General features: G+C 39.0%; 5 protein-coding genes and 1 pseudogene across 6 annotated transcripts; 1 reads left to right on the top strand and 5 right to left on the bottom strand.

The window, feature by feature from the left end:
• LOC130712779 (uncharacterized) overlaps positions 1–1,933 on the bottom strand; it is a 2,731-nt pseudogene extending 798 nt beyond the window's left edge.
• Positions 1,934–20,452: 18,519 nt separating this feature from the next.
• On the top strand, positions 20,453–23,030 carry LOC130714972 (pentatricopeptide repeat-containing protein At3g29230-like). The gene has a single exon (XM_057564957.1). The coding sequence runs from the start codon at positions 20,453–20,455 to the stop codon at positions 22,274–22,276; it is 1,824 nt and encodes a 607-aa protein (XP_057420940.1). The 3' UTR covers positions 22,277–23,030.
• Positions 23,031–23,432: 402 nt separating this feature from the next.
• LOC130714970 (expansin-like B1) lies at positions 23,433–25,281 on the bottom strand. The gene is made up of 5 exons (XM_057564956.1): positions 25,084–25,281; positions 24,890–24,996; positions 24,415–24,596; positions 24,166–24,298; positions 23,433–23,792 (listed from the first exon to the last, which is right to left on the bottom strand). Exons 1-5 carry the CDS (start codon positions 25,217–25,219, stop codon positions 23,589–23,591), a joined length of 762 nt encoding a protein of 253 aa, XP_057420939.1. The 5' UTR covers positions 25,220–25,281; the 3' UTR covers positions 23,433–23,588.
• Positions 25,282–37,531: 12,250 nt separating this feature from the next.
• LOC130715668 (phragmoplastin DRP1E-like) lies at positions 37,532–43,396 on the bottom strand. The gene is made up of 15 exons (XM_057565785.1): positions 42,663–43,396; positions 42,523–42,586; positions 42,213–42,320; positions 41,429–41,530; positions 40,836–40,886; positions 40,669–40,730; positions 40,278–40,368; positions 40,087–40,151; positions 39,792–39,986; positions 39,561–39,680; positions 39,405–39,475; positions 38,977–39,202; positions 38,803–38,853; positions 38,241–38,609; positions 37,532–38,066 (listed from the first exon to the last, which is right to left on the bottom strand). The coding sequence occupies exons 1-15, from the start codon at positions 42,801–42,803 to the stop codon at positions 37,920–37,922; spliced, it is 1,863 nt and encodes a 620-aa protein (XP_057421768.1). The 5' UTR covers positions 42,804–43,396; the 3' UTR covers positions 37,532–37,919.
• Positions 43,397–56,523: 13,127 nt separating this feature from the next.
• Positions 56,524–58,743, bottom strand: LOC130716214 (probable purine permease 10). Its single transcript, XM_057566414.1, has 2 exons — positions 58,568–58,743; positions 56,524–57,886 (listed from the first exon to the last, which is right to left on the bottom strand). Exon 2 carries the CDS (start codon positions 57,884–57,886, stop codon positions 56,771–56,773), a length of 1,116 nt encoding a protein of 371 aa, XP_057422397.1. The 5' UTR covers positions 58,568–58,743; the 3' UTR covers positions 56,524–56,770.
• A 4,061-nt stretch (positions 58,744–62,804) lies between these two features.
• Positions 62,805–69,029, bottom strand: LOC130710091 (uncharacterized). 2 transcript variants are annotated; one of them, XM_057559247.1, is made up of 3 exons: positions 67,888–69,029; positions 65,056–65,133; positions 62,805–63,223 (listed from the first exon to the last, which is right to left on the bottom strand). In XM_057559247.1, the coding sequence occupies exons 1-3, from the start codon at positions 68,999–69,001 to the stop codon at positions 63,174–63,176; spliced, it is 1,242 nt and encodes a 413-aa protein (XP_057415230.1). In that variant the 5' UTR covers positions 69,002–69,029; the 3' UTR covers positions 62,805–63,173. The 2 variants fall into 2 exon arrangements, with proteins under 2 accessions (XP_057415230.1, XP_057415231.1); XM_057559248.1 differs by lacking the exon at positions 65,056–65,133.
• Between the last annotated feature and the right edge of the window lie 2,560 nt (positions 69,030–71,589).

Genomic DNA, 71,589 nt, shown 5'->3' with positions numbered 1-71,589 from the left:
ATAGGATAGCTCAAGTGGTAGGAGTTGGAAGACAAATAGGTTGGGTAGGGGGAGGTCCAGGGATCGATTCCTGACGGGGTGCAATTTATCTTTCCGATGTACCACAAAAAATGAAGTCGTTTTCGTCCTCACATGTACAAAGATAAATTTTAGGAAAAGGTAGAAAGCAAAATCTCAAAACTAAGCATATAGTGAACTTAAACTTAATACAACAAAATAGATGTTGTAACTCGGTAACTCACTATATACAACAAGCTAGATAAGGTCATATTAGCGGTTTAGATTCCCAAACTTTGAAATTTGCATTTGAATTGTTGTTTCATACTAATTAAGTTTCATATTCTATGTATTCTTTTAAGTAACAAATAGGTTGTGTATGTATTGTTATTTCCAACAGTGGAATTGATCCATTTTAGATGAGATTTTCTTAATAGATAGATGCAGTATAGCTCTAATCCATATAAGAGTTGCTTATTAACTACATGACTACACTTACAAGCAACAAGTTGATCTCTTACTATTTCAAATTGTATGATTTTAATATTGATACAAACAAAATGAGAAGGGGCACTGTTGGACAAGTAATTATGTGACAAGTTATTAAAATTAGTCTCATACTCCGTATGCAATTTGGCAAATTCAACACTGGTTTTGTAGTTTGGACACTGAGACTAGTTGGTAAAACTCATTTACAAATAAAACTGATGTGGCAATTAGTGGAAATGAATAACACCACATCAGTTCACAGAGAAAAAAAAATTGAACATGTCATCTCCAAGTTTGTTGTAGAAATTCCTGAGAGGTCTACTGGTCTAGGTGTTGCAGGTTTCCTGTTAATAAAAAGAGAAGAACAAAGATCGTTCGATAATTTGGATTAGTTCAAACTTCATAATCAGGATTAGTCAAATCCCAGAAAATTCATTACAGTTATCTATATCCATTTATCCGCGAATATCCGAATATATTGATATTATTACAGTCATCCACGATCCATCTGAAAATATTCATAAATTAAAATATTTAAAAAGTTAAGTTACAGTCATCCATGTTCAATCCGAAAAATAAAATTTTTCCAGACAATCATCTCCTGTCATGTTCGCAATTTGGTTAGAGTGGTTAGTGATACATTTACCCTCCTTGTTAGCTTCCACCAAACAATTTACCAGCTCAGCAGTGAAAACCCCCAGAGAGCGAGTGATTTCATCTCCCAAAGAAGCGCATTTTTGCACAACAAGGAGTTTTTCTCTCTCTTCCTTGAGGAGGCATTTTTCAAATGTACTCAGTTATCTACTTGCAATAAAAAAGACCGCACTCTTTTCAATGGGTTTTGTACATGCGAACAATTGAAAAGATTCCTTTGCTGCTTCGAGCACAGTTCTAGTGGGCCTACTTTCAAAGTATTCCTTTGCAAGAAAAGCACTCGATTCACAAACTTCACACATAGTAACACGGGTCTTCTCCCTTGTTGGGTTCACCATATCTCTCAATTATCTACCTATGGAAAATAAAGGTGAATGAATAAATAGGTCAACCATTAGAACTTTAATAGTAAAGGAAACGAAAGGTGGATAAATACTTTCTGATTTTTATAATAGCAAAGGAAAAGAAATACCCGGTACGACTTCAAGGTCACTGGAAAGTATTCCCAGCTCACCGCTTCGGTCACGAATGCCATGGGTGTTGAAATAAATCAACAGCTTATCCCCCGTGCTCTTTGCAGCTTATATAGCGGAATCCAATTAGCTCTTTATGTTCAGACACGTAGGGAGAACCGATTCACCATCATCCTTTAAGATGGTGATGTTGTTGTTACGAATCCTTAAAGTTTAACAAGCGCATCGCGGACAATATCCACGTTGTTATAGCTGCTTATCAATTGTTTGCTTGAATCTTGGTTTGGATACTTTAAACCAAACATATAAGCTTTCTTCATTTTTAACACAATGGAGTGGAGAATGAAGATGGAAGTGTTGGGGTATATAGAGGTTGACATTGGACGACATCTTTTGGTATTTTACACAACAGCCAGTACATTTGCAAGAAAGGGAACAAATTTGAAAGGATGAAAGAAATGAGTTTGGACTCATGGGAACAAATAGAGTGTTGCATGTGAGTTTGTTGGGCAACACTAAATGCATGAACGATGCTAGTACTAACAATGAATCAAAAGTAAAGACTCAACAGGTTTATTGCTGGAGGTTAAGCCTACTGCTGCACGTCAACCCATTCTTTTGACAATAGTACTTTTCAGCATGATTTCAGGGATTGAGGATACTTGCTAGGGAATGGGAACCACGTCTTTCACAAAGAAAATAATTTTCTAAACTTTGCTGAAAAGCTTCCAATGTTATTTTTTGCTAAAACGGTGATTGTTTACCCAAGAAATTGAATTTGAAAAGTGCAATGACTGAAACACTTAAGTCTACTACTTCCCATAGTCAGACTGCTTTCGGAAAAATGTACAAAGGGGCTTCTCTCTCTAAATCAAATACTGGCGGGTGCAGCCCACTAAATCACGCTGAAAAGTCATTGAGTCGTTGGTGTGTGCAGTTTTGCCCACGGTTTTGCCAAACCATGTGGTTTTGGCATGGGGTAAAGTGTGTGCATGGGGCAACGAAATCACGTGGGATGGCAGGTGTTGGGTGTGATTGAATTGAGCCGTTGGAGGGAGTGAGTGGAGGTTACGTGTGTGCGTGGTATCAAAAAACTGACCACCAACAAGCTGATTTCAACAATTTATCACAAAAACGTGAAACAAATTAAAAGTGGGTAAAGCCATTTGCAATATGCACCAATTGCATTAAAAAGGGATTTGAAACCATGTTATTAACTATTAAGCATAGCTAAAACTATGGTTCCTAATTCTTCTGCTTTGAATTCTTAAAGATGAAACTAGGCACGGTAATTGGATGAATGGAATGCACAAAAATATTGGAAAAAATGACAGCTTGGAGTTGGAGAGCGTTGGTTCCAAGAAAAGTTTCATAGGGTGGTAAGATGGACTTTGAGACCAAAAGGATAATTTCTCAGTTTTAAAAAATAAAAATTTGGATTCAAGGGTACATGATGGAGCTGGTGTTGGTAGCCCAAAAAAATAACTTGATCTACTAACCTGACCTATTTTCTGAGTAGTGAAGTGATGATCATAAGAGATAACAAGAATAGTCTTGTGAAGGGATGAGCTAGAACAACTATAGAAATTGTGCCAAAATAGTATTTGACACTTCCCTCCAATCCATCATGAATAAATTTTAGCAAAACATATTTATAATATCTATTATTGCTAACATAGATAGCATTCATTGATGTATAGCTTCGGTCAATATGGAGATGCAAGGAAACAAAAGAGCAAAGATCCAATATGCTATTCTGAGTGACAAAGTCATCCAACAAATCCGCCACCATTATCCCTACATTTGGGAAATAGTAATATCAGAAAAGTGACCACCAACAAGCTGATTTCAACCATTTATCACAAAAACGTGAAACAAATTAAATGTGGGTAAAGCCATATGCAATCTGCACCAATTCCATTAAAGACGGATTTGAAACCATGTTATTAACTATTAAGTATGGCTAAAACTATGGTTCCTAAGTCTTCTGCTTTCATTTCTTAAAGATGAAACTAGGCATGGTAATTGGATGAATGGAATGCACAAAAATGTTGGAAAAAATGACAGCTTGGAGTTGGAGAGCGTTGGTTCCAAGAAAAGTTTCATAGGGTGGTAATTAAGATGGACTTTGAGACCAAAAGGGGAAATTCTGAGTTTTATAAAAGAAAAATTTGGATTCAACGGTACATGATGGAGCTGGTGTTGGTAGCCCAACAAAATAACTTGATTTACTAACCTGACCCATTTTCTGAGTAGTGAAGTGATGATCATAAGATATAACAAGACTAGTCTTGTGAAGGGATGAGGTAGAACAACTAAAGAAATTGTGCCAAAATAGTATTTGACACTTCCCTCCAATCCATGATGAATAAATTTTAGCAAATCATATTTTTAATATATATTATTGCTAACATAGATAGCATTCATTGATGTATAACTCCGGTCAACAGGGAGATGCAAGGAAACAAAAGAGCAAAGATCCAATATGTTATTCTGAGTGACAAAGTCATCCAACATTTGAAGCAAGGATTCATCCATCTCTCTTAATACTGCTAGTCCTAGTACACTCACTAAATCAACTAATCTGCCACCATTATCCCTACTTGGAAAATAGTAATATCAGAAAAGTGACCGACAACAAGCTGATTTCAACCATTTACTACAAAAACGTGAAACAAATTAAAAGTTGGTAAAACCATCTGGAATCTGCACCAATTCCATTAAAAACGGATTTGAAACCATGTTATTAACTATTAAGTATGGCTAAAACTGTGGTTCCTAATTCTTCTGCTTGCAATTCTTAAAGATGAAACTAGGCACGGTAATTGGATGAATGGAATGCACAAAAATATTGGAAAAAATGACAGCTTGGAGTTGGAGAGCGTTGGTTCCATGAAAAGTTTCATAGGGTGGTAAGATGGACTTTGAGACCAAAAGGGGAATTTCTCAGTTTTATAAAATAAAAATTTGGATTCAAGGGTACATGATGGAGCTGGTGTTGGTAGCCCAAACAAAATAACTTGATCTACTAACCTGGCCCATTTTCTGAGTAGTGAAGTGATGATCATAACATATAACAAGACTAGTCTTGTGAAGGGAGGAGCCAGAACAACTACAGAAATTGTGTCAAAATAGTATTTGACACTTCCTTCCAATCCATGATGAATAAATTTATGAAAACATATTTATAATATCTATTATTGCTAACATAGATATCATTCATTGATGTATAGCTTCGGTCAATAAGGAGAGGCAAGGAAACTAAAGAGCAAAGATCCAATTTGCTATTATGAGTGACAAAGTCATCCAACATCTGTAGCAAGCATTCCTCCATCTCTCTTAATACTCCTAGTCCTAGTACATCCACCAAATCAACTAATCCGCCTCCATTATCCCTACATTTGAAAAATAGTAATATAAGAAAAGTGACCACCAACAAGCTTAAGCTTATGTGTGACTTTCTTGGTTGATCTGAAGAATGTTTTGATTATGTTTAATTATAAGTGCTTGTGACTCTTTTGACTGAAAGTATGAACTGAAGTAAAAAGTTTCAAGATCGGGGTGTAGGTACTGAATTCAGTTAACTGCATGTAATTCTTTTATTTACAAATATTTTGCAATATATCTAGACCTGACCTCTATGATATAGGGTGGATTGTTATCAGTTAACTGGTTTTACTAAGTCTTGATTGATGCAAATTGATGCTTTAGTCATCCTTAATAGAATTTGCAGTTCTAACTTCCAAGTCAGGAAGATAATCTAATGTCAACTACTATTAGCATTATTTATTTTCTCAAGCTTATACTGACAATTCATATTGCATGTTTTATTATTTTTATGATTGATCTAGAAAAAATATTTGTTGGAATTGATTTTTACTTTAATTCATCAGTATATAATTCTACACGCATGAAGTAAAAATTATTGCTAATGATCTTATTGCTAATGACTAATGATTGTAGTGATTTGAATTATTTTCGATCTTTTAGTGAGTATTTAGTTGATTATATTAATATTGTTAACAGTAAATAAGGTAACGATGTAGTTATTTGTGCAGTAAAAATGCATCCGCTTTCATTATGGAGTCCTACTCCCAACCCAAGAATATTTCACAAACCATTCCATTTTGGGGAGGTAAATTAACTTGTTGTGCTTGATTTTTAATATATAAATCAATTATTTAACCATAATTAGGATATATATTGAGTTATTATTATATTCAAAAAATTTAGAGCTATTTGGTTGTGCCTCGACGCTTTATAAGACATTTCAGTCAAGAACTCAGCGGCAATGTGGTCTTAGAAGATCCAGTTTGGAGCATTTTCAATGTCTGTTTTAAATACCACAGAGGTCAACTCATTTACGGAGACAATATTACACATTTGAGGGAAGTCCATGGAATGCAAAGAGCTTTGGTTATTCGATTTATTTATCAGGGAAATTCTAGATTTAACATTAAATTTTTTGATGTGAATCTCAATGAAATTCAATACAGAGTTCGATCTGGTCAAGTTGTGTTTGATATTGCAGGTCTAAGTACTTCAAGGGCTTATATGATATCTGATGATAAAGGGAATGACCAGACAATTCATTCAATTAGCGATGATGAATCTGCTGATGAAGATGAAGGTGAAATGATCGGTCAAGAGAAGATGTTGTTTACCATTGAACTCACCTTTGATCTCATGAAGGGCTTAGATCCACTGGTGCAAAAGTATTTGTTTTTTTAATATATTAATATTTAGTGCTTTGTTCCATTTAGTTTTCATATTAATGTGTGAATATTAAAATTTGCAGATTATTTCGTATTCTGTGCAACAAGAATACTTCCGTCACATGCTAGATAATTTACAAGTTATGCTTCCAAATGGACGTGGACAAAATGAGAAATGCTTTGGTATTCCATGGGCGAAAATTTACAAGTTATGCTTCCAAATGGACGTGGACAAAATGAGAAATGCTTTGGTATTCCATGGGCGAAGATGTTAGTAAACTGGGTGTGATAATCCTGGATAAAGTCAAGAATCGTGAGCGTCCATTTTCCGAACAAATTATTTCGATCCTGTAATTGCCTGGGTTCACGAAATCTTTGTTGGGATAATGCTTGACAATCAATCTGTTTCTTGGCACAAGAGAACAGATAAAGAAAGTAGAGAGATGTTGTGTTGTTCGAATTTCTGTTTCAGAATACTGTTTCTGGTTTTCTGTGTTTTTTCCTTAGGCTGCAAGCAACCTTATATAGAAGGTTGTGTCTGCACGAATGATCACGATTGTTCCGAAAAGTCACAATTTTTCAAACAATTTCAAACTAGGGTCACCAACGTTCAGCGGGACCCCAGCCAGGGGATCCGCCCCTTGGACCCCGGTTCGTATTCGCGGTCAATTATGCGTTGGCTCACCGAGCGTGCACTCCGCACTAACCTGACTCGATTCCGAGCCTAACGCGTAATTGTATCAGCCTATAGTAGATCACATTACTACTAAAATACATTGATGATTCTAAAATCACCAACAGAAGAAATAGATGGACGTTATATCAATTCAGGCTTGAAAGGTCAGGTTTGCTCCCTGTGGTCTAATTTCTACGCACAGGGTGGAATTTTGGAAGCTGGTGGAACCAAATAGATATAGGGTTTCATGTTTTCACCATTTAGTATATCAAGATGAAGTGACGCATTGTATTTTCTCAGTGGACTGTGGTTGCTTAGAATGTTAATGTTTGGTGTTTGTGGTGTATTAATCTTAAGCCGTTGAATTTATTCAATGGCAATACTCCTTTTATACTTTTTATTTGTCTGTTATGTGAATTGTTATGACCTTGGATGTTTGGTAAAATGGTGACCATATATTTGCATGTCATATGATTAACCTGCTATTGTTTCGTTTAATTAAATTAGTTATGCCTATCGATCAGCCTTTGCAATTAGCTGTAAGTTGCCAATCTTATTTGTTTGGAAAAAAAATATTATACATATACTTGATGTTTCATGAATTTTGTGTAGGTAATTATAACATTCGTACTTGTGAGTAACAAACAATTTTTTTTTCATATTTAAATAGTAAATATAGAAACTGATATTATTATTGGGCATCTTATAATTGTATACTAGAAATTAAACTACGCACGGGTTCGTTTTTAATTTTTAATTGTAATATTTAAATTTGCAGAAAGGTAAGAAAGCTATTATTTAGAATAAGATTTAGAATATATGTATAATTAAATATAATTGAGTTATGATATTCTCACACTTTCTTTCTCTAATAAGGGAAAAAATGATCAAACAGGTAGATTTTTTTTTTTTTTGCTTCATCGGAAGAAAAAATAGGTAGATTTCTATTGAGATTGAAATGAGAGTAGTTTTTTTTTTGATATAAAAGAAATTTAATTACTTAATTAGATTAGTATTGAAATGAGCGTGGTACTCTACTATTTTTTTTTCTAATATTGATTTAGTCATTGCAGTGATGTTATCAGTTGTGCTAATTTTTTTTATCAAGATTGATGTGGTTGTTTACCATTGCTGGTGGCATAGAAGTTCTTTTAAAATCACTTCCACGAACATAAAAAATAGATTCTATCTAACTGCAGGATGGACGTCATTTGTTCCCTTTGAATGATTAAGTTGCTATTTTTTTTTCCATAATATGGCAATATTGAGGAGTGAAAGATTCCTATTTCTTATCAATAATATAGTGAGTACTACATTTTACACTTATCTTTCTAGTGCAGTATATAAATTTATGTGGCTCACACTTTGTTACTGATTTGTGTCATATAAATATAGAAATGATGATATATTTGTATGATTTCAATTGAATGAGAAGAATTGTTTAGTAAATTACCATATATGTGAAACTCACAGTTTTATTTTCCAATCATCTGCAACGGGGATATATCACTAAGTAATGTGTGTTTCTTGTTGTTGTTGGTGATCTTTCTCCTGCAATAAAGAAATAAGAATGAGTAATTTAAAAAAGCAATTTTGAAATTAACTAAAATAATTAAAAATGACATACTTGTTGAAGTAGTTAGAGACAATTGTCATTTTTTTCTCACCAACAGCTGAAGTCTAAGAAATATGAATAATTTGAGTTTGTGAGTTGGTCTGGTAGAGACGAAGCAATTGGGCTGACTAAAACTTATGTATCAAATGGGCCGGGCAACCCATGGTCCAGCCGGACCAAAACCCAAGCTATAAATAAAAGAGGACCGCCCAAGCGGCAGGATCCTATCATTTTCACCCATTTTCGTTTACTTTGTTTACTTCGCTTGCTCTCAAACTGGTTAGCCTCTAGTCTGTGGTTTATACCGGAACATTGGCGCCCACCGTGGGGCCGAAGGATACTTTCCTAGGCTTCAGTTTTCACCGCGATGGTGACTCGATCCGGGGCGAACGGAGAGAGGAATCATGTTCAACAAAATGATGTTCCTCCCGATGCTCTTCAACGGATCATGGATGATCTCAATGAACTTCGTCAACATAATCAACAATTACAAAATCAACTCACTGATCTCAATCAGACTCAGGGTTTACGAGAGGGCGATCGAAGAATGGCTGAGACGGTGGTGGACTTTCAACCTTTTACAGAAGAAATAGCGAATACCGCCGTCCCAGACAATTTGAAGACGTTAAAGCTTGATTCTTATTATGGTGATTCAGACCCAAAAGACCATTTAGTGTATTTCAACACGAAAATGGTCATTGTAGGCGCATCAGACGTGTTGAAGTGCAAAATGTTGCCATCAACTTTTAAAAAATCAGCGATGATTTGGTTTACCACTCTACCGTCAAGGTCAATTGTCAATTTTACTGAATTATCTACAAAGTTCTTGTCTCAGTTTTCTACCAGTCGTGCACAAAAAGTAACTCCGGCGACGTTATTTAATGTTCGTCAAGGACCAAATGAGACTTTGCAGTCTTACATGGGGCGTTTCAATCAATTATCTGTTCATTTGGAGGATAAAATGCCAGAAATTTGTATTGCAGCTTTTGAATTGGGCTTGAAGCCGGGTGGTTTGAACAGTAATTTGAGTAGAAAACCTGTGGAGACAATGGTGCATTTGCGCGAAAGGGTACAAGGGTACATCAGGGAGGAGCAGAGTGATCGGATCAAGAACAACCGCCCGAATGCAGCGGTTCCAGGGCAGAAACAGCAGTTTGAGACGAAGAAGGGAGCGGTTGCAGATCAATATTCGAAGGGATGGACCGAGAGTAGCAGCGCAGGGTATAATAATCGTAACCGTTATGACGGCCGATTTGCTAACCGTTCTAATTTCAAAAATCGTGCTCAACCGTATGGAGTGCGTGGGCCAGGACATTCGATGACGTGGACTCGGAACCAAAATGACCGTGCAGTACCTTTGGCGGTTAATTTGACTGAAGCTTTGCACACGTGTTTGGAGGCGAATGTTATTCGTTTTCCACGGCAGCCAAAGCCGTCAACGGGTTACGTGGATAAGAAGAAGTGGTGCGAGTATCATAGGATTTCAGGGCATAATACTGATGACTGTTTTACTTTGAAGAAGGAGATTGACAAATTGATAAAGGCTGGGTATATGAAGCAGCTTGAAGGACGAAGCAATTCAGATGAAGCAGGAACTTCAATAAGACGAACTGAAGATGGAAAAGAGATTGAGGGCGATGGTCAAGATAGACAGTCAGATGGAAAAGCAAAGGGGCGAATTCATTCTATTTTTGGTGGATTTCGTGGCGGAGGGATGACTAATTCAGCTCGTAAAAGGTACGTTCACTCCATTAATGTTGTTTACTCTAATGATTGGGGAAGTTGAGCAACCAATCAACCCGATATAACGTTTACTGTGCGAGATTTTGAGGGAATACAGCCTCACGAAGACGATCCAATTGTTGTAATGCTGAGGATTGCCGATTATGAAATTGAGAGGGTACTTCTGGATCAAGGAAGCTCGGCAGATTTGATTTATGGTGACGCTTTTGAAAAGTTGGGGTTAAATGAATCTGATTTGTTGCCTTATGATGGTTCTTTAGTGGGTTTTTCTGGAGAAAAAGTATTTGTTCGAGGATATGTGGAATTGAAAACTGTCTTTGGAGAAGGGAAGAATGCGGAGGCATTTGCTATTAAGTTTTTAGTAGTAAAATGTACTTCACCGTACAATGTACTTATTGGGAGGCCATCACTAAACAGATTGGGAGCGATCATTTCCACAAGACATTTAACGGCGAAGTATCCATTGAGCAAAGGAGGAGTTGGAATTTTAAAGGCTGATCAAATGGTTGCTCGAAAGTGTTATTCAGAAAGCTTCAAGCAGTATGGGCACATGGGTAAGAAGGCGGTGAAAGAGGGGCATCGGGTCTATGAGGTGGATTTAGAACAGTCAGAAATCATTTTGGATCCTCGAGAGGGATTTAGTGAGCCCAAGATGAAATCAGAAGAGGAAACTAAGGCGATCCAGATTGGGGAGCGAAACTTGAAAGTTGGTGTCAATTTGACTACAAGTCAGGAAAGCAGGTTAGTGAAGTTATTGTCCGAGAATATGGATTTGTTTGCATGGAGTGCAAAGGATTTACCAGGAATTGATCCGGAATTTATATGTCACAAATTGGCTTTAAATCCCGGGGCGAAACCTATTGTTCAGTTTAAAAGAAAGATGGGCGAAGAAAAGGCAGAGGCTGTGAAGGTGGAAACAAATAAGTTACTCGAAGCTGGATTTATTAGGGAGGTAAAGTATCCAACATGGTTGGCGAATGTTGTTATGGTGAAGAAGGCTAATGGAAAGTGGCGAATGTGCACGGATTATACAGATTTGAACAAACATTGTCCTAAGGATTCTTATCCTTTACCAAATATTGATAAGCTTGTTGATAGGGCATCAGGGTTCGGAATGCTTAGCCTCATGGATGCATATTCAGGGTATCACCAGATAAGAATGTACCAGCCCGATGAGGAGAAGACAGCTTTTATGACAAATCAGGCGAACTATTGTTATCAGACTATGCCGTTTGAGTTGAAGAATGCGGGAGCAACGTATCAAAGGTTGATGGATAAGGTGTTTGACAAGCAGGTGGGGCGGAACATGGAGATTTATGTAGACGACATGGTGGTCAAGTCAGAGGAAATGATGGCACATTGTTCTGATCTCGAAGAAGCTTTTGGCGAATTAAGAAAGCATAACATGAGACTTAATCCAGAAAAGTGTTCGTTTGGAATTCAAAGTGGAAAGTTTTTGGGTTTCATGATCACTAGGAGAGGAATTGAGGCGAATCCTGATAAGTGCAAGGCGATACTTGATATGCAGAGTCCAGCTTCAGTTAAAGATGTGCAGAAATTAACAGGAAGAATAGCGGCTTTGTCCAGGTTTCTTCCGTGTTCTGGGGAAAAGTCAGCACCATTTTTTCAATGCTTAAGGAAGAACAAAACTTTTCATTGGACTGAAGAATGTGAGAAGGCGTTCCAAAGTTTGAAGGATCATTTATCCAGGCCACCAATTTTAGCCAAACCAGTTCCAGGTATTCCATTATCAATGTTTATTTCCATTTCTGATAATGCAGTTAGTTCAGTTTTGTTGCAAGAAAGTAAAGATGATATGAGGATCATATATTTTGTGAGTCATGCTCTTCAAGGAGCTGAAATTAGATACCAAAAAATTGAAAAGGCTGCATTAGCTCTAATCATATCCGCCAGGAAATTAAGACCTTATTTCCAAGGCTTTCCAATTGTGGTAAAAACAAATTTGCCACTTCGCCAAGTTTTGCAAAAGCCTGATCTGGCTGGACGAATGGTTTCCTGGGCTGTTGAATTGTCAGAGTTTGAAATCACTTTTGACAGGAAAGGTCTGGTTAAAGCACAGGTATTGGTGGATTTTGTTAATGAAATGTCTTCCAGTGAGAAAAATATGGAAGTTGGCGAATGGAGTTTGTCTGTAGATGGCTCGTCTAATGTCAAGGGAAGTGGAGCTGGAATAATCTTAGAAGGGCCAGGTGGCGTGACAGTTGAGCAGTCACTCAAGTTTGACTTTAAAGCAAGCAATAATCAGGCAGAGTATGAAGCTATAATTGCAGGTTTGAAGTTGGCGATCGAGATGGGGGTCAAGAGCATAATGATTAAGACAGATTCTCAGATAGTTTCCAGGCAAATCCAGGGTGAATATCAGGCGAGGGACGCACAGCTGGCTAAGTATTTATTGAAAGCTCAGGGATTGATAAAGCAGATTGGCACAGTGCAGGTCAATTATGTTCCGCGGGAGGAGAATACAAGGGCGGATATTTTATCAAAGCTAGCAAGCACCAAGAAGCCGGGAAACAATAAGTCAGTTATCCAGGAAGTCTTAAGTAGCCCAAGTATTGAAGAAGATGAGACAATGATGGTGTTAACTTTAGCGGATTCAGATTGGATAGGGCGTATCAAGAAGTGTTTGGAGGCAGAAGGTTCTGATGTGATGACATTTTCTAAGGATCAAATTCGCGAGGCAAGTCATTACACATTGTTAGGCGGTCAATTGTACAGAAGAGGGATTGGAATACCTTTATTGAGATGTGTTCCCAAGGATGAGGCGGAAAGAATCATGTTTGAGGTTCACGAAGGTGTGTGCGCAAGTCATGTTGGGGGAAGATCTTTGGCGGCGAAAGTGCTCAGAGCAGGGTTCTATTGGCCAACTTTACGAGGGGATTGTATGGAGTATGTAAAGAAGTGTGGTAAGTGTCAAATTTATGCAGATTTACATAAGGCGCCGCCTGAGACTCTTAGCTCAATGAGTTCATCGTGGCCATTTGCAATGTGGGGAGTAGATATTCTGGGACCGTTCACTCCAGCAGGTTCTCAGATTAGATTTATTTTGGTTGCGATAGACTATTTTACTAAGTGGATTGAGGCGGAATCAATGGCGAAAATAACAGCAGAAAAAGTCAAAAAGTTTTATTGGAGAAAATTGGTTTGCAGATTTGGTGTTCCAGCAACTATCGTCTCAGACAATGGAACGCAGTTTACAAGCAGGACTGTGAAGGATTTTTGTGCAGGAATGGGAATTGAGATGCGTTTCGCCTCAGTTGAACACCCTCAGACAAATGGACAGGTGGAGTCAGCGAATAAAGTCATTCTCAATGGAATTAGAAAGCGTCTAGGCGAAGCTAAAGGATTATGGACTGAAGAGTTGATCACGGTCATTTGGGCGTACAATACTACTCCTCAATCAACTACTGGCGAATCACCTTTTAAGTTGACTTACGGGTTAGATGCTATGATACCAGCAGAATTGCAGGATGTAACTTTCAGGGTGGCGACTTATAGTGAAGAGCAGAATGACATGAATAGATTGGTTGATCTCAATTTAGCAGAGGAAACGCAAGCAGAAGTTCGTTTGAGGCAGGCAATGGTAAAACAGAGGTCGGAAAGGCGATACAATTCTAGAGTGGTTCCGAGGCAAATGAAAGTTGGTGATTTGGTTCTGCGCAGGAAGGCAAAGGGACCTGATGATTCGAAGTTATCACCTAATTGGGAAGGACCTTACAGGATTCTGCGTGAGCTTGGTCAAGGGGCGTATCATTTGGAGGAGTTATCGGGGCGAAGGGTCCCAAGGGCTTGGAATGCACAGCATCTCCGTTATTATTACAGTTGAAGTGCAGGGTGGTTCGTTCGGTTTGTTTGGTTTTGTACAGTTTGTTTCAGTGTATGTTTGTCCAAGACTATGTTTCGTTGTTTCAGTTTGTGTGTGTTGAAGTCTACGTTTGTTGGTTGTATTGTTTAAGACTATGTTTGTTGTGTAAGACTAAATTCGATGCACTCTTTTCTCTACCCCAGGCGGGAGAGTTTTTAACGAGGCATCAATTATTAATGAATAACAGGTATGCACTCTTTTCTCTACCCCAGGCGGGAGAGTTTTTAACGAGGCATAACCTTTTTAAAATGATCAAGGGCTTATCATTTTACTTATTTCTTTTACCCATAGCGGAAACTTATCAACTAAGGTCTATCAATTGGGCGACGTCAGACAATTGAGAAAAAAGTAAGTCTCTTAAAACAAGAGCATTCGGCCACGAATTCATAAGCACAGTCTTAAATTGGATTTAAGCTTGTCCAAACTAAGCACAAGTCTCCACGCGAGCATACTAATGAAATCAAATATGTTGACTTTGATTTCCATGAGTAACTATGTCAAAAATGAAAATTTGACTAAGTTATGTTCACAAAGGCCTTATGATTCCGAAGTAGTTGGTTAAGTTTAAACTTTACGACATTTAAAGAGATTCATTCAAGGGTATTTTACCATGTACAGTAAAATGTGAGAGTAACGAATTCAACTAAATGACGAAGGCGGACCGATTCTGGTGAAAGGTTAGTAAATGTCATTTATGTTAAGTTATATTTTGAAGTTGTATGATAATTTGAATAACTAAGTGAAGTTATGCTTATATTTTCTAGTTATATGATAACTTGGATGATTAAGTAAAGTTATGCTCAGTTATAGAGTTAGTTTCTGCAATAGTTGTTTGGATGAATTAGGGATAATGTTATTACAAAAATTATGAAGTTTTCCATTTTAGGCGAAGAAATTATGACATATGTGTTTTTTTTAGGCGAAACAAGTAAAATGTGAAGTACTCATGTAAATGCTGAAAGGAAATTCATTACGTTAAGGGAAAGTTCAGTACATAAAAGCGAAGAAAGAAAGGGACGACAATTAAAGAGACCGGAGGTCTTTTACATAATTTGCTAAAAGGAAAAGAAGCAAGACTTGCAGCTAGTGGTTTTCTCCTTCTCCTTCTTTGGTGTTGACATTTTCCTCTTCATTCTTTTCTTCCTCTTGTTCTGCTTCTTCTTCTTCTTCATTTCCTTCCCCATCCGCGTTATCCGGGCTGATTAGTTTACCGTTCACGATACGAGCATAAGGGTTTGAACCCTCCAAGTTAGTCGCCAGGTCAGGATTGAGGAAGGAAATTTGATTCAGTGCTTTGGCGAAGCCAGCTTCGAATTGATCCAAGACGGAACATTTTAGTTCAGTAATCTCCGTTGTCATCTTAGAATTCTCATTCAGAGTTTGGTTGTGCACTGTAGTCAGTTGCGCGAGATCAGCCCTTATTTTTTCATTCTCTCCGCTTAACGCTTGAGCGGAAGCTTTGTTCTCCTCAGCAGTCTTCTTTAAATTGGCAATTTCCAATGCCAAATCAGCTGCCTTTTTCTCATTGGCTTTGTTGGATTTGTCCAACAACTTCATTGTAGCCTTCATCTTTTCAATCTCTTTTTCCTTTTCTTCAATGAGTTTGGCGTTGGCAAGACCGTCAAATCCAGCAGATTCTAAGTCGATCATTTTGGAGATGGCAGCAATCTCTAAACCTTTAGTCATCATGGCTTGACAGGCTTCTTTCAGACCAATCTTTCTCATCTTTTCTCGGTCCGCCTCAAACACTAAGTTCGTTTCCACGAGAGAGTTGAAGTCAATCTTCGAGTCCCACAGTGAAGTCACTTCAGTTGAGGACAATTCTTCAAATTCCTTCAATAAATTCTTCCAGCAAGGGGGCGGACCGCTTGATGAACATCCTTTGTTCGCTTCAAGAGCACCGCTTTTGCCCATGAATTGTTCCAAAGAAGTTTGGTTGATGATTTTGCTTTTGGCAGAAGCCGGATCTTCGTTCTTCTTCTTCTTCTTAGTTGGGCGACCTGTTTCGGTGCCGGAATGGCTAGTGTCTTGATCAGCGATCGACTTGGAGGGATTCCTTTTTTCTCGTGCGGCTTGTTGTTCACGACGGAAACGAAGGATGTCTTCCTCTGATAGGCGAGCCATTTTGCCTGCAACAAATGAGGAACATTAGAATACCAACAAACATAAGGTGAGGCAGGAAAAGAAAATGTAGGTTAGGTTGCCTTACCAATGTAGACACCCACTTGATTTTTAGAAAGGGCGGTCATAAAGTCATTAAGGTTTAATCCTAGGTTTGACAGAAATCGGCAATCAACTAGTTCCTCAGGAGTCAATGCGTCATCAGAAATTTTGATGATTACCTCATATTGGTTCGTCCAATAAAAAGGGAATCGAGGGCTTCCATCATTGAAGTAGAATATATCTTTACACCGATCAGACTCACGGAGTTTGAAAAACTTTCCTTTGAAATGTTTGTAATGACTTTTGAAAAGGGTAAACAGCCCCAAGCCTCTAGCTGTAGCGAGCGAAACATATTCGCCCCTAACGTTGCGCCCACAGGTTTCAAAAAAGTAAAAGAATTTGTTGCTAGTAGGTGTGATGCCTAAGGTTAAGCAGAGGACTTCAAAGGCTTTCAGGTAAGCCCACGCATTACCATGAAGTTGGGTAGGGGCTACATTAAGCAGGGTCAGAATAGAACAGGTGAAATCAGAGAATGGGAGTTCGTACTTTAAATCGGAAAAGAGGTTTTCAAAGAGGTAAGTGAAGTTTCGCCCTTGGCTGTCTGGTTGTCCAAAGCAACATGGTTCGTCAGGGGAACAGGGAAGTATATCTAGGTGGGCATCTAGGCCATCTTTTCTAAAGTTATATTTGGTAACTAAATCTAGGACGGCTTTTGGGGAATTGATTTTAGAAAACTGTTTTTTGATTTTACTAGAAACCCATAAAGAGTCTGCAGTGGTTTGAACATTAAGTGGCGAAGTTTCCCTACGTGTTCGTTTGGCAGCCATTTTTTCAGAAGGAATCCTGAAAGTAAAAATTTTAGAACAGTAAGATGAGGGTAGGAGTTGGGTTAAGTTGTAGGACCGAGCATGCAAGAGATTTATAATGAGTTTCTGGGTTGAAGAGAATTTAAGATTTATAATAAGTTTCTGGGTTGAAGAAAGTTCAAGTTTCTGGGTTTGAAAATGCACAATGTTCATGTAAAGTAGTAAAATATGCAGAAGGAAAAGGGAAGAAGGATTTACCTGGGAAAGGTGAAGACTTGAATGCTTTCTGGAGATGGTGTCACTAAATGTGGTTGGAAAATGGTAAACGTCGAGTGAGCTTAACAGGAATGACTGAAAGTTTGAATCTTTGTTAGCTATGGTAAGAGGGAGAATAGGAATATGGAGAAATGAAGTGTGGAAAAGGGGTAGAAATTTTGGACTTTATATAGACAAAGGAGTGAAGATGAAAGGGTGAATTAAATGGTGAGCGAACGGACGCGTGTCTTCACGAGTGGGCTGTGTTCGAGGCAAAAGTTCTGACGCTTGGACCAGAGGGATACGTTGGCCTGAAATTTTTTGAATTTGAAGGGATGTGATTCGTTAAGGGAGAAGTGGTGAGGGGTATTATAGTCTAAGGACGTAACGTTTCAAGACTAGGTGCGTTTCATTCAAGACTAGGTGCGTTTCAGGAGGAGGTATGTTTTTTTTTCGTTTAAGGAGGTATGATTTTTCGTTTAAATTTATAATACTTTATTACATTTATTGCAGCTTTGATGATTGTGTTAGTGGAATTTTAATATATATGATAGTATTGTAGTATCAAGTTCCCAAAAATATGCAGAAGATCTACTTGATGAATTTAAAGCAGGTAAAGCAATAATGATTTCGAAATCTGCCACGGTAAGGGCATATGAAGTGACAGCTGAGTGGATGTGACAAGTTGATTCAACACGCAAAGATGATGTTCATTAGGTGTTTTGTTAAGATTTATAAGTATTTAAATTTGCACGCCTTTATTGACATTTTATGTGATGTAAATAGCTGAGGGCTTATCAAAGACACTTTCGCCTTATACAAAGTCTTAGTGTCTTGAGGGCTTTTGGTCTGGTAGAGACGAAGCAATTGGGCTGACTAAAACTTATGTATCAAATGGGTCGGGCAACCCATGGTCCAGCCGGACCAAAACCCAAGCTATAAATAAAAGAGGACCGCCCAAGCGGCAGGATCCTATCATTTTCACCCATTTTCGTTTACTTCGCTTGCTCTCAAACTGGTTAGCCTCTAGTCTGTGGTTTATACCGGAACATGAGTGATTTCACTGGTTTGTTTATATAGAGATATAATAGATGCATGGTTCAGTATAATACAATTCATTTTTTTATTTATTTAATGTAGATAGTTGAATAGCCTCCTGACATTAACAATTTTATTCAGTTTTTGACACTGGTATTGCCATCATGCCACTATTTTTAATTTAATATTAGTTTTTCTTCGGAGTTACTATGTTAATGAATTCTAAGAGTTTGTGAGTTTAAGAAAAATAGACATATATTCCTGCAGAAAATTGGACTGCAAACTAAGACCATTGCATATCAAGATTAATTTTGGCGGAAGTATGCTTTATTGTTAATAGTTTTTTTTCTTGGACTAAATTGATATTAGTTTAAAATTAACATTAAATTTGATTTTAATTTAAGGTACTGTGCTAAAACCATTTGCAGATATAACTTTGTGGTCTGTTACACTTTTGGCATGGATGTTACTCTTTTGCTTATACATTTGATATTTATTAAGTTTAAAACTGAAATCGTTAGTGCACAAGTTTTCACTACCCGTTCATTCACTCACTAAGCTATCTCATTAAAACACCAGCATTTTTACTAATATATATAGATAGATATCGGAAAAACCAAATATATATATATATATATATATATATATATATATATATATATAAATAATTACTTTGGGAAATAAGAGCCCCAAGAACAATATAGATAGATGTATATTGATAGAAATTTTTTTTATTTTAAAAGTATTTTATCTAAATTATTTAAGAATAAATATTATTTTGTTTTTTATTTTGATTTTTTAAATTTGTCAAATGCAAAACTCAAGTCAATTTTAAGTCTATGAATGTTGTTATTTAATATAAGTAGTTGAATAGGTTTTTATAATACAATTTTTTCAGTTTTTAGTTTATTAAATATTTTATTTTTTAATGTATTTAATATAAAGGTATGTGAGCTTTTATGGTTTAATACATATGTGTATTTGTACTTAATACTTAGCTCAAGTGAGCTTTACTAATATATATATAGATAGATATTTTTTTTTTGGAAAAACCAAATATATATATATATATATATATATATAAATAATTACTTTGGAAAATAAGAGCCCCAAGTACAATATAGATAGATATATATTGATAGAAATTTTTTTATTTTAAAGTATTTTATCTAAATTATTTTGATTTTTTAAATTTGTCAAATGAAAAGCTCAAGTCAATTTTAAGTCTATGATTGTTGTTATTTAATATAAGTAGTTGAATAGGTTTTTATAATACAATTTTTTTCACTTTTTAGTTTATTAAATTTTTTATTTTTTAATGTATTTAATATAAAGATATGTGAGCTTTTATGATTTGATACATTAATTGCATGCAAAAACACAAGTGTGCTTTACATATATATATATAGATTAGATGTCTTTAATTATCAACAAACCAAAATGATGAAATTAATAAATAAATAAAAATATTCAAATTTATCCCGTGCATAGGACGGGTACAGATTCTAGTAGGCTTATAATAAAACCTCTAAAAGAAATTGGTTCTAGTCTTTGTTTTTGTTCTTTTTCTTGCCTGTGTACCGGTGTTTTCGTGTCTTGTTGTGTTCTCTCTTTTGGAGAGTCTCAATCTTCTTTATATATTTGTATATTATTGACTTTTTTTAAAAAAAAAACCTCTATAGAAGAAAGAAAATACTACTGCTGTTTGATCCAAGAACGAATTACAATGGAACACGTGGATTTTCAAATCAGTTTCTTTGAACCGGTTCAACTCCTAACCCGCCGGTTTTCCGGTTAATGACCGGTTTTTAAGTAGTGCGGTTTCGCTTGTAATTTGGACCGATCACATGCCAGTTCCGGTCGAACCGGCCGGTCCGGTTTTGATAATGGTAACTTCTAAACAAATAAAAACAGTTAAGCAACACAATGTAACTGTCAAACTGAAATGGCCACCATGGCGAAAGGTGCATGGCTGCACTGTTCTTCCGACCTCAAAACCCACCACCAGCAACTGTTACTGGCGGTGGAATCATGCCACGGCATCCAACAGTTCAACCAGGTTCACTCTCAACTCATCGTTCGCGGCCTCTTCCACCACCCTCTCGTCGCCGGCAGAGCCGTCAAGAAGCTCTGCTCCGACCCCCTCACCGCCCCACGCGCCATCTCCCTCTTCCACCACCTCTACCACCCTGACGCTTTCATCTCCAACACCATCCTCCGCTCCCTCTCACACTCTTCCTCCTCCGCCGCCGCCCTCCGTTTCTACTACCATGGCATGCTCGCCCGCTGCGTCCCACCGAACCACTACACCTTCCCTCTCCTCATCAAGCTCTGCGCTGACAATTGGTTGGTCTTTGATGGCGAAAAGGCCCATGCCAGGGTTCATAAACTTGGTTTCGAACAGGATGTTTTCGCCAGGAACTCCCTCATCAGAATGTACTCTGTTTTCGGGAGAGTTAGCGATGCCCGGTTGCTTTTTGACTCGAGTTTGACGTTGGATTTGGTTAGTTATAACTCCATGATTGATGGGCATGTCAAGAATGGTGAAACTGGTGCTGCCCGCAAGCTGTTTGATGAAATGCCTGTGAGGGATGTTTGGAATTGGAACTGTATGATCGCTGGATATGTGGCGGTTGGGGACCTGGAGGCTGCCAATGAGCTTTTTGAGAGAATGCCTGACAGGGATGTTGTGTCTTGGAACTGCATGATCGATGGGTGTGTGAGGGTTGGGAATGTTCCTCTGGCTCTTGAGTTTTTCAACCGAATGCCTGCCAGGAACGTGGTTTCGTGGAATTCCATGCTTGCGCTGCACGTGCGAGCCAAGAGCTTCTGGGAGTGTTTGAAGATGTTTGATGAAATGATGGAAAGTGGGGAAGCTGTGCCAAATGAGGCTACTTTGGTGAGCGTGCTGACTGCTTGTGCGCATTTGGGGAAGCTCAGTGTGGGGATGTGGGTTCATTCTTTTATCAAAAGTAACAATATTAAAGTTGATGTCTTGCTTTCAACGTGTCTTTTGACCATGTATGTGAAATGTGGGGCTATGGATTTGGCTAGAGATGTTTTTGATGAGATGCCAGTGAGGAACGTTGTGTCATGGAACTCTATGATCATGGGGTATGGCTTGCATGGCAATGGGGAGAAAGCTCTTGAACTGTTCTTGGAGATGGAGAAGAAGGGTCCGAAGCCGAATGATGCTACTTTTGTTTGTGTCTTGTCTGCGTGTACACATGCTGGAATGGTCATGGAGGGTTGGTGGTACTTTGATCTCATGCGTCGGGTTTACAATATTGAACCCAAGGTTGAACACTATGGTTGCATTGTTGATCTGCTTGCTCGTGCTGGTTTGGTGAAAAATTCAGAAGAGCTTATAAAATATGTGTCTGTGAAGGGTGGTGGATCTGCGTTATGGGGGGCTCTACTTTCTGGTTGTACGACACACATGGACTCTGAGCTCGGAGAGATTGTGGCCAAGAGACTTATTGAGTTGGAGCCCATGGATATTGGCCCTTATATCATGCTGTCTAACACATATGCTGCTCAAGGGAGGTGGGATGATGTTGAACGTGTGAGAGTGATGATAAGAGAAAAGGGATTACAGAAAGAAGCAGCGTCCAGCGTAGTTCATCTGGAAGATTTTGAATCTAAATATTTTGTGAAGAATTATTCAGTCCATAGGAAAAGGATCATGTACTCGATGTTGAGTGAATTAGGAGCGCATATAAAATTGTCCCCTGCAGGTTCAATTGAGAAGGACAATTTCAGGCCTTGATAAAGATTAGATTCTATGTGATACAGTCTGTTGGGGGAGAACCAAAGTGTGCGTTAAGAAATGGGATATGGAGGTAATAATTATCGATATCGAGGAAAAAGATGTAAGGGTAGAGACAGCCATTAATGAATCGTGTGTGCGGAATGGAGTTGCAATGAAGATGAATTTCTAAGGATGTGAGAAAACAAAAGGATCTAGTAGGTACTGCAGAGTCCAGATTGGTTCCCCCAAAAGATTTTGGATCTGGATATTCTTGTGAAGTTAATCATTTATTTGAAGAGGAATGGCTTACTCAGTGTCTTGCATGAATAAGCATCTAAGATAAAATCAATCTGTGAAAATACCAAATGGGAAAGAAATATTTATACGATGAATTGAAGAGTGAAGACTGAATGCATAAAGAAGATACCATCAACTTGTTTCTCTAGAGGAAATTCTTGCAAGGCAAGGCTTTCATGTGGTGCATACATGAACTGGGAGTCTTAAAAAAAGCGAGCGCTTTTCTACTATTCAACCCTATTTATCTAGTTGAGCCTCCTCTAACACCTTACCAACCCTAATCACTTTAACTCCATTCTACCCTTTTATCCTAACAACCTCCTTTACAAAATGATAATATTCATAAATCATAATTGTATATTTGCAAATGTTCCGAATTTTGAATTTTGTCTTTTACCATATTGATAGCTTTGTAATAGTTGATTTGATGTACATTGTACATGACAATGAATAAAACTTCAGGCCTTTTAATCAATATCTTTCTAGCGCACACACAGACAGCTTCTGTTTCAGCTTCTGTTTCTTGCAGAGGTTTAATGGTGAAGTTTTCTTTTAATACTGAGTGACAAAAGTGAGAATTTGGTTCCTGAATATTTCCGATCTGTTGGTATTTGATGATAATATTGAGCTGTATTGGTGTGTAGTTCGTATCTGCCTCTTGTCTACGTTATGAATGATTAGTGATATTGACATATTGTTAGTCCAGTGGCTCAATTATTGCTCCAAAGCTATTGAGGGAAACCAGGTGATCTTTGTACATGCTTGTATATGATCATATTGAGAAGAAGTATTTTTTATTTGAAATAATTTTAATAGTAATCCTTTAGAGTTGGGTGACATGCATAGCATGTGTTTACTGTGTAGTAAGAACAAATAATTTCCTCATTCCTCAGTCCTTAATACTTATTAGGAGAAAAACAATATTTTGAAAGGAAGATTAAATACAATAACTCGACTGAACTTGATATTATGACAACTTATTTCTTTCATTACAGGGTAATAGAAGATTAATAAATAATTTGTTGCTGCTTATCTACTGGTCCACTTGCACCCCTGAGTCGTATGTTTCTCCTGCCTTCCAGTCTTCTGGTATGTTATTAACGGGAACGACCCATGTGTCTTCTCCGTCTTCATCACTAAACAGCATCCTTAAAGACAAAGGTCCACTCGGTGGAGAGGTAGAGGTCCAGACTGCCCCATGACTCCTGTCCAGTAACTTACAGACAAAGTTCTGTGTCTGCAATCAGGCAAAGAGGTTATATAATGCTTTCCACCTAACTAACTGGAGCTTTCTTTAGTTTTTTCTATTTATCTTTTCTGTACTTAATTGTGACATGTTGGCAACTAATACTAATACTGCCATTTCAGTTGAATGAAGAGTTGAACTAGTAAACATGTCTTTTCATATGTAGTGGTGATATCTATTTTAAAGTTAATTATGGGGCAAAAAGTAATTAGTTCCAATATAGATTATCTGTATCTGATCTTAGATACTCAAAATTTCACCAAGTTCGTCTTGACTAAGTTATCTGTCTAAAAATTTGAGTTTATTCAGCTCAAAGATTTTACAAAATTACAACCTATGTTCCGCATAAGGAAGCAGAAAGTACCTCACAGAGCTGCACAGCAGTTATGTCTCTCCTTCCTTGTTGATACCATATGACAAAAGCCAAGTAGTGAGGGTTGCTACTGCTCTCATGTATCTTAATTGTCATGTTTTTGTTCGGGTAGCTACATGAAACACTGGAGAAAACGAGAAGCCTCGGTTAAGTTTACAGATAACAAGAAAGCAAAAACTGGTCCACGCATGAATTGAAAAGATCAGAAGATTCTTTCGTGTGTGGAAGGATATCTCTTACCGTCTGTATTGAATATCAACTACGCCAAGAGCTAATAGAGAAGCAGCTGCATCAGAGTTCTGAGCCATCCTACCGAAGGCTCGTTGGCTAAGTATGAAGTCAGTGTTATCACCTGAGCCTTGGTCAGTTACAACTACAGTGACACCGTTGCCTGAGCAATAAGCGCTGTTGGCACACCTCACCTGGCAAAGGACCGAAAGGAGAGGGCAAAACAGTGAGAAATACTACCTTCGGAGCTAGAATGTATACTTTCAAGTTACAAAGTGAAGTTGAAGAATTATGGTTGTGAATGTGAAAGTCAAAGGATCAAATGACAGAAGAATATTTAGTCTTCGGCTCTATAGTAATACACCACATTTTCACGGGTTTAAATGTGATATGACGGGAAATGAAGAGAAAAATAAAAAGCAATATGAAATTGGGTAATGAAAAAAGTGATGTAATAAAATCAGGCCACTTATAGGTATGTTATCACCTGGTAACAGGCACCACAGCCAACTCCATCTTGATAAAGACTAGATGCAGCCGATACATCCCCGCCATTGATGGTAGCACCAAAGGAACCAAATCCACATGCACCACCTGCAATGAATTCAAAAGGATCATATGAGAGAACTTGAAAAATCTCAGTTTATGTTTGCATTTTTGTTAACCTATCAGTTTTCTTACTGTCTGTGCCATTTACTTCAGAATTGGGGTAATATGATGCACGGGATTGAACAAAACAATCCGTGCATGAAGTATCTGCTAGAGTTTGCATGAAAAGAAAGGTGGCAAGGAGAAGACACAAAAGAGAGGGAGCCATGGAGAACAGAATGTAAAAAGCAATCAACGTGGAGAAGGAAAGCTTAGTGTTGCATGAAGGGAACTGGATTCCTCCTATTTATAGAGAATTGGGTCAATGTTACCAACTTTGACATTCCAAAGGTATATAATAAAAAAAACTACATTTTGAATAAGATGAATTTTGTTACCATAGTCTCTCAGTTTCTTGCTGCCTGCAACTTGTTTTCCTTTGACGTTGAAAACCACTTTCTGACCTTTCAATTTTTTTAATAATATCCTTTTTATGTATCGTCAATTCTGTTTAGCTACAAATGATATTTCCACATCATTTTCTTAAACAGAGGTTTGTTTTTTTTATATCCTCCATACGAGTCAATTTTGTTTGAGGCAGGAATATTTACATGCTGGTAGACCTAGTTCTTGGAACGGTTTTTTTTTATTTTGCACACAAGACTAGAACCTATCAGCTTAAAACAGTCAATCATGTTCGAGTCAGGAATATTTACATACTAGTAAACCTAGTTCTCGGAACGGTTTTTTTGTTTTGCGCACAAGACTCGAACCTATCAGCTTAAACCGGCTTCCTGTACATAGATTTAATATTAAGTAAGACCCACACGATGCAAAGAATATTAACTCACTGTTCCCATTATTTATGTTTTAGTTACCAGTTCTCCCTCACTTCCTTATAGAGTGGTTGAATAAGAAACCCAATTTCTTTTCCTAATATCCTTCATGTATTTCCATTCTGTATTTCAAAACAGAATCTGGACACGAAGTATAAGGCTAATAGTCGAGTCTCAAATAGCATTAGTCAACATTCTCAAGCATAGAAGTTTGATTATGAGATCCAATTGACCTTTGCTCACCTAACAGGTAGGTTAAACCATAGACTGAATTGTGCTGCATTGAAAATATGAAATAGCTTGGATAACAAGGAAGAGTTAGGCCCTTGTGCACTTACATGACCCTGCCTATATTCGGCATATTTTAAGAGTTCCGACTAGGCTAAAGGTCACATAATAAGGACCTTGATCTCTGTGTGGAAGGTGCTTAGGAAATATCCCTAGATAATGTGTTTCAAGATACATTATACAATGCCAAAGGAACATACTCTTGGCATGATGAGAATATGACATACCCCACTTTTATAGGTGATTCAAAAGGTTATGTCATACATCGTGGGTGTTCATGTCATTATAGTGGTTTTCAGAAACCAATATTTATTTGAATTCATGAAAATCAGCTCCTGCTGCCTGAACCTCTCTTTTGAATTCTTAGTGGAATACCACCAGCCCTGCTGCCAAGTTTTCATAATTTATATGTAGAGCAATTTAGCCTACCTAGGCGGCTGCAGAGTTCAATACATTAATCCAGGGATGGACCCAAGCATATTAAAGAGGGGTCACCCCTGAGAGAAAAAATTTCCTAAGTGTTGTATTCGCCCCGCTAAAAAAATTTATATTGACTTGTCCATTTAGTCATTATTAATTTTAGTTGGTGTGAAATTTTCATCCCCTACTCATTTTCCCTGGTTCCGTCGAATTAACGGTTTAAAATGAGAGAACCTTGTTCCCAAAGGATAGTTCAAGTAGTAAGAATTGGGGGACTTATGAGTTGGGGTGGGGAAGGTCCAGGGTTCGATCTCTGAAGGGGAAATTTTGCCCATAAAATAAATAGAATCTTGATAAAGCCTCACATGGTTGTTGAAGGAGACTGCCATGAAGGAAGGAAGTCCCTTGACCACATCAGCTATGACGTGGAAACCATTTTGGGGTTCTGGACCCAGCGTGCCAAATAGTGATCAACTTGTGATGTGGAACAAAGAGAATAATAGTGTATCCAAAAGATATTCTGCAGAATAATTGGCCCATAGGGGGAGGGGCCTGTTATCATTTGTGGCAATCCCAGTTTTTTTGTGTGCCAAGTTCTGCAGATTATGAAGCTAATCTACTTGTTCCTGATTAAACAAGGAGTAATGGTATATACACACCTCATTTTTTAAACACTTCATTTTCACCTCTTTTTGTTTTTATCTCTCTCATCTTATCATCTATCACATCTCATACTTTTCTCTCTTACTTTTTCTTTTTTTCCTATCTCTCTCTTCATTCCACCTCTTCCACCTCAAATGAAAGGTGTGTAAGTAACATTATTGTTAAACAAGTAGCAATAGAAGAAACCCTGATTAGATGTTGAGGCTATGTTTGTTTTGCGTTCTCCATTTGCACTGTACTTTCATTTCAACTCATGTAGATAAATGGTTCTCCAATTGTACGATTTGAAAATCATGTAAACCAAACAACACTGAAGCATTGTGCCAACTAGCGAAGTGGGTCGTTTGTATTGTCTATATCATCACCCCGTCTTAATCTTTTACTTTAATAAGTGTATCAACTTCGACCCCAAAAAATGTGTGTATCAACTGAATTAGCAAACAAGTAAGTGTGCGATTTCAGCAAACTATTACAATATGAATTGGCTAGGTATATGGTGGAATTTAATGTCATTACAACTCTTCCTCCTTCTAACGACCTAAATGAAATGTATGCATATACTAACATATATGAAATAGTAGAGTCACATTACTCAAGGGAAAGAAACGGTTTTAGTCCTCATAGGAGACATTGATTGAATGAATGATTCATTACACGACAAAAATTCTCTGATTAGCGTAGGCTTTGAAGCTTACACTAACGTTGATTTAGCATCGATTTTACATTAGCGTTCAACGTTAAATGACATGAAACTAATAGCGCCAGCCAAGGGGTCGACACTACGGTTTAGCCGACTCCAACACAACTCACTTAACACTTCAGTCGATGAAAATTCATTAAAGTTAGTGTCTATCATATAGGCCGACTCTACATGGCGTCAACCTAGTCGTCCCTATGCATGATGTGGTAAATCAAAATATTTGCGTCAGTCATGGTCAACACTAATATTGATTGTCAATGCAAAATTGATGATGGGTTACAGTTATTTGCTCGTAGCCTACAATCCCCAAATTTGTCTCTCTCGGCCAGGGCAAGTAGTACCCATGGAGATACTTTAGCAGTACTCCTTGCCTTATACAAGACCGCCAACTTAGGAACTTTCAAACTGTTAGAAAATGATGCAAGTCGTCACCAAATTTGCATTGACATGTTAAACGTATAGCACCTAAATTAATTATTTGGGTTCTTCTATTGTAGCTACACAATTGTCAAGAAACATGAATAAACTATTCTTAGTTAAAGGTGAAAAGAAAAAGTAAAACACAATGCATTTAAAAACTTTATAACATGATATAATTTTATAAAATTAATTAACTTGTCTTATTACAAATATTACTTTAATCCCTTCAAATATTTTTCTGGGGTTGGTGTATGAAGGGAACAACGTGAATGCTATTTAAGGCCTTAAAAAGGTTTATGAGGATCATCATTTCATGCCATGATCTCTAGTGGTTCCCTAGGGCAGCTTTTTTTAGTCTTAAAAGGGTTTTCTTTTAGCTTTTGGCCTTGGTCTTTGGTTTTGTCTTGCTCTTTTGTTAGCCTTGTGTTGAGTTTTGCTTGGGGTCCTTGTTGGGGGTTTTCTTCTTTGGGAATTGTTATTCAGACTCTCCCCCCCCCCTCCCTCCGATAGCTATTCTAACCCCTCAAAATTGTTGAATTGTCCAAAATTCCCTTGTTTAAAAAAAAACTTCCCACTTTCCCCACTAACTCCCCCCACTTCTTCAAACTTCTGAACCCCCCCCCCCCCCCCGTTCCCTCAAACGAATTTCACTCATTCAAAATCTCTCTCTCCCTCCCTCTCTCACGCATCTCCTCCACTGCCTCCGTCTGCCACCGCCATCGGATCCGCCAGCGACACCGCAACCGAGTAGAGTCGCCGCCACCCCCATTGTCACCTTCTGCCAACCACCCAACATTCTTCCCGAAACTCAGGTTTGTTACGCGACCCGTCCCATTATGTTATGGTTTTGATCGCACTTTGTAGATGCGTCTGTGTTGCACCTTAAAGGTGCGTGTTCAGAATGCACGCACCTTAAGGGTGCGCTTGATACGCACCTTTAAGGTGCGACACAGACGCACCCTGAGAGTGCGTCATAGACCGTTATCTGTCAAAGCTTCAATGCCTTTATGTTTTTGTTCTGTTTTGAGTCTTATGTTTCCAATGTTGGTTCAAATGTTCTGTTTTGAGTCTTATGTTTCCAATGTTGGTTCAGATATGGCAAGAACAAAGAATTTGAATTTGCCCGCGGCCAACGAAAAGAGAATCCCCCCCACTACATCGGTACGTAAGGAGCATGAATCTGCCGCCCTACGAAAGAAAGAAGAAGCATGTAAAAGGCGTGACGAGGTAACCCGTAAAAGGCGTGCAGGTAGTGCAACGACTGCTGCCAGTGCAGTATAGGAGCCTGAGCCTGAACCTGAACCAGTACAGGAGCCTGAAGATGATGATATGGTTGATGCAGAGCAGGGTTCTAGTGAAGGAGAGGAGGAGAGTTCTGGTGAAGAAGAGGAGGAGGAAGAGGAGGAGGAAGAGAAGGACGGGGATACACAAGTGGATCAAGGTGAGGAAGATGATGATGATGACATATTTTTTCCTGGGGGGCCTTATGACAATACCTTGCTGAAGAGCTTCAAGCAACATATATCACTGGAGGTGTGGAAGCATTACAAGAAACCCGCTGAAGTGCTTGATAGGGGTGTCTTGAAAACCTACCACCATGAGAATGCTATGCTTGGGAATGATAAGGAGAAGCATAACAATGTGAAAAACTGATTTTCGACTTATGTAAAGGGAAGGGTTGAGGCTGCTGGTCTATTGTAAGACCCAAGTTTTTAAGCTTAGAATAAGTGGAAGAGATGTCCATTTACGATTAGGTTTGACGTATCGTGAAGGGAAAACCTGAACAAGAGTTTATCGAATGGATTAAATTTGTGAAGGAGAAAGTTCAGGAAAAGACTAAGTTCCACCCTTGGAACACTATAGGAATAAAATTTCCAATAATCTTCCACCCTTGGAACACTGTAGGAATTTAGTCCGAAAATCTTCAGAGAAATGTTAGAACTTCTCTTATTCATTGTATGACAATCGTTTCGAGGCGAAACTCTAGGATCTACGAACGTCCGATTCCAATCATCGGAAGTTTGCCGAAACCGAAACCCTGGTATTTCAAAACCCTAGAATCAACTGACAATGAAGACTTTTTCTATTCAGAGCTTCAAATGAAGATTCTACACGCGTACACCCATTTCTCTTGATGATTTCAATCTTTCTTCAGAAGGAAGTTTTCCATTCCGACATTCGATGCAAAAAGTAACTTATCGGGTAAAATAATTTTATACCGATTATGCATTAGTCGCCAAAAATACAAGGAGACCTCTTTTTAGTTTTGGAATTCTTTCGCCAAAACATAACTTAGAATTCACGGAGAATGAAGCCGGAAAAATCAGATTCGCGAAACTTTCATTTTCCCGCGTTTTGCCAACCTCTATATATAGCCAAGAAATGAGAAAATATCACAAATCTTACCCATTTTCTCTCTTGAGGCCGCGAGTTCACTAAGGGGAGGAGGAGAAGAGATTTAGTTCATTTCTTGCTTGATCGTCGATCCAACAGTTGCTACTTGAAGGTTTCGAGGTATAGTCGCTAATCCTTACCTCTGATCGTCTTTTCCATAGCTTTTCTCTAGACTTTTCTGAGTTCAAAGTTTTGAGGTTTTTGGAAAATTGTCCAAATAGCTTGATTTCTCTGTCTAAACATCTTCCCTACGTGCCCAAGATCACTTCTGTCGGATTAGTTTTTCCATTATGTCGCCGGATTTCCGCCGGAATCAATTTCTGCTTAAAATACTCATTTTTAAGCAAAGTCTCAACCTTTGGGCTGAAAACTATCGCCTTAGCTTAGTGCTAGTAGGATTAGTTGTCTTAAACGCCGTTGGTGACGTCCCCATCCAATTTGCTTTTCGAAATTTCAGTTTTGAATTTCTGAGCTAAAAATATTGACCAAAATACCCCTGCGACAGTTTTTGATCCGATAATTTTTCCGAGTTTAGAATACCCTTAGTTACGACTAATGATAGCCTAGGAACCAAGTTTGATCGAAGAAAAATCGAACCCCACAATTACCAAAAGTGGCCAAGCACTCTAAGGGGGAGGGAGGAAAATTTCTTTTTCGAAAACTTGTCCTTTCGCGCTAGATTATCGTACCTCGGAGTATATACTACTTCGTGTAACCTTAGTGAGTATTGATATCTTAGTTTCCGATAGATTTTGATTGATTTCTGTGGTTTTGCTCTAAAGGTGCTTTTGAGGAATTTCCTGAGGAGCAAGGCTTTGATTGTGAAGAAGTGTTAGAAGATCACCCTGGAGAATCTTCAGGTGAGGGCTTCTCACTGAATCTCTAGTTAATGCTTAGGGTCGATGCTTTCGACATTTGTTTACTGTTTATGCACTTGTTTGTGTTTGATTGGAAAAATGTTTTCTGAGGCTTCGGCTGACAATGTAGATGATTCATCTACTGAATGTTTTTTGAGATTGAATTACATGGTACGTGCTAAGTGGGTAATTTAGGATGTGTGGTGCATGCTTATATGCTAAGTGCTACGTGGTTATTTCATAATATGTTGATATATGATATGTTGGTGGATTGTGCTGAGTTAATTATGCTTTTGCAATGAAATCTGAGATTCTGAGTAGTGAGAATAGCGGGCAGGTCATGCCGATTTTATTGAGAGTTTTGGAGAAAGTTTGATAGGACGAATGAGATTCGGGCCTTGTTGTGGTGTTGTATGGATCGAGACATTCTCTGGTGTCATTTGGGGATTAGGAGATCCCGAGAACTTATAGGATTTGCGATAAGACTAAAAGGATATTATTTTGTAAAGAAAACTCATAAGACATTAAACAACCTCTAAATCTTCAAATAATGATAATAAACTCGAAAGGAAGCTTAGGATGCAAATCTTAGTTTTGGAAAGCGAGAAGTGTCGTCGGATCCCAAGTTATGAGAATGTTGAGAATTTTTGAGTATGTTGTTACTCTTGTGTTGTTGGAGCAGTTATGTTGTTGGGCTATCCGAGGGATAAGCCGGGAAATTGATAGTTTCCGAGTATGTTGATACTCCACTGAGGCGTGAGACCTTGTGGAAAGCATGGATCTTCACTGAGGCGTGAGACCTCGTGAACAGCATGAAGCTTCACTGAGGCGTGAGACCTTGTGAATGCGGGATACTCCATTGAGGCGTGAGACCTTGTGGAAAGCATGGATCTTTACTGAGGCGTGAGACCTCGTGAATAGCATGGAACTTCACTGAAGCGTGAGACTTCGTGCAAGTGTGTAAATTCACTGGGGCGTGAGACCCCGTGAAAGCATAAAACTTCACTGAAGCGTGAGATTTTGTGAATGTGTGAGACTCCACTGAAGCGTGAGATTTCGTGAGAGCATTGATAACTCGAAGAGTTATCGTGAGTGTTTGCACTCATTTTATGATTATTGTATTTTGTCGCAGAATCGACTTTTACCTTAGGGTATTCTTTATAGAGACATTAAGTTAGCTAGAAAACGTGGCGACGTGTCGAGTGAGGTCGGAGACGTTGTTTGGCTAATCACATTGCATTCATGCACACATAGGAGGTTAATACACGGCGTGATTACCGGACCTTCGTCGGTTTCCAAAATGGTCATAAGACCCGGAATGCCGTGTAAGAGCGTTTGTAGACGACTCTTGTAGCAGACCGAAATGACAGACCTTCGGGTTTACTGCTGATCTGACTACCGTTGTTGTTGGAGTAAGAGGCACGCGGGCAGAAATGGTCCCACCGTTGCTGGTGCTAGGATTGATCCGTTTGATGTCCATCCGTTTCCGGAATGCATTTGGTTAACTGGGTTAACCGTCATATCATGTCATGCAACATGCATACTGACCTAGTTGTTGAGTGTGATTGATAATTGTTAATATTATCTGATGCATGCTATTTTTTATTACTGTCGTTACATTTATGGTGGAATATGCAACCCTAGGATGTTATCCCTAGCTATAAGCCTAAGTGGCTATTCTATTATCTGTATCTATCCGTGCTATTATTTACATAATTCTTTGGAGTTGACCCTCGCGTCTTCTGTGTGTGCTTTGGCGGACTACGCCCTTTGTCAGATGTCTTTGGCGGGCTGGTTCACGACGGTTCACCCTTCGGGGGGAACTAGGGTTGGGATGCTGGAACAGGAGCGCATCGCGGTCGCGAGAGGAGGACGGATGGTGTACATAGACTAGGTCGTTCTGGATTTCGAATTCGGACGACGATCATGCTAGCATGTAGGATTGAGTGTTAGTGTGAGCTCCTCGAGATGGGATTAGTGTAGGAGTAGAGTCTTAGCTCTGAACATCATTTGTTTCTTTGGGGACAGGGTAGTTTCCCGCCTATAGCTTTTTGTGTGGTTTCTCTACGGGAATCACAGAGAGTTGATTGGACTAGGAGGTCTTGTTTAGGCCGTTTGGGCTGACTTATTCTTATTTTGAGGGACAGTGTTGCAGACACTTGACCTTTCTTTTCGATTATCCCTTTTGCCTACGGGCGCTACACTTTTCTACTTTCCGTCACTGGAGGTTTCTCGTGACGAGGTTGTTACTTACAGCGAGGGCTGTAATATATATTGTATATTAGTTATGTTGTCTTTCGCACTTGCATCTTATTTATTTCAGTCTTGTTTATATTATCGACGAAAAAAAAATATTCACGTTTTTCCGCTTAAACTTTCTTTTTGGTTACTAAAGTGACGCCACCGAAATCGGGGTGTTACATCTATTGCCTTTGTTGACATGCAATTTTCCCTCTGTTGACAAGACCATGCTAACAGCGTTTGTGGAGAGATGGCAGCCGGAGACATCCTTTTTCCATATGCCATTTGGGGAGATGATCATCACACTGGATGATGTTAGTTCTTTGCTACACATTCATGTGAAGGGAAAATTCTTCACTCTCCCAGTCCTGACTCGTGAGGAAGCAGCCATTGTATTGCATAAACAGCTTGATGTTACACAAGCAGCTGCTGAAGAGGAGATCCGGAAGTCCTTAGGACCTTATGCTCATGGTTGTTGAAGGTGGCTGAGGACATGGCTAAGGAAGGGAAGACCAAGAAAGCTGCTAGAGCCTTCTTGCTGCGTTTGGTGGGGATGACGATCTTCTGTGGGAAGACAAACAACAAGGTGGATGTTGCATATTTGGGAATGTTCATGGACTTGGAAAAGGTTGGGGACTATGCATGGGGCACCATGGCATTGGCTTTCCTTTATGACCAGCTGAAGGACGCCACCAAGGTTTGCACCACTAGCCTTGGAGGATACTTAAATCTGTTTCAAGTATGATTCTATAACTCTTATTTTAGTTAAATTGTAATTAACGTAATTTAATGTATAAGGTATCACATTTTGATGTATGAGTATTTGATTGCAGGCATGGATATTTGAGAACTTCCCTGCTTCATTGTTTGATAGAAACCTGAACTGGAAATACAATGAGAAAGACCCGCGAGCTTGCAAATGGGTCACCAAGAGGGGGACTGTGGACCTGCATGCAGAGAGGCTAATCCTAGATGACCTTACGGGTAGCAGTGTTATATGGACTCCATATGACGGGCATAGAGTGGATTGGCCCTTTTAGCAGGAGTGTCTTTACAGTGGGTGGATTCGGCATTCAGGCATCATCCGCCCATATCTGCCAGAGCGTGTGTTGAGGCAGTTCCATATGCTCCAGGATCAACCCAATTTACCACCGGCAAACATTCTCCCTGTTGGGGATATTGATGAGAGGTTTGAAAACATGACTCATTGTGTGGCTGCTCAACATATTGACACTCCAACGACAACGCCTCGCTACTTTGAGTGGTACAAGTCAATCTCACACTGCTTTGTGGTCCCTCCTGAAACAAGAGGTTCTGTGGCAGTAACTCTTGTGGTAAGGATCAATAATTTAATGACTAGTTTGATTTTGTTTATGTTACATTTTCTGATTCTGTTTCATTGATGCTTGTAGGATGTTCTCGAACATTTACGGGAGTTGAGTGATATCACAGTAGACCCCAGTAAGACGCCACAACGGATCCTCGAGGCAAATCCGCGTATGCGGTATATCATACTGCAACACTTGGATTATGGAGGTGATGATGATGACAGTGGCAGTGGCAATGGAGTTGCACCTCATGGTGGTGGTGGCCCTGACAGAAAGAAGAAAGGAAAAGCATCTACCTCGAAGACTAGTTAGGTCTAGTGTTTTAGGATTAATTTATGGATGACTGTATTGTAGACAAATTACTTTTCACCTAGGATTAATTTATGTTGACATGTTATGTTATGTTGTGATGTGATTAATTTAGTCTCCAATTGTTGTGTTTTGTACCATTTACCTGCTATGTTTCTTATCATGTTTCTGTTTTTGTACCATTTACTGTTTTAATGTTTCTGTTTTGCCTGAAACGTTTCTGTTGCAGAGTTCCTTTATTCACGCACTCTCAGGGTGCGCAAACATCGCACACTCAAGGTGCGACTGAGTCGTATCCTCAAGATGCGTCTTAGACACTCCATGAGAGTGCGACGTGTAACAAAATCTATGTTCAAACAGTTAACTTTAAGGTCAGGGTCCCTATACATTACACAAGTTCTGAATTAATCGCACTCTCATGATGCGTCTTAGACGCTTCTCCATGTGCGTCTCAGACGCTCCTTGGAGAAGCGTCTCAGACACATCATGAGAGTGCGATTTGTAACTCCAAACCAGAAACAAATCTGAAACAGAAACATGATGAAACAGACATGAACAGAAACATATCCTAGAAAAAGACTTTATTCATAATTTTTTGATGATACATTTCAAAATTTTCGAACATACAAGTACAATGACCCCTAGACCCTAAATCCTAACCCTAGTACTTGACATATACAAGTACAATGACCCCCCATATGGGATACAATCAGGAGGCAGTCTTCTTCTTCTTCAGGTCCTCTTTCTTGGCTTTTGAGGTCCTCTTCCTTGTCTTCTCCTCCTTAGCATCCCGGATAGATCTAGTGCAGCCACCTGAGCCTGGGTGAGCCTTGATGTTTCCATCACAATCTCACACCACCGGAGGGCATTTTCTACTGGAGCATGGACCTATTCTATTTAGCAACTTTGAGTACTTTGAACAAGCAAGGATGAGCAAGGATTGTCACCCCTACATTAGCAACTTTGGCACTCTGAATTTGAAATTTCACTTTCAAAGTACTCAAAGTTGCTAATGTTGGGGATAACATCCACATGACCTCAACCACTCAAAACCCCCTAAAAACAAGACATAAGAAAAGCATAGAAGAGGAGGGGAGGAAGAAGAGAGATTTTGTGTGAAAATGAAGGATTGGGAAGCCCTTTTTATAGAGTTGCGGTGCCCTAGGTTGTAACGACGCACTTAATGACTCATTTAATGAGTTTTACCGGTTGTTGACTCGTGGTCAATGGCTGGTGCGTTTTTAACGCACTCTCAAAGTGCGTCAACAACGCACTCTCAGTGTGCGTTAGTGTCGCACTCGAAAAATGAGGTTCAAATTGCGACCATCACGCAATTTAAAGGTGCGTTCGAAAGGGGTAATTTCGGGTTTCAGAAAATTCCTTCGGTCTGAATAGCTGTGGGGAGGTCTTAATAACAATTCCCTTCTTCTTTTTGGGGGGTTTTTCCTTTGAGCGTCTTGTTGTTTTGTCTCGTTTTTGTTGGGGTAATCTTCGCTTTCGTTCCTTCCTTGGGAGTTTTGTCCTCAAGTGATTTTTGAGGATAGTGTAATCCTTTTATTTTCAAAAAAGAAAATCTGAAGATGAAGATCGGCCATAGGATCCAACATCTTAAACAATTTTTTTAGCTTTAATCTTATCAACCACTCTTTCAAGCTTCGAAATTCATTTTTCAAGAACAGATGCAAGGTCCACTGTTTGTCTCTTTTGATTTTTGTTGTCTCTTGCCCTCCCCCAACAATAGTTTCAACATCTTCCATGACTCTTTAGATCAATTCTTGGAATAAGCTTTTATAGTAACATTTTTTATTTTTAATGACGGTCACAGCCTAGCGAAATATAATAGATAAAAGAAGTGAGTCATGCAACATCAGCACGTCACTTGTTCTTATTTTAAATCAATTTCATTTGGTGCTAAAAGCTATAAAAGAAAATTTGAGTGACCAATTTAGATACAAATCTATTACATGGACCAGGAAAATATTTAACTCTTTTTAATTAGTTCATGTTTTGATATAATTATCAACAAAATTCAAAGAAAAATCTGCATCGCTTGTAACAATTATAGAACTCTTTTGGGGAGTTAGATCAAGAAAACCATTTAAATATTTAATTCTAGATGATGGAAGGAAAATTATATTCCTCCACAAAAAAATTGGTTCTCAATTGGAGCGGCTCTAATCGAAGTACAAACATGAATCTTACTCCCGTAGCTTTATCGCTTCATACTTTCAAGCTAAAAAGTGAGAAGCAAATGTTGAAAGTATTGAACAAAAAATGAATAATTTCCATTTGGGGCCTTTGAGAAATCAGCTAAAACAAACTTTTCAGTAAAATGCCTATTCCACCATGGTTGTGAACTCAATCTGAATCAGACGTCACACTATGCAGAAAAAACCAATAAACAGAGCTGCCAATAGCCTCTCAAATAAAGCTATATCATTGTAATATTTTCCTACTAAAATTCTCTTCATGTTCACTCCGGATTAATCGCATCCTGCGACCAATGAACCGCATCAATCTCATTCCTTGCAGACATATACAATTCAAGCATCTGGGTACGATTCTGTCTTCTTTCCATCAACACAGTATCTTCATCCAGCAACTGCGCGAGTTGCCTTCCCTGAAAAATAAACAGCAAAAATGAGTCCAAACAATGAGCAAATTTCTGTCTTTCCACTGCCCTTTTTTTCTTTCCAATATGTTTGTGTTTTGATTATTGTAACTATTTAGTATAGTTCAGCTATTATATCTTATGTTTCCCTCTAAAGCAGGATGATTCATATTTATGTATTACCTCCTTTCTCCCCAGCTGAGTGTAAAAATTGTCTAGTAGAGATCGCTTAGCTTCCCTCACTTGACAATACACCACGGCCTTAGGAATAGTATTCTTCAACGTGTCAGACACCATCCCAATATAAGATAAAACATTTGAACCGATCCTCTGGAAGTGTCCCTCGGGGTAGCGGTCCGCGGAGGAGGGAGCTGGATTTCCTCCCTTATCGAGTTCCTGAGGGAGCTTACGGAAGAAATCAACGGTGATATAAGAAGATTCCATTTCCACTAGTCGTAATGTTGTCTTCTTACTATCTTCGCGGAATCTCTCTAACGCCTCGTTAGCAGCTGCTGCTATTTCAGCTTGAAGAGTTGGAAACCGCCTCAGTTCCTGCAACTTTGTCAAAATTAGCTAACAACACATATCTTCTAGAAAGTTAGTGTACATTTGGATTATCTTTTGTAAAATTCAGATGATTTTTAATGGAATTCAAGGTACATGAGCAAACCATTATAAATGGAAAACCAAAATACAAACCCCAAAAAAAAAAAACTAAAAAGAAAAACTCTTGCTCAACTCAAACCTGCGTTTCTCCAATTGACTTTCTCACAAGTTCCTTCAAGACGAAGTGAACCTGCCACATATGGCATAGCAATTAAGACATAAGGATTAAAGTTGCTCTCAAAGACAGCATTAAACAAGATTAAAAAGAAGAAAAAACTCGGAAATGCTGACTTCCAATATTTAAAGCACTTACAGCATCCACTGAGGCTTGTGCTGGACCTTTGAAAAAACTAAGTGAGCTCTCTAGGAGGCGCCGGTAACCTTGCTCTGGTGCGATTAAATGAGGTTGGTACCCATCTGCCTCTGAAATAACTTTTCTCACATTTGGCAATGACAAATGACGGTCCAGAGGAAGCTTTCTCAATGCAGCAGGAAGCTGGTAATAAAAAACTGCGAAAATCCGGTCGCCACCTGATCGCCTGTGAGAGGAATAAATGAAAAGGGTAATGAGTTGTAATATGATAAGAATATAAAGAAATAGAAAGAAAAATAAGATAAATAAAAGGCATATAACTATAAATATATTAAAAATTAGGATTGAACTGATATTTATGGCTGGCAGTTTAAACAGAAACAACGCACAGGTAAAAATTGCATGTCCTCAAACAAAAAATATCTTACCCTCCATCCAAATGCTCGTTAAATACCCGGTCAAAAGCTCGGCATAATTCTAGAATAGTGTACAGCTGGGCCTGACAAAATCAGAGGAAGTGTGCTGAATATATAGGAATTATTTTCGCTTATATTGATAGTATAGAGCAACAAGATTCTCCTCACCCCAGCATCAACAGCAACTGATCTACCAAGGCGTGACAACTCTGCTTCAAGATCATCAATGTTTCTATTAATAAATGATACGATCCCAGGAATTCGAGCTCTTATCACAGACTCCAAATGCTGAAACCCAACCAGTTCTATAAGTAATCAAGTAGCCCTAAGGAGAGTTGCAATAGCCAAAGAAAATCATGCCCACGGCCACAACTTCATAATAGTAGGATAAATACAAACCTTTGAGAGAAGCTTTGCTAGATATTCCGAGCCCATTCTGCTAGCCAAATGTGCGTAATCAGGATTGTTGACAAAAAATTCACGCTCTCTCTGCCGAGCAGCAATCATATCCACATTGCTATTAATATCTGCCTGAGAACGGTTTACGATTCCCACCCAAGGGTTTTTAAGTCTAAATGCCCTTCCCTCAAGGACCTACACCACGGTCAAAATGAGAACATTATGAACGATATACGAAAACCATTTGTATCCGTGTCCATTAAGTTTCATCGCCAAAATAAGCAAAGATTCTTACATCCAAAGCATTTGTTCCTCTGTCCATCAAATCAAGCTTTGTCAACACACCAAATGTTCTTTCACCTGAAGAGAAAACATTTCGAACGCACTGTCAAGATAAAGTGATAAACCATAATAGCATAATAAGAAAACAAATGAAAATGGTTTGTATAGTTGAAGATAATTGTAAATTAAATGCAGCAACCATACCTGCAGGGTCAACTTGTCTGGAAACCATGATGGCAGCTGATGTTGCAACATCTTGATTTGCAGGAGTAATGGCCAAAATTAAGCAATTAGGCTGCAATACACAAGGGAAAAAAATAATGAATCGATTCATAGAAGAGTTAAAAGTGTGGTTAACTGAAGTGCATCAAAGTAAAATTCTGTAAAATGAGGAATTAATTGGAAGGTTGAAAAGCAGAAAGTGTTTAAGTAGAATGTTGGAGTAGGAGGTCGCGCTCAGTCATTCCCATTAGTTTGGAATGACCTTCTCTGTATTCTACTGAATGACAGTAAACCCAAAACATCAGATTTCAGACAAGAACCAAGAAAGAATTCTTTCTGTAGCAGTGAACATAAAAGTACATCTTTTAAGTACCTTCTCAACATATGAGCGAATCATGTTTTCAATGTCTCGAACAATACTTTCTGGCTGCCCCTCTGACAAAATAAAAAATGTTCAACTTACTAAATCAAAAATAGGAAAAAAATTGATAATATGAATTACATGCTTATTTGACAAGAAGGAATGAAAAGAAATCGTACCTACAGCAACATTTGTCAAACCCGGCAGATCTATCAATGTTAGATTGACAACTATCAACCATAAAAAAATTAATCAGTTGAACTTGAATCTCACAAGACAAAAAGGAAAATCCACAATCTACATACAAAGAGCAACCTCTCCAACGCTGAAAGGAATTCATATATATACAACAATATTAGAGGCTGTCAACTCCCTTAAAACATTATATTGGGTCATTCCTGATAATCTAACTTCTTGCCTGAAAAGGATAGTGCATATTCTCATGAAACACTGAATCGCCCATAATTGATAAGCAAGACACTCAGCTTAGTTACTAAAAATAAAAAAGACATCAAAGAGAGAAATAAATAGCGCAAATATAGATAGACACTGCCAAGTTTTTCAAGGCACATGTAAAAGTGGAAAGGACTGATCATGCATTTTCTTCAAGCAAGTAAATATCTATCGTAGTTCGACATATTATATTATGTTTCATAAAAACAACAAAAGCATTTTCCTACTAGAAAGCTATGTCCTAGAATAATGAGATAAAAAGAATCTGAACTAAGGGATAAATGACACCTGAATGAAATGTAAAACATAAACTCCTTACCGTTTGGGGAGTAGATGCTGAGATGAATAGGAACAGGGGATATTTGATTTGATGTCCCAGTTATTTTATCAGTTTCATCTTCAATTTCCTTTCGAACCAGAGCTACAAAAGATAATAAGAAATCAAACAACAAGTTGACTAAAAAAAAATCTAGAAAAGAAATAAATCATACAGATTAGCAAATATATATTACTCATCTCTTTCAGAGTAAGCATCCTAAGAAAATAGTTGGCATAAACCATATACTAAAAGTTTCCACCGGTTTCAACATGAATAACAATTACTAAAAAATAAATAACAGCAGTATTACTATTACATCACTTGAGTTGAGACAACCTAAGAATCTGTGCCCTACAACAAGATAACCTTTGTCAAACATCAAATATGAAATACTCAACACAGCCAAACACATGATTACTCATGTCATTAGTCATCACAATACTTCGGAAAACATCAAATGAACTTTTTAAGACTTGGCCAGACGGCGCAATGGGGAAATGGCATAAATGCCGGAAGCCTAATAGAGGCTACAACAATAACATATTGTGAATGAATTGAAGTTAAGCAAGCAGACTAAAATCAAAAGGCAATGCCGAAAAAGAAAGATGGAAAAGTTAAATTCTACACACATAAATGAGGCCACAGAAACTACACTAGACTATATCATACTAAACAGTACATTTCAAAGAAGGAGTGAGCATGCAGAAAATGTACTGTAATCAAGGAACTCTCAATTCCACAATCTACAAATGGAGATTCAGAACCAAATATGATGATGACATACAGAAATCGGTAAACCGTCTCTCAGGCAAGTGCAGAAATTCAGCATAGTCTTGTAATCCCTCTTCTGTCTTGTGCAACTGCAGTACCAAAGGCCTCCGCGTCACAATCCCTAAAAACCACATCAAATGTATAATGTCAGTGAGATGAATAAATTTCACATAATTTTTTTCCATTCACCGTTCAATTCATCCTTCAATTTCATTCTTCAATTCAACCAATGATAATTGACACAGAACTAAAAGCAAAAATTGAAAAAACAAAATCAAAGAAATTTCAATTTCCACAGTTTTCTCAGCAAACAGTGAACCAACCTGATCCCCTGGGAAGAAAATCACGGCCGACGATGCTCTCCAACACGGAGGACTTTCCAGAACTCTGCATGTTGCAAAACAACACAATTAGAGTTAACGAAAAGCGAGAACTATCTAGAATGTGAACGAGAACGGCGAACCTGGCCGCCGACGACGGCAATGGAAGGAAGCGACTCCCAGAGAGTAGGCAGAGAAGAGTCGTCGCCGCCGTGGTCGCCGAGGGCGGTGCAGACTCGCTGAATTCGGTTGACTAGGGCTATGAGAGACTCCATGGTGGCCATTGGTGAGGAAGCGGTTACAGAGAATGGTAGAAGAAGGAGAAGAATTATGAGAGAAGCTATCTTGGTTTGTTACGTGATCACGCTTTTGTTTCCGTTTTTGCGTCTCATTTTATGAGGAGTGTTGAGTGAGTGAGTGAGTGAGTCTATTCCTTTCGAATGAGTCAATTCATTTTTTATTTTTATTTTTATTATTTTGACCTTTCGTTTTCACACTTTGAAACCTTTTGAACCAGCTTCTGGCGGGATATTTTTTTTTATTCTTTTTTAGCTTTTCATACATTCTTTCACTCCCATCAAATTGGATCTTTTTGTTTAAAAAAAATTGTAGAACGGAGAAAAAACGCCCAGACATGACTAAGGAGCGCCAAATGGGAGTGGAAATAGGCTAGGCGGTTTGACCCGTTAAAAGTTTGACCTGCCTGACTCGTTTAATAAAAAGGTCAGGATTGCAAATGCGAGTGCTTTCAGTGTTTGGAGCTCTCCTTTAGTTGGGGCTATGCCTCTTTTGCAGGCTGATGCGCTTGACGTGGCCTTCTTAAGGTCGTAGTTCTTTCTGTCTTTTTCTTTGCTAAAAAAAGTCAGGATTGGGCTTTATAGTTATGTCTATTCCCGTCAAAAGTCTGGCGCGGCCAAATGATCTCATTAAGGAGTATATTACGGGATGCAGGGAGTTCGAGTCCTCAACTTGGAGAAAATTGAGAGTTAAAACCGAAATGTCAAGGTCATGCAGACAGTTAGGCCAAAAAGGCAACCGCATAAGGCCTAAACAAAATTAATTACTTTTATTTTTGGTACAAAATAAATGAATAATGTTGGGAAAATTGTAAATTGGTATTCGGTAACGTACGAGAAACAGAGAATCATAGTGCATGCATATCTGAGTTACTAACTATTAATAAATTTAGCTGACCAAAACAAAACAAATTAGAATCTTCTCTCTTTCAATTAGTCAATCAAAAAGGGAAGTTACTATGATAAATGATTTTACAGCTCAAAAAACTAGAAGATTAATATAAAAAATGATATTCCATATAATATATTAAAATTCTTTTAAAAAAAATACTATAACATTTTCGTTTTAGACCTCCAAATATTTGTATATGGGCCTGCAAAATGTATAGCTCATTATGTCAATTCAAGTTGGTCAAGTTGCATCTTCGTTATGGAACTTGAAATCGGAGGAGTAAAGTAGAAAGTTATGGTCCTTTTTCTAGATTTTAAAAGAATTATTTTTTTTTGTTACATCGGAAAAGTAAAAGCAAACAAAATAGAAACTAGGGGATGCCTAGAGCATCTTTCAGAATGATCACTTGGAGCTCTGGATCAGGAGAGATCACCCTAGAAAATCCCGCACCTCGTCATGAGCACTTGCCTTGGCTAGCCAGTCAGCTGCTTTGTTCACCTCACGCGGCAATTCTTTTTGAAAGAAGTACGGTTGAAATATTTAATTTGTCTTTGATTATTATATTTTAAATGTGAGTTAAAATGAAATGATTTTTGTTTGAAGATAGATTTTTATTTTTACTATGAAGATTTTTTTTTTTGAACGTTATTATGAAGATTCAAACTTTTACTAATAAAGCTTGGACTTCAAGATTTGAAAAAAGCGTAGCTAAGGCTCCTAGCACCATCCGTTCATCTAGTCATAATTAAGAGTTGATGGGATAACTTTCATATTCAATTCCCCCTAGGTGGAGGCGTGTGAGACCCAAGTTTCTAAGCTTAGAATAAACCGAATAAAATTCATTTTCACGATTAATTTGATGTAACGTGAAGGAAAACCTGAACAAGTGTTTATTGAATGGAATAAATCTGTGAAGGAGAAAGTTCAGGAAAAGGCTAAGGATTGTATCAAAGTCGATAAAAGTTATAGCACGATTAGTATTCGCTTAAACCTAGGTCAAGAACGCTAGTAAATAGCTGATTTATATTTTAAGACACGATGGAAACTAATTCCAAAAATCTTCAGAGAAATGTTATAACTTCTCTTATTCGTCTATAAACAAGCGTTTCGATACGAAACCCTGGAATGTACGAACGTCAAATTCCAATACTCGGAAGTTTGCCGAAACTAAATCACTGATAGTTCAAGAAACCTAAAATCAACGGACGATGAAGACTTTTTCTATTCGGAGCTTCAAACGAAGATTCCACACGCGTACGCCTATTTTTCTCGATATTTCTAATCTTTCTTCAGAACGAAGTTTTCTCATCCGACATCAACTGCAAAAAGTAACTTTTCGAGTAAAACCGATTTACACCGACTTTTGATCGTTTGATTTAATTCCAAGAAACCTATTTTGAGTTCTGGAATTCTGTCGCCAGAACCTATCTTAGAATTCTTCGAGGAATACGCAGGAAAAATCGGAATCGCGAAATTTTCATTTTTCCGCATTTTCCAAAACCTATAAATAGCAAGAAAATGAAAATTTTTGCAAAAACTCTTCACCCATTCACCCAAACCCGCGAGCAACCCAAGGAGGAGGAGGAGGAAGTGATTTTCGCCGTTTCTTGCCCGATTGCTTCACCGTTCGTTGCAATTCGAAGACTACGAGGTATAGATACTATTCCTTACTTCTGATCGTCAATTCTGTCGTTTTTCTCTATGTCTTTCTGTGCTCAAAGTTTTGAGCTTTTTGTAAAACTGTCCAAATAACTTGATTTCAGTGTTTAAACTTATTGCCTACATGCCCATGAGCATGAATATCCGGTTGTTTTCTGCTGAATCTCGCCGAAATGCTGCCGGAATTCATTTCTGTAGGAAAAACCCATTTTGAGACAAAGACTCGTTCTTTAAGCTGAAAACTCACGACTTAGCTTAGCGATAGTAGGATTAGTCGTCATAAACGTCGTTGGTAACGTCCCCATTCAATTTGTTTTTCGAAATTCCAATTTTGAAATTCTGAGCTGAAAATAATGACCAAAATACCCCTGCAACAGTTTTCGATCCGAAAAATTTTCTGAGCTTAGATTCATCTTAGTTACGACTAATGATAACCTAGGAACCAAGTTTGATCGAAGAAAAATCGACGCACACAATTGTGATGTGTGGCCGAGAGCTCCTCCAAGGGGGAGGAAAATTTCGTTTTTCGAAAACTTGTCTTAACGCGTCAGATTATCGTACTTCGGAGTTTATAATGCTTCGTGTAACCCTAGTACTTATTGTTTGCTGAGTTTCTGACTCATTGTGATTGAATTCTGTGATTTTGCTCTAAGGTTCGTTTGTGGAAACCTTGGGATTGACTGAGCAAGCTTGTGAGCAAGACCTGCACCGCGAGACTAGAACAACTCGAGGTGAGGGCAACTTACTTACTAGATATTTGTATTGTAGGCGTCGATAACTTCGACTTGAATATTGCTTGATATTGAAGATTGCATTGAATGTTGATTATCGCTTTGAACTGGAAAATGTTTTCTGAAAGGCTTCGGCCGAGTGAACTTATATGACACGTGTGTCTCCGTTTTCCGAGAGGCTTCGGCCGTTTACTGGTTTCCGTCTTATGATTTCCGCACTGAATTATTGTTATATTGATATTGTTATTGAACTGAGCTATATGCCATTATTTCTGCTGAGTTTATGATGTTTTGCATATGCCCTATTGAATTGTACTGATTTGAGATAGTACATGATTATATGATTTCGGAGCGTGGAAAAACGTGATGTTATGCCATGTTAATGACGAGGTTTGGGAAATGTTAGGCAGGCTTGACCGGAGGTCTAAGCCATAGTCATTTTAGGATCGAGACCTTCCCGGGGAAATTACTTGGGTTTATTGGGATCTTTTTACTTATAGAGTTTTGGAACAAAAGAGAAACGAAACTTGACTTCATAAATGAAATTCATAATGCATTAACCAAAGATAGAACATATTCAAATAGTAATAACAATTTCTTGGAAAAGACTTAGGATGTGAAAATGGTTTGGAAAACGGGAAGGGTCGACAATCTAAGTGTGAGGAAAACCTTGAGTGCGATAGCACCTTTTTCTCCTCTAGCGGTTTATCTAGCCATCCAAAGGATGAGCCAGGGATGATTGGAAAGTTCCCAAGTGCGAGTGCACCATCTTTGCTCATTGAGCAGCCTTTCGGCCATCGAGCTGATGAGCTTGAGTAAATTGAAAAGTCACTGAGTGCGAGCAGCATTCTCCTTGTTCGTTGAACAACTCATTTGGCCATCGAGCTGGTGAGCCAAAGTAACTTGAAAAGTCACTGAGTGCCAGATGCATTCTTTTGCTCGTTGAGCAGTTTGGTTGGCCATCGAGACGGTGAGCCAAAGTGACTAGGAAAGTTACCAAGTGCGACTAGCACTTCCTTGTTTACCTTAGGGTATTGCAGAGACAATGTACTCTAGCTAGACACGCGTATCTTGGTGAGGAAGATTCGTTGTTTGGCTAACCATATTGCATTCATGCATACATTTTTGGGGAGCGTGCTGCTTTCCGAAGGACGATCTCAGATCGGACTTCAATGGAGCTAGATGCTTCACAGGAGCGTGCTGCTTCATAAAAGCGAGGTGCTTTAGCGGAGCGAGATGCTTGGCTTGTCTCATCCATCGAGATGGTGACATTTTATCCGGATCATCTTTTGAGCATGACATTGCATTGGCACACCATGCACCTAACTATATTTGTTGATGTGTTGAAGATCCAATTGTCATTTGTGATTTGATATCGATAAACATCGTTATATATCTTGATGATTTGATGTTGATAAATATGCTATGTATACACCTTAGGGTAGGCAATACATAAGTTATACGTATATATACAACATATATATATACCCCCTTATTCTTCACATGTTGCTTGTATTATCTACTATATTCTGTGAGTTGACCCTCGCGCCTTGGCTTTGTGTTCATGTATGTGTTTGGGCGGTCGGCCTACTGCCAGACGTTCAACAGCTGATTCGAGATGGTTCGTCGTTCGGGGAGGACCCGGAGCGAAATGACTACTACTGAGCCTTCGACGTGGACTCGGACTTCATGCAGGATCAGATGAGGATCGATGTTAGGGTGTAGTATATCGGGTGTCGTTGTCATAGCTCTGATTGTCATTTCTTATTTTGGGGCAGGGTAGGTCCCCGACTATTAGTTTTTTGTGTGATTCCCTTCCATGAGGATCACAGGGAGTTTGTCGGACGTAGGAAGTCTTTTGGATGCCGTTTTGGGCTGACTTACTTTCTTGGAGGACTGTATTTATAAAACTTATGACTCTAGCTATGGGTCGTACTTATTAGCATGCGGGCACTACTTTCAGTTACCTGAGGACACTCGTGACGATGATTTTAGTTGCAGCGAGGGCTGTGCTTATATTGTATATTAATCGCTGTTAATCGCGAATGGGTTAGGTCTTTATTTCGACAAGTCTTTTTATCTAAACAAAACGAAAAAAAATATACCTGCTTTTCCGCTTTATTTTATTTTTGAGTTACTAAAGTGACCCCCAAAAATCGGGGTGTTACATTGTGGTATCAGAGCTTGTCGAGTCTTTCGGGAGTCTTTGGGGGAATAGGCCTTCTGTGCTAGGTTGTGTGACTCTGCAAAGAGTGAAAATTGATTGTCTGCAAGCGATTTTTCGCTTAGAATTGATTGAGGTTACTGCTTAATCATATTGTATAGTTATGTTAGATGCTATCTTATGATGAGTACTAACTGTTTGTTTGACTTAACAGAACATGGTGAACACTAACCAACTAGCTGAGATGATGGCCACTATGGCCCAAGTTGTGACGGCACAGGCAAATGATAATGCTATGAGGCGTGCTGCTGAGGAAGCACGTGATCAGCATCAGCGTCAGAGAGAAGTAACTCTGGACCAGAATAAGGGACTGAATGACTTTAGGAGACAAGATCCTCCCAAGTTCACTGGTGGAACTGATCCTGATAAAGCGGATCTTTGGATTCAGGAGATTGAGAAGATTTTCGGTGTATTACAAATTGCTGAAGGTGCCAAGGTTGGCATGGCAACTTATCTGCAACTTGGTGATGCTGAGTACTGGTTGAGAGGCACCAGGGGAATTATGGAAGCCAATAACGAGGAGATCAACTGAAACTCCTTTCGAACTGCATTCCTGGAAAAGTATTTTCCAACTAGTGCTCGGGACGAGCGGGAGGCACAGTTTCTGACACTCCGACAAGGGAGCATGTCTGAACCTGAATTTGCTTCTAAATTGGAGTCTCTGGCCAAACACTTCCAATTTTTCACCGACCATGTCGATGAGCGCTACATGTGTAAGCTTTTCGTCAATGGACTGAGGCCAGATATCGAGGACTCTGTGAGGCCATTGGGAATTATGCGTTTCCAATCATTGGTTGAGAAGGCCATAGAGATTGAGCTGATGAAGAACAAGAGGTTGAATCATGCTGGAATTGGAGGACCGGTAAGGTCAGGTTCTCAGAACTACCAAGGAAGAGGTAAATTCCAACAGAGGATGCCGTATCAGCATCCGAAGGGGAGAAGTTTTACCCCAGGATCTTATAAGCCTTCGACTACTGCCACTCCAGGGGCAGGAAGCCAATCAGCACACCCAGAGGTGATATGTTTCAGGTGTGGAAAGAATGGACACTATGCTAATGCATGTCTGAACCAAGGGCCTCGATGTTTCAATTGCAACCAGCCAGGGCATTCGGCCGTCGATTATAGAGCACCCAAGGTGGAGCCAACTATTAATGTTGTGAAAGGAAAGCGTTCAGCTACAAGGGGGAGAGTTTGCATCATGAATGGTGAAGGAGCTGAGGGGTTAGCTGGGGGTGAGCGCAAGAACGAAGGTAACCTTCTAAATAACCCTTCTGATTTCTAGTATGACATACCTTATTACTCTCGTAGTGTGTGCAACACACCTAACTGCCTTTACTGTCGAGCTTTGACTTTATAGTTATTACACCTATTAGGACTTTATCTGATTGTTGCTCGTATTTTAACTATAGAAGTACACGAGGTTTAGAATAACACACTAAGCCTAGAAAATAGTATTGCACCGATGCGATTATAAGGAAGTCAGAAGCTGAAGAAGAAATCTTAGAGAGATTCCTGATGGGTAGTATATGTATTATGTTGAGGGTGTGTGGTTCCGTATCAGAATCGTTGAGGATGTAATATCAGGATATTTGTGACTACTTGATGATAGGAACTCATTGACTGTTCCAGTGGGTTTTTCTAAATTTCCACCTTCGATGTATTAGGCCTGATCAACCTAATATTGACTGGGGTGATATTCGGAATCACAGCTGGCAATGGACTTTGATAGAAGGATTAGTAAGATTAACTTGATTGGATCGAGGATTAGTTGAGTTTGGGAGGAAAGTTCGTGTTAAGTGTGCTAGTGTGCACCAGGTGTGTGCGGAGTGCGCCATAATTGGGTGGTGTGCAAGTGCACCGCAATTTGGCGGTGTGCGAGGGTACATAGCAATAGAAACTGCTATTGTAAACACAATTGATTACTCTCTCCGTTCCAAAACTATTGTAGTTTTAGTTTTTTCACAAAGTTTAAGAGTTCATTAATTGATGATATAATTTGACTGAAAAACCCTTATTTAATATGAGTTATATGAAAGAGAGAGAATGAAAATCATTGGTCAACTAATTGGTGAGAATTTTGATTGGTGGAAATAAGTGGTGGTACTTGGGAGATACAATATTAAATGAGGGCATGAATGGAAGAGAATGAGATAAAGTGCTTTGGATATGTAAAACAACAATGGTTTTGGAACAAAACAAAAAAGCTAAAACTACAATAGTTTTGGAACGGAGGGAGTATTGAGAATCAATAAAGGGAGCTATAACTACTCTATAGCCGCAGAGGTAGACTCAATTAGCCGAACTGCGTGACCAAAGTTTTCTGTGTGGTTTATTCGTACTTTCTCGCTCTATCGTACTGTCTGAATCTAGATGTGCTTTTTCCCAACACTACCCATCCCCTGCCTATTAAGTTTTCATGATGATACTTGCCCAAAATTGCAACTTTATACAAAGTTGTCTCTGTCATGGAGCAAAGTTAGCACTTGCAAGAGGCTTCACCAAAGTCTTTGTTGAAACAGATTCTGATTTTGCAGTGAAAACTATTGATAAAGGCTGTCTTGGCTCTAAACCCTTTGCTACTTTGGTTAAAGATATTAAAAGGCTGTTTGGTAGGTTTGAACAAGTTCACTTGCAACATGTGTTCAGAGAGGCGAATTCAGTTGCAGACTCCTTTGCTAAAAATGGGGTGAGTCTTTTAATGTCGTTTAGGATTTATGATGTTGCTCCTTCTCTTTGTTTTGTTCCTCTTATGTTTGATTCTTATAATTCTCTTTATGTAAGGGGTGACAATCCTTAGTTTGGGCATTTAGCCCCGTATTGAATAAAAAAAAAAAAGTGACCCCCTTCAAACGGCTAACAACTAACCTTAATTCAACTAAACATGATTTCGCTGCCTTAGCTTTATGTCGTTTATGTCTTTGTGAATTTTTTCATGGCAACAAATATTCATTTACATTCTAACAACAAAATCAATAATTTGATGAAGCTACGTACACCAGCTACCTTTCTACGGTGGGTATAATTGATGAGGAAAGAAAAATGGATCTAAGCATGTTATCTAGTAATAGAGAATCAATTCTAACATTTGAATACATGGGACCAAAATCACTAATCTACATAAATCATTATCCAAACATAAACCACTTCAATATCACAATTAAATTTTACAATATTACCTCACAAAAATCACTTTTTTTTAAATTCACGAAAATCACTTTGCTCATCATAAATGTTTAAACATAAATCACTTACTGTTAACTTATATTTAGCATAATTAGTTTATTATTATTTTTTTGAAATGAGTTTATTAAAATTAATTATATATAAAATTTATTGTGGCAACGTTAATTCAAACACATACTTTGACAAAGAAAAAAGTTTCAATTACAACATGATTAAAAGATGAGAAATATATGGCACAAGTAAATTGATCCACACAAAAGCCACAACCAGTGTTTTTATTGTTGTTTTTCAATTGTTTAATTAATATTATGTTTTCTCTTTCCTCTATTTCACACCACTAAACTGAAAACGAATAGTGACGACGACAGTGATGGAGAAAAGATGAGAGAGAAGAAGATGGAGGTTGTGGTTGTGGTGGTGGTGGTGACGGCGGTGGTGGTGATGGTGGTCACGGTAGTGGTGTGACGGTGGTGGTGGTGATGAGGGAAGAAAGAGGAAAGAAAAAAGAGGAAAGGAGAGAGAATGTGAGGCTGGGGTGGGGATTTTTTGTAATTTTTTTTTCCATTAAAGGCATTTTAGACTTTTCAACTTTAAATGAGAGTTGAAATAGATGTAGGAGTTCTGAATAACAATTCTCATTTGAAAATAAAAATGAAAAAGTCACCGCACTGTAATAGGAAAAGGCGAAAAGCTTGATATATTTATCTGGTTTTATTCATCATATATAATATAAATCATGTACAACTCTTTTTTTTTTACGGGAAAAAGAACTTTCATTAATGAATCGAAATCAAATAGAAGGAGAGAACACCGGCCAAACCGGCTGGGTGTTCCTCAATCCCAACAAAACAGTAATCACTCAAAGCAAATTTGGCAAGATAGTCTGCTGCTAAATTGCTTAGTCTAGGCACATAAGCTAAAGAAAAGAAACGAAAACATTGTGAAATTCTAACAACATCAGCTATAACATTAGCTAAATAGGAAACATGCTTCTTAGTACCCTTCCATGAATTCACCACCACTTGATTGTCAATTTCCACTTCAACTTCAAAGAAGCCAAGCTCCAAGGAAAGCTGCAAGCCCCACCGCAGCGCCATCGCTTCCGATGTAGCCACCGACACCGTCCGAGGCCATTTCGAGGATGCTGTGGCAAGAACCTGCTGATAAGTGCCAAATTTACCTGATTTTCTATATTAATTTCGGCACTTATATGTTCTAAATGTGTACGTTATCTTTCAAATTATCCCTCAATAAGGTTAATTTAGTAAGTAGATAGTTTTTATATAGATAAATGTAAGATATGTTAGTTTTATCATTTAGACTCTTTGGTTTTTATTGTAGGAGAAAAGTCAAGAAGATCCAACCATTTGAAGATCAAAAGGGCTAAAAATATTGAAGTCCGCTTAAGCCAAATGTTTCCTCGCTTAAGCCAAATTACATGGCAGTAGCAGTGGTTCTAGAAGACAATTCGGCTTAAGCGAGAATTGGTCTCGCTTAAGCCAAAGACCTTACCTGAAGGTGAAGAAACCTGCTCGCTTAAGCGACACCTTTATCAGCTTAAGCGAAACTGTTGCCCTATTTTATAAAAGGCTCGACCAGATCAGAATTGAGGCATCTCTTGACATATTTTGGACCTCTTAGAGAGAAAATTGCATAGAGAAGAAGGAAAGGAACTTTGGGAGCTTTGATCCACCATCCATCGTGCTAAAGACACACCGAGGACGGCACGGGTCACCGCTTTCACCTTAGTTTCCTCTTGTAAGCTTTGTAAGCAATCCATGGATATGGGTTGCTAAGTTTCTTTGTTGGATTTGGATGTAGCCTTTAACTATGATTTGTTCTTCTTGATTTCTATATGAAAATATCGTTTCTATTACATGATTCAATGGTTTTCTCTTGTTCTTAATGCTATGTTTTAGTTTGCGCACCTAGAACATATCGATTGATTCGGCGTAAGAGCGGAAGCTACGTCGTCTAGAGTACCTAGAGTTAATCATCTAATAAATCTAATTGCTAGGAATAGAGTTAGGTTTGTTAGTCCCTTAAACATCTGAGCTTAAAGATAACTTAGCTTTTCTATGCATGTGAGGAATCAATGTTTAGGAAAGTAAGTTATAGATATCCACTCATGTGAGGAATCAATGAAGTAGGGTAGAAATGGTGTAGATGAATCATGGATAGGAATGAATATTCATATAGAATCATAGGACACTAATAGTTAAACGGTGAACTCCAATTCCAACAGCTTTCTCTCTTGATATCAATCGTTTTACTCTCGCTTTGTTTAATTTGAATGTGTTTTGGTCACCAAAACAATTATCAACCTTTTGAAAATTTATTGCTTGGGTAATTTTACTAAAGAACGGCATTTGTGTTAACAATTCCCTGCGGATACGACAAAACCCTATGCTATACTACAATTGAATCTTGAGGATTTTGAAAGTAGTATTAGTGTAGAAAAATCTTTCAACACCTGCCCACGAGAGTTCCGCGTAATATAGCCAAAACCCATCAGCCTACCATCAGGAACAGCTGCATCTATGTTCACTTTAATTCTCCTTGGCCTTGGTGCTTTCCATCCACCTGATTGCCTTCGGACCCGCTGCTCACCACGGTGGCCTGTTTGCTCGTCTCCTAACGACGACGACGGAACTGAAACCATGGATGAGGCGCGCTGCAGAACCATCTCGTATGTAAACCAACGCTCCTCCATGCACCATTTATTTCGACGCTCCCAGATTGCCCACAAGAGAGTAAGAACCTGGTCCATCACCCAATCATCCCTCAGTGCCAACATCTGTGACAGCCACATATACACGGAGAAACCAGGGTGTAGCATCCTGAAGTCCAAAGACAGTTGAGAGCCAAACCAGATTGGAGCCACCTCCTCACATGAAAACAACGCATGCTCCACCGTCTCTTCTTCCTCCCCACATAGAGGGCAAATAGGATCCCCGTCGATTCCCCGGTGAACCAAATTAAAGCTGCCCGCACGGGAACCACACCATGACAAGCCCGCCAAGCAAATTCCTTACACCTGGGGATAGATTTTGTTTCCCACAACGCTGTCCAAGCACCTGCCCCGGCCTCAGAACTAGACCCCACTGAATCAGCACTCTTGAGAATAAACTCGTAGCCAGATTTCGTAGTGTACCAACCTAACTCCTCTCCCCGCCAAACCAACCGATCAGGAGCTTCAAACTGTGACAACGGAATCTGCATAATAAGATCAGCTTCATGATGGCCAAACACTGGCGTAGCAGAGAAAAATTCCAAGTACGAGACCCCTCATTGATCAATTGCACCGCATGAGACAAGTAAGAACTATGGTTCTGGTCTGAATATACTTTCAACCCCGCAACTCCTGGAACCCACTGATCAGTCCATATTTTAACCCCTCTACCTAAGCCAACTCTCCAAACACAGCCACGCTCAATCACCCATTTAGCGCCATAAATACTACTTCAAGAGTAGCTTGGACGTGAGCCCTTCTTTGCTGCCATAAGAGGAACATGCCTATAGTAACAAGCTTTCATAACCCTTGCCATCAAAGAGTGTTTTGCAGTCATCAAACGCCACCACTGCTTGGCTAAAAGAGAAGTGTTAAAGGCCTGAAAAGACCGAAACCCAAGACCTCCTTTATCTTTTGGCCTAGCCAACTTATCCCAGCGCATCCAACTCATCTTCCTCCGAGTGACATCTCCACCCCAATAAAATCTATTAATCATTCCTTCAATCTCCGAACACAACGACAATGGCATTGAAAAACAGCTCATCACATAAGCTGGGATAGCCTACGCCACCGCTTTAACCAACACCTCTCTTCCCGCCCTTGAGAGAGCCTTCTCCTTCCAGCCCTTCGATTTCTTCCACACCCTCTCCTTGACAAAATCAAACACTTGGCTCTTCGACCTCCCAAAGACGGTAGGAAGACCCAAATATCTATCAAACTGCTCAACAGCCTTAACATTCAAAAGCCTCGAAAGCTCATCGATACTAGTGGAAAGCACGTTTCGGCTAAAAGTGAGCTGTGATTTGTCAAAGTTAATCTGCTGGCCCGACGCCGCTTCATAGAAGCTAAGGATGGAAGAAACCACCTGAACCTCCTCTGTCGTCGCCCGACAAAAAATCACACTGTCATCAGCAAAAAAGAGATGTGAAATAATAGGGGCACTCGGTGCAATCCTCAAGCCATGAAGAGAAGAGACTACCACTTCTCTAGAAATCATAGCTGAGAAGACCTCCGCACAAAGAATAAAAAGATACGACGACAAAGGATCCCCTTGTCGCAATCCCCGATGAGGTACAAAGGTCGGAGATGGGCGGCCATTAATCATAATGGAGAAGGTAACCGAACGAACACACCTCATAATCAAAGCAACCCAATGGCATGGGAACCCCATCTTCTCAAGAGTCATATGTAGGAAATTCCATTCCACTCGGTCATAGGCTTTAGCCATATATATCAAGCTTGAGAGCCAACATCCCTTGATTCCCCGCCGCCTTCTTCTTCATGTAGTGGAAGCACTCAAAGGATACCAAGGCGTTATCCGTAATCAACCGATCCGGGACAAAAGCACTTTGTGACTCAGATACAATATCAGGTAGAATTGTCTTCAACCTATTAGCAATCGTCTTCGTCACCAATTTAAAGATCACGTTACACAAACTAATGGGCCTAAGCTGGCTAGCATGCATAGGCTTCTTCACATTCGGAATCAATACAAGCAATGTCTGATTAATAGAAGTCGGCGACACCTCGCCATTCAGGATTCCAAGGACAAACTGAGTTACATCATTCCCTACCACATGGCAAAAGCGCTGGTAAAATAGAGCTGAAAAACCATCTCTCCCTGGGGCCTTCGTGGGGTGCATCTGACGCAAAGCCTCCACAACCTCTTCTGCTGAAAAATCAGAACTCAGAAAAACCCGTTGTGCCTCCGACAGCCAATCCCGAACTAGATCATGTACAACTCATAATGACAATTTCTAATTTGTGCAACCTAAAAGGAATATAAATGTATACAATAAATGGATTGATGCTATTTTTAATTTAATACAAGGGGAAACAATATCATGACATGTTTACTGCCTAACAGAAAGTAGAAAGACAATGCTGTGCTGGGATATCAAAAGGATATACCTCACCAAATTGCAACCAGAGTATGACCCTTCTTCATGCCTTTGTCTTTGAGTCTCAACGTACTCTCAACTCAATTTCCAAAAGAGACTGCGATATTACTTCATAAAAGTTTGGTCCATTCCATCAAAAATATTCTACCAAACCCTCTGAAGCCACTTGGCTATTATCTTTTGCCTTTGCTTTTTTGTCATCTAGATAATGTTGATACATATAGGAAAGAAAGCCCCACATTGCTATCAACAAGGCTATAATCTTCACCCCATTGATCTTGTCATGAAAGAATGTAATGGCTAGCATGGGAGTTATGGGCAATTCCAGGGCACCCATCACAATCGAGAATAATGAAGACACTTCAAAAATCAATCCCAGCATACAGATGGAGAATATTTGATATGTCACAGCTGTAAAACACAGAGTCATTATATATGACATTGCTCCCTTTTTGTATTCCTTCATCTCTTCACCCAAATTTGCCCACTCTCCACTTGCAAACAACCCCACAATGCAAGCACAGGTAGCAACAATGGAGGGGTACAATTGCATGTCCAAGACAGCAGAAAATGATTTACTCTTTATAACTTTCTCAAAAGAAAGCTGCACAAGAGAGTGAAATAAAGAATATGCAGCAGATGCAGCAAGGGTGCAGAAGAACCCAATTAATTTCTTATCTCTGGGATGATCCATTGAGTCATCATCATCAGAATTGATTGCAAGCAGAGAAGTTGATATGGTAAGGAGGACTACAGAATTGAGTATTAATTTTGTGAACTTTTGGGAATTCAAGAAGAAAGAGAATAAAGCACTGAAGGCTAATTGGGTTGCACATAGCAGAACATAGGTGGAAAGAGGGAGATATAGAAGTCCATAGGAATACATCAAGTTGTCCCCTGCCAAAAGCAACCCAAAAGCTAGATAAAGAGAAACTAGAATGAAAACTTTTGGTTTGGTTTTGGAGGGTTCATTGATGAGTGTGTTAGGTAATTTGGTATGTTTTTGGAAGCTAAAAAGGAGTGGAAGTAGTACTGGGAATCCAGCTGATTGAACAAATGTTGCCATCCATTTGCTGTTACCACCATTGTCAAAGTATAACCTTCCCAAAAGTGTGGCTGTACATTGGCCTGCCAAAAGAAAGATCATGTAGAGGGATACACGTAACCACCTTCTGTATTCTCTTAGTGGATGTTGAGGTTGCTGGGTGACAATTGAGTTTCTATGTGAATTGTGCACTTTTTTTGTCATCTGAGGAAATACATACAAGGAAACAAGATTAGTCCCATTTGATATTAATTTACACGTTTGGAAATTCTTCTAAAACCATTCCAATTCCGCATAAAAACATTTGTGAGTAGCTTCTGAGTGTTAGAATTATTATGAGGGGAAGAGAACAAGCTCCTATTGAAAGTTAAAGGATGTCTAAGATAACATGGATCTTTTGCAGCTATTTTCTCTATAGCTCCCTGTTGCAAATTTTTGGCCCTTGATTCTTACATTAAATAGTTCAGATTGATTAGTAAAATGTCGGATTGGTCGAAAGTTATAAATAATTGTTATTTTACTGCTGCAAAGGCTGAGTCAGCATGGCAGCAGAAGATTCAAATTCCTCCTTCAATTCCTTACTGAATAATATAATTCAGCTGAATTCAATCCTTAAATCTTGTTTATGCCATTAAATTCTTTTTCTGCAAAAGGACATGCAGGCTCCAATTAGACAATATAATATATTTTATTTGCCACTATGGCTAATTTTATTTGCCAATTACAAATAACATTTTTCTTGGGGTAGGACTAGGAGATGGAGTGGCAAACACACACTGAGCCTTATCATGTACCTTGTATGGAACAAAAGCCAACAAAGTATAAAAATCTGAGATAAAAGGGGGTGATTATAAAGATTCAAGCGAGATTGATTGAGAAACTAACCTTTAGTTTGTAGCTGCAACTTTTGAACTATATCCATTGAGAAACACTCTAATTAGGATACAACCAAGCAACTCTTATTGTAATAGAAGAAACTGAGGTTTGTTGAATGACTCTATTTTAATACATAAACTTCAGAACTTTTTCACCAGTGAGAAGGATGGATGAAGATATTCCTATATTATATAAAAGGATTCAGGTGAATGGAATTCTTAATCATGAAGCTATATTTAAATAAAATTTGCATTGATAAACTGGATGAGACACGATTCAGATAAACTGGATGAGATAAACCAGTAGGATACACTTATAATAATGTATTACTTTAACAAGCCCATAGCTTATTTTGTCTAATCCTGGCTAAAATGGCTCTTCAAGTTATTATAGAACTTTCTTAAAGTTGTTAACAAAAGATTTTTTAAATAGAAAACTGATACTAAATCTTTGCGAGGATTTTCTTGTCGTCGTGCCTCTTTAAATATTAATAAATTTTTAGTTTCATGATAATTGATATTATAAAGTTTATGAAACATTTTAAAAAAATCTATTTTAACAATGTAAACAAAAAACAAAACTACCCTCTTAAAATAGAGTACCTAAATAATCCTTACAAATGGCATCTATCAAACTCGGAGGAGGAAAGTCTTGAACAACAAATTCACCATAGAAGATGTCAAGTTTAGCTAAAAAAATCAGGTGGAACATTGATCCCTACTTAAGATGTGATGAAAACGATCAATACAATCTCTAGCAACTAGCTTCTTTATACTTCGAAGTTCGAATAATGGAAGAACTCTGATGGAACACAAGAACATCTTTACGCACAAGAGTATAAGAGCATGCAAAGAGGCAAAGAGAATCAATATCAATATATATTATAAAAGAAGAACTTCTATCAGGCTGATTTAGTAACGTGTCATTCTCAGGTTAATTCTTATAAGAAAAAATCCACATGTCATTCTCAGGTTAATTCTTATAAAAAAATTTCACGTGTCATTTCATTAAATAGCTTCTCTTCTGTTGTGTTATTTTATCTTGAAACCGAATTTTAAAAGATTTGCACTAATTATCTAAGATTTACCTAGATTACTCCTTACTAAATTTATTTCCAAAACAAATCTTGAAACCGTTTTCATTATCTCTTTAAATTAGGAAAAGTCTCAAGCCTAATTTACTGTATATTTACAGGAATTCCATGATTTCTCCTTTTATTCTTTGTTATGATCTACAATATAAAAATAAAATATGTAGAGAGAAGAATGAAATGGGGGGAGAAATCTTCCGATGTATCAAAAAAAGAAATGGGGGGAGAAAAAGAGACAATTAAGGGGGAATTAATGGGGAAAGAGGAGAGCACATATTGGGTACAACTTAAAAAAAAGATTAAAACATAGATAACTTAGAATTTAAAAAATAATAATTAAAAATGAACTCGCATAATCACGTTCATGATTAATTGATGTATCAAATACAATAAACATATTCTCCGTGTGTTGCACGGGAAAAAAAACACTAATATATAATCTTCTGAAAACATGCAGGCCAACACAAAAGCAAGCCTTAAAGGGCTGCAAGAAGCTCAAGTTTAAGAATTTCAAAAACACCAAATGTTGCAACTAAACCTCGTATGCCAACCACCAAGGTCATTCCAAACCATACCACCAAAACCTACAACCCCATGATTACCCAAAGAGTTGTCATCTACATCATCCAGAGCAATCTGATCCATAGGAGGTCTCTCTGATATTGAAACTGCAAGTGTACAAATAACCCGAAGTAATAAAAAGATATCGAACCACAAGGATTGTGTACGCGTTAATTCTCTAAGTTTACTGATTTCGTTGTGAAAGGACGATAAAACAAAAATAAATTGTTGATTGAGTGGTTGATTGTAACGAACTTATTGCAAAAGAATAAAAGAAAGCAAAGGACACGATTGTTATGAAATTACTGAGAAAACACACTAGGGATCCAATTTTGTTAACTCTCTCTTTATGTCTCAACCCACACTCGTTATACATATGAATTCAATTTATTATGCTCACGGTGCTATGCGTAGATATCCACTTACCAATTCCTCAACTAAGTGTTTCTTCTAGTTAAGTAGTGGTAGCTAATTCCTTAGACTCCATTTATCTTATTTTTTAAAAATAAATTGTGTCATTATTATTAAAATATATTAATATACTCAGTTATTCACCAAAATATTCACAAAAAAATACTCAATTGTACAATTTTTCTTTCCTATCGCTTGCAAAAATTGCGGATCGAGATCCTATGTCTTTCAAATGGTGATTTATTTTTGTCACAACCAATAAATTATGACATTTCAATTAAAAAAATATAAGATATGACATTTTAATTAAAAAAATATAAGATATGACATTTATAACCTTATATATGTGGCTTTTAATTGGAGTGACAAATATTAGTGGGATAAAAAATATACACCATTTAGGATATAAGGTTTTGATCCATAAAGTATATATCAAAGAGAATTTCCACTAGAACTTTATCTCAAGTGTACAAGCATATATTATTTTTTTGGTACAAGCATTGCTAAGAAAAAGAAAAGAACAGCAAAGCAAAAGAAAGAACAAAAAACCCGAGCCTGAAACCCCTACCCCTCTCAAAACTAGTCCCTATCACATCCGCCAAGAGCAAATGCGTCAATCCAGGAGGTGATCCTAAACAAGAAGGAAACTCAAAAATTTATGCGCTCCCGCTTTTTCCAAGTGGTCAGCACACGCATCCCTCCCGCAAGGTATGAACCAGACTCACTTTCCAATGCTTATTCAATAAGTCTCTGATATCCATGATAAGCATTGCCTCCATATGGAACCTCGACGGGAGTTCTTGACCAAAGAGATAGCAAGCAAAGAGTAAGAGTGGAGCACAACCGACATGGCTCTATGCGAAGGACGTCTAAGTCACCATATGGAACCTCGACGGGAGTTCTTGACCAAAGAGATAGCAAGCAAAGAGTAAGAGTGGAACTAATAGAAAACTCTAACTGTATAACAGAATTGTAATATTGAATTATGAAAAGGTTGATATTACAGAAAGAGATCCAAGCTATATATAGAGAGAGAAGAGGCTTGCGCAGCAAGCTATCATAAGGAAAAGCTTAGCTAACTAACTACTCTAACTGATTATGTTATAGCTTGCCATGTCAGCAAGGCCACTAACTGATTCTGTTATGGCTTGCCATGTCAGCAAGGCCATGTTGATACATATACTCTAATATCCTCCCTCAAAATCAAGGTAGGTGAGAAACAAGTTTCTCACGCACATTGAGTTTGCTTCTAAGGTCTTCAAAACGAGTAGGAGAGAGAGCCTTTGTAAAGATGTCAGCAATCTGATCAACAGAAGGGACATGATGAACAAAAAGAGACTGATTTTGAACCTTCTCTCGAACAAAAAAGATATCAAGTTCCATATGCTTTGTCCTAGTATGGAGAACAGGATTGTGAGTCAAAGCAACAGCCCCCATATTATCACAGAAAACCTTAGGTACTGTAAATGGAACTTGCAATTCCTGTAATAAGGATTGTATCCATAATAACTCAGCAGAAGTATTAGCCAAACTTCTATACTCTGCCTCAGTACTGGATCTGGCTACCAAGGTCTGCTTCTTAGAAGTCCATGTGACCAAGTTTGGACCAAAAAAGACACAAGAGCCAGAGGTTGACCGTCTATCATCAGGGTCTGACCCCCAATCAGCATCATAGTAAGCCACCAAAGAGACTGGAGAGTGCAGAGAACAAGGCCTGATGTGTAAACCATGATGAATAGTACCTTTGAGATACCTAAGTATGCGCTTGACAGCCTTCCAATGCTCCTCCAAAGGTTGGCTGAGAAATTGACACACTTTGTTCACTGAAAAACTAATCTCAGGCCTGGTCAATGTTGCATATTGCAAGGCACCAACAATGGATCTATAGAGTGTAGGATCTGAAAAATAATCTGCCCCATGTTTACTAAGTCTAGCACCACTAACCATAGGTGTAGAGTGTAACACCCCGATTTCGGTGGCGTCACTTTAGTAACCAAAATAAACTTAATGCGGAAAAACGTGAATATTTTTTTTTTCTTTTTATAATAACTAAGACAAGACTGAATTAAATAAAACCCAACAATAACAATAATCAGAACTAACATACAATATATAAACAGCCCCCGCTGTAGTAGTAACCTCGTCACGAGTAAACCTCCAGTGACGGAAAGAAAAGTGTAACGCCCGAAGGCAAAAGGTACAATCCACAAGAAAGGTCAAGTGTCCGCAACACCATCCCTCAAAACTGAGAATAAGCTGGCCCATCGGCCTGAAGCAAGACCTCCTAAGTCCAACCAACTCTCTGTGATTCCCGTAACGAAACCACACAAAAAGCTATAGGTGGGAAACTACCCTGTCCCCAAAGAAAACAAATGATGTTCAGAGCTAAGACTCTACTCCTACACTAATCCCATCTCGAGGAGCTCACACCAGCACTAAAACCTACATGCTAGCATGATCGTACCCGAATCTGAATCCAGAACGACCTAGTCTATGTACACCATCCGTCCTCCTCTCGCTACCGCGATACGCTCCAGTTCCCGCATCTCAACCTTAGTTCCTCCCGAAGGATGAACCATCATGAATCAGCCCGCCAAAGACATCTGACAAAGGGCGTTTGTTCGCCAAAGCACACACAGAAGACGCGAGGGTCAACTCCAAAGAATTATGTAAATAATAGCACCAATAAATATAAATAAGATAATAGCCACTTAGGCTTATAACTAGGGATAACATCCTAGGGTTGCATATTTCCACAAAGAATATAACGACTGTAAATCACAGTTAACATGCATCAAGTAGAACTAACAAGTATCAAACACACTCATCAACTATATCAGTATGCATGTTGCATGAAATGATATGCAGGTTAACCCAGTCAACCAATATGCAATCCGGAACGGATGGACATCATCGGATCAGTCCTAACACCAGCCACGGTGGGACCATTTCGGCCCGTGATGCCTCTTACTCCAACATCATCATGTAGTCAGATCAGCATAAAACCCGAATAACGTCACTCTGCTTGGCGACGGAACAAACCGACAACGTCACTCTGCTTGGCGACGGAACAAAGCAACAACGTCACTCTGCTTGGCGACGGAACAAAACAACAACGTCACTCTGCTTGGCGACGGAACAAAACAGCAACGTCACTCTGCTTGGCGACGGAACAAAACAACAACGTCACTCTGCTTGGCGACGGAACAAAACAACAACGTCACTCTGCTTGGCGACGGGACAAACCAAAGGTATTGCCACTTATAGGCTGGGCACCTCGAGACGGTCGTAACACTAGCCTCGTGTTTAACCATTTCTGCTCGGGCGTCGCTTATCACCTTTGGCTATAGTCAAGACGGTACAAACTCTACATGGTTTGACCATTTCTGCTTGCTATGCCGAACATCAACAGGCACGATACAACTCTACATGGATGATCGTTACCTCCTGTTGTGCCAGGTATAGTCAGGACCGATCCAACTCTGCATGGCTGATCGTTACTTCCTGCTATACCGAAGTACTCTGCTTGGCACTTCATCGCGTATATGCATGGGTGCAACCACTCACGATGACTCTTCGGGTCACCAATGCTCTCACGAAGTCTCACGCTTCAGTGAAGTTTCATGCTCTCACAAGGTCTCACGCCTCAGTGGAGTTCCATGCTTTCCACAAGGTCTCACGCCTCAGTGGAGTATCCCGCATTCACAAGGTCTCACGCCTCAGTGAAGCTTCTCGGCTCATCCCTTGGATGGCTATCAAACTGCTCAACGAGCGAAGGAGTACCAACATACTCAGAACTTACCAAACTCCTCAACACTTGGATCCGACGACACTCCTCGCTTTTCCAAAACTATGATTTGACTTCCAATGCCTTCCTTCGAGGTTGTTATCATTACTTAAAGATTTTGAGGTTATTTAAGGTCTTATGAATTTTCTTTATAAAATAGATTCCCTTTTGTCTTATCGCAAGTCTTATACATTTGCAGGATCTCCCAATCCCAAGTCGCTTCCAGAGGAGGTCTCGATCCACTAAACAAAATTAAGGCCCGAACCTCGTTCGTCCTATCAAACTTTCTCCAAACTCTCAAAATAAAATCGGCATGACCTGCCCGCTATTCTCACCATTCAGAATCTCAGATTCCAGTACAGAGCATATTTAAATCATCACAATCAACAACATGTCATATATCAATAAATCGCATCATAAACACTTAGCACTTAGCATATAAAGCATGCACCACACATCCTAGATTACCCACATAGCACATAGCATGTAAGACAATCTCAAAAACATTCAGTAGATGAATCATCTACATTGTCAGCCGAAGCCTCAGAAAACATTTTCCAATCACACACAATTCCAGTGCATAAACAGTAAACAATGTCGAAACATCGACCCTAAGCATTAACTAGAGATTCAGTGAGAAGCCCTCACCTGCAGATTCTCCAGGATTATCTTCTAACTCTTCCTCACAAGCAAAGCGTTGCTCCTCAGGAAATTCCTCAAAAGTTCCTTTAAAGCAAAGTCACAGAAATACTATCAGAATCTATCGAAAACTAAGCTATCGATACTTACTAAGGTTACACGAAGCAATACATACTCCGAGGTACGATAATCTAGCGCGAAAAGACAAGTTTTCGGAAAAGGAAATTTTCCTCCTTCCCCCTAATAGGGCTCGGCCACTTTGGTTAATTGTGGGGTTCGATTTTTCTTCGATCAAACTTGGTTCCTATGCTTTCATAAGCCGTAACTAAGGGTATTCTGAACTCGGAAAAATTATCGGATCAAAAACTGTCGCAGGGGTATTTTGGTCATGATTTTTAACTTAGGATTTTCAAAACTGAAATCCCAAAAATAAAATTTTGCAGGGACGTCACCAACGACGTTTATGACAACTAATCCTACTAGCACTAAGCTAAGGCGATAGTTTTTAGCCTAAAGGTTGAAGCTTTACCTCAAAAACTCCAAAAAGGGGTATTTTAGGCTCAAATTGATTCCGGCGGAATTCCGGCGACATAACGGAAAATCTAACCCGGCAGAAGTGATCTTGGGCACATATAGAAGAGGTTTAGAATCAGAAATGAAAGATTCAGGATAGTTTTGCAAGAACCCATAAACTATCCGCTCAGAAAACTCTACAGAAAAGCTATGGAAAAAGCGATCAGAGGTAAGGATTAGCGACTATACCTCGAAGCCTTGAAGTAGCAACTGATTGATCGACGATCAAGCAAGAATTGAACAAAATCTTCTTCTCCTTCTTCCTTGATGAACTCGCGGCCTTGAGAGGGAAAATGGAGGAGTTTTGTGTTTTTTTCTCACTTGCTTGCTATATATAGAAAATGGTAATTCGCGGGAAAATGAAAGTTTCGCGAATCTGATTTTTCCGGCATCATTCTCCATGAATTCAAAGATAGGTTTTGGCAAAGGAATTCCTAAGCTAAGAAGATGTCTCCTTGTATTTTTGGCAACTAATGCAAAGTCGGTGTAAAACTATTTTACCCGATAAGTTGCTTTTTTGCATCGAATGTCGGAATGGAAAACTTCCTTCTGAAGAAAGATTGAAATCATCAAGAGAAATGGGTGTACGCGTGTAGAATATTCATTTGAAGCTCTGAATAGATAAAGTCCCCATAGTCGGGTGATTCTAGGGTTTTGAAATACCAGGGATTCGGTTTCGGCAAACTTCCGATGATTGGAATCGGACGTTCGTAGATCCTAGAGTTTCGCCTCGAAACGATTGTGATATATGGAAAAAGAGAAGTTCTAACATTTCTCTGAAGATTTTTGGAATTAACTTCCGTCGTGCCTAAAAGTGAAAATCAGCTATATACTAGGGTTTCTGACCTAGGTTTAAGCGTATAACGATCGTGCTATAACTTTTATCGATCATGATGTAATCCTTTGACTTTTCCTGAACTTTCTCCTTCATAAATTTATTTCATTTGGTAAACTCTAGTTTAGGTTTCCCTTCACAATACATCAACCCTAATCGTAAATGGAAATCTCTTCCACTGATCCTAAGCTTAAAAACTTGGGTCTTACATTACTACCCTCCAAAAAGAAAGTTTCGTCCTCGAAACTTAGGGTTCAGTAAAAGCTCTGAATATTGTTCTTGATCTTTTCCTCTAACTCCCATATGGCATCGTCTGTGTCTTTGTTCCAAATAACTCTTATTAAAGCACTCCGCTTTCCCTTCGATTGTTTCCCTCTTCTAGTCCCAATGTTGACCAACGGCGTCTCAACAGACATATCATCTTTCAACTTGCCGAGGTTTAACTACAATCATCATTGATAACACCACTAAAACTCTTACTCGATTATGATCTCCAGCTTCTGAAGTCAATCTTTACCCTAAGATTCTCATTCCACTTAGCAAAATTCACTCGCTAATCTCTAGCTTGTATCACCGAAATCCATAACAAGTTTCATTCACTCTTAGACTTTAAGCAACTTGTCCAAATATGACAACCTCAAGTGTTCATCTTAATACTAACCTTCCCTTTTCTGTAACTTGATCACCATCTCGTCAATCAACTTCTTAATCCCTCTATCAAATCCTAACCAACTTCGAGTCCTAGAAACTTAAGACAACAATTCATAGACTTAAAACCTGAACCTTCACCAAGTTTGGACCTTTAATGTCCGTTAATTCTTCAATGCTTCCTAAATGAATATCCATTTCTTCAAACTATATCTCCTTCGCAAGAGAACTTATACTTAATGCGAACTTTTTCCTCCCAGCTCGACTAATCCTCGATCCAATCAAGTTAATCTTACCAATCCTTCTATCAAAGTCCATAGCCAGCTCTGATTCCGAATATCACCCCCTCAATATTAAGTTGATCAAGCCTAATCTATCGAAGGTGAAATTTAGAAAAAACCCACTGGAACAGTCAATGAGTTCCTATCATCCAATAGTCACAAATATCCTGACCTCACATCCTCAACGATTCCGCTACGGAACTACACGCCCTCGACATCATACGTATACTATCCATAAGAAATCTCTATGAGATTCATTCTTCAGCTTCTAGCTTCCTTTTAAACGCATTGGTGCAAAACTACTTTCTAGGTTTACCGTGTTATTCTAAACCTCGTGTAATTTCTATAGCTAAAATACGAGCTACGGTCAAATAAGGTGTTAATAGGCGTAATAACTATAAGGTCAAAGCTTAGACAGTATAAGTAAGATAGGTGTGCTTGCACACGCTACAAGAGTAATGGATTATATTATACTGAAATGAGGAAGAATGGTTAGAAGGTTACCATCGTTCTTGCGCTCTCCTCTGGTTAACTCCTCAGCTCCTTCACCATCCATGATATAAACTCTTCCTCTAGCAGCAGGGCGCTTTCCCCTTATGGTGTTGACAAATGGCTCAACCTTGGGTGTCTTGCAGTTGTTGGCCAGATGTCCTGGTAGATCACACTTGAAACACCTCGGCTTCCCCTTCGGGCATTTCGTGGAGTAGTGCCCAACCTCCCCGCATTTAAAACATGTCATCTCACGGCTCCCAGCTTGGCTTCCTGCTCCTCCCGCAGCAGCAATCGTAGGCCTGAACGGTCCTGGGGTAAACCCTTCCCCCGTAGGACGCTGATAAGGCTTCTTCATCTGTAACTTTCCTTTTCCCTTGTTGTCTTGGGAGCTCGACCTCATCGGTCCCCCAATTCCTGCTCTATTCATCCTTCTATTTTTCATCAGCTCCACCTCCGTGGCTTTCTCAACCAACGACTGGAATCGCATGATTCCCAGCGGCCTCACTGAGTCCTCAATATCAGGCCTCAGTCCATTTACAAAGCGCTTGCACATGTAGCGCTCATTCACATGATCATGAAAGAATTGAAAATGCTTCGCCAAAGATTCCAGCTTTGAAGCAAATTCCGGTACCGACATACCTCCCTGACGGAGTGTCAGAAATTGTGACTCCCGCTCATCCCGAGCACTTGTTGGAAAATACTTTTCCAAGAATGCGGTCCGGAATGAGTTCCAGCTAATCTCCTCGTGATTGTCTTCCATAATTCCTCTGGTGCCCTTCCACCAGTACTCAGCATCCCCGAGTAGCAGATAAGTCGCCATGCCCACTTTGGCACCCTCAGCAGTTTGTAGTACGCCGAATATCTTCTCGATTTCCTGAATCCAGAGATCCGCTTTGTCTGGGTCAGTATCACCAGAGAACTTTGGTGGGTTTTGCCTCCTGAAGTCATTGAGGCCTTTGTTTTGGTCCAGAGTTACTTCCCTCTGGCGCTGATGCTGATCACGTGCCTCCTCAGCAGCACGCCTCATCGCATTATCATTTGCCTGCGCTGTTACCGCTTGGGCCTGCGCTGTTACCGCTTGGGCCATAGTGGCCATCATCTCAGCTAGCTGATTAGTATTCACCATGTTCTGTTAAGTTAAACAAACAGTTAGTACTCATCATAAGATAGCATCTAGTATAACTATACAATATGATTAAGCAATAACTTCAATCAATTTTTAAGCGAAAAATCGCTTGCAGACAATCAATTTTCACTCTTTGCAGAGTCACACAACCTAGCACAGAAGACCTATTCCCCAACATTTCCCGAAAGACTCGACCGTGCTCTGATACCACAATGTAACACCCCGATTTCGGTGGCGTCACTTTAGTAACCAAAATAAACTTAATGCGGAAAAACGTGAATATTTTTTTTTTCTTTTTATAATAACTAAGACAAGACTGAATTAAATAAAACCCAACAATAACAATAATCAGAACTAACATACAATATATAAACAGCCCCCGCTGTAGTAGTAACCTCGTCACGAGTAAACCTCCAGTGACGGAAAGAAAAGTGTAACGCCCGAAGGCAAAAGGTACAATCCACAAGAAAGGTCAAGTGTCCGCAACACCATCCCTCAAAACTGAGAATAAGCTGGCCCATCGGCCTGAAGCAAGACCTCCTAAGTCCAACCAACTCTCTGTGATTCCCGTAACGAAACCACACAAAAAGCTATAGGTGGGAAACTACCCTGTCCCCAAAGAAAACAAATGATGTTCAGAGCTAAGACTCTACTCCTACACTAATCCCATCTCGAGGAGCTCACACTAGCACTAAAACCTACATGCTAGCATGATCGTCGCCCGAATCTGAATCCAGAACGACCTAGTCTATGTACACCATCCGTCCTCCTCTCGCTACCGCGATACGCTCCAGTTCCCGCATCTCAACCTTAGTTCCTCCCGAAGGATGAACCATCATGAATCAGCCCGCCAAAGACATCTGACAAAGGGCGTTTGTTCGCCAAAGCACACAAAGAAGACGCGAGGGTCAACTCCAAAGAATTATGTAAATAATAGCACCAATAAATATAAATAAGATAATAGCCACTTAGGCTTATAACTAGGGATAACATCCTAGGGTTGCATATTTCCACAAAGAATATAACGACTGTAAATCACAGTTAACATGCATCAAGTAGAACTAACAAGTATCAAACACACTCATCAACTATATCAGTATGCATGTTGCATGAAATGATATGCAGGTTAACCCAGTCAACCAATATGCAATCCGGAACGGATGGACATCATCGGATCAGTCCTAACACCAGCCACGGTGGGACCATTTCGGCCCGTGATGCCTCTTACTCCAACATCATCATGTAGTCAGATCAGCATAAAACCCGAATAACGTCACTCTGCTTGGCGACGGAACAAACCGACAACGTCACTCTGCTTGGCGACGGAACAAAGCAACAACGTCACTCTGCTTGGCGACGGAACAAAACAACAACGTCACTCTGCTTGGCGACGGAACAAAACAACAACGTCACTCTGCTTGGCGACGGAACAAAACAACAACGTCACTCTGCTTGGCGACGGAACAAAACAACAACGTCACTCTGCTTGGCGACGGGACAAACCAAAGGTATTGCCACTTATAGGCTGGGCACCTCGAGACGGTCGTAACACTAGCCTCGTGTTTAACCATTTCTGCTCGGGCGTCGCTTATCACCTTTGGCTATAGTCAAGACGGTACAAACTCTACATGGTTTGACCATTTCTGCTTGCTATGCCGAACATCAACAGGCACGATACAACTCTACATGGATGATCGTTACCTCCTGTTGTGCCAGGTATAGTCAGGACCGATCCAACTCTGCATGGCTGATCGTTACTTCCTGCTATACCGAAGTACTCTGCTTGGCACTTCATCGCGTATATGCATGGGTGCAACCACTCACGATGACTCTTCGGGTCACCAATGCTCTCACGAAGTCTCACGCTTCAGTGAAGTTTCATGCTCTCACAAGGTCTCACGCCTCAGTGGAGTTCCATGCTTTCCACAAGGTCTCACGCCTCAGTGGAGTATCCCGCATTCACAAGGTCTCACGCCTCAGTGAAGCTTCTCGGCTCATCCCTTGGATGGCTATCAAACTGCTCAACGAGCGAAGGAGTACCAACATACTCAGAACTTACCAAACTCCTCAACACTTGGATCCGACGACACTCCTCGCTTTTCCAAAACTATGATTTGACTTCCAATGCCTTCCTTCGAGGTTGTTATCATTACTTAAAGATTTTGAGGTTATTTAAGGTCTTATGAATTTTCTTTATAAAATAGATTCCCTTTTGTCTTATCGCAAGTCTTATACATTTGCAGGATCTCCCAATCCCAAGTCGCTTCCAGAGGAGGTCTCGGTCCACTAAACAAAATTAAGGCCCGAACCTCGTTCGTCCTATCAAACTTTCTCCAAACTCTCAAAATAAAATCGGCATGACCTGCCCGCTATTCTCACCATTCAGAATCTCAGATTCCAGTACAGAGCATATTTAAATCATCACAATCAACAACATGTCATATATCAATAAATCGCATCATAAACACTTAGCACTTAGCATATAAAGCATGCACCACACATCCTAGATTACCCACATAGCACATAGCATGTAAGACAATCTCAAAAACATTCAGTAGATGAATCATCTACATTGTCAGCCGAAGCCT

This window comes from Lotus japonicus, chromosome 4, assembly GCF_012489685.1.
Source record: "Lotus japonicus ecotype B-129 chromosome 4, LjGifu_v1.2".
Lineage (NCBI taxonomy): Eukaryota > Viridiplantae > Streptophyta > Magnoliopsida > Fabales > Fabaceae > Lotus > Lotus japonicus.
The sequence above is the reverse complement of the archived record's forward strand: the minus strand, read 5'-3'. Positions and strand labels throughout refer to the sequence as shown.

Bases quoted from the DNA above. Each gene is read 5' to 3' on its own strand.
- LOC130714972 (XM_057564957.1), top strand. From the start codon at position 20,453: ATGGCCACCATGGCGAAAGGTGCATGGCTGCACTGTTCTTCCGACCTC.
- LOC130714970 (XM_057564956.1), bottom strand. From the start codon at position 25,219: ATGGCTCCCTCTCTTTTGTGTCTTCTCCTTGCCACCTTTCTTTTCATG. The intron at 24,997-25,083 runs GTAAGAAAACTG...AATTCATTGCAG, and splicing joins TGAAGTAAATGGCACAGACA to GTGGTGCATGTGGATTTGGT. The intron at 23,793-24,165 runs GTACTTTCTGCT...GCCTGATTGCAG, and splicing joins CTGCTGTGCAGCTCTGTGAG to ACACAGAACTTTGTCTGTAA.
- LOC130710091 (XM_057559247.1), bottom strand. From the start codon at position 69,001: ATGGTGAATACTAATCAGCTAGCTGAGATGATGGCCACTATGGCCCAA. The intron at 65,134-67,887 runs GTAACCTTCTAA...TTTGCTTTAAAG, and splicing joins AGGAGAGCGCAAGAACGATG to GAACTTTTGAGGAATTTCCT. The intron at 63,224-65,055 runs GTGAGGGCTTCT...GCCCTTTGTCAG, and splicing joins TAATCCTGGAGAATCTGCAG to ATGTCTTTGGCGGGCTGATT.
- LOC130715668 (XM_057565785.1), bottom strand. From the start codon at position 42,803: ATGGCCACCATGGAGTCTCTCATAGCCCTAGTCAACCGAATTCAGCGA. The intron at 39,203-39,404 runs GTAAGATATTTT...TTCCTCTCACAG, and splicing joins AACGAGCATTTGGATGGAGG to GCGATCAGGTGGCGACCGGA. The intron at 38,610-38,802 runs GTTTGAGTTGAG...ACAAAGTTGCAG, and splicing joins AGTCAATTGGAGAAACGCAG to GAACTGAGGCGGTTTCCAAC.
- LOC130716214 (XM_057566414.1), bottom strand. From the start codon at position 57,886: ATGACAAAAAAAGTGCACAATTCACATAGAAACTCAATTGTCACCCAG.